Source organism: Pungitius pungitius, chromosome 5 (assembly GCF_949316345.1).
Source record: "Pungitius pungitius chromosome 5, fPunPun2.1, whole genome shotgun sequence".
NCBI lineage: Eukaryota > Metazoa > Chordata > Actinopteri > Perciformes > Gasterosteidae > Pungitius > Pungitius pungitius.
In genome coordinates this window covers 21824243-21875022 of record NC_084904.1, presented here as the reverse complement: position 1 = coordinate 21875022, position 50780 = coordinate 21824243, and the positions used below count along the sequence as shown (strand labels likewise).

General features: G+C 47.4%; 1 protein-coding gene across 3 annotated transcripts; it reads right to left on the bottom strand.

The window, feature by feature from the left end:
* Positions 1–20389: 20389 nt before the first annotated feature.
* smarca2 (SWI/SNF related, matrix associated, actin dependent regulator of chromatin, subfamily a, member 2) lies at positions 20390–43803 on the bottom strand. Of its 3 annotated transcripts, none has more exons than XM_037482203.2 (34): positions 43656–43803; positions 41810–42067; positions 41514–41643; positions 40842–41207; positions 40606–40707; positions 39730–39982; positions 38892–39018; positions 38051–38224; positions 37779–37952; positions 37188–37358; positions 36922–36972; positions 36498–36628; positions 36017–36074; positions 35796–35893; positions 35444–35594; positions 33940–34103; positions 33413–33479; positions 33220–33330; positions 32336–32578; positions 31452–31565; positions 30434–30538; positions 30271–30357; positions 30096–30142; positions 28781–28947; positions 27862–28025; positions 27545–27772; positions 27266–27343; positions 26683–26901; positions 26228–26454; positions 25256–25361; positions 25040–25141; positions 24257–24383; positions 24057–24175; positions 20390–22444 (listed from the first exon to the last, which is right to left on the bottom strand). In XM_037482203.2, exons 2-34 carry the CDS (start codon positions 42035–42037, stop codon positions 22415–22417), a joined length of 4719 nt encoding a protein of 1572 aa, XP_037338100.2. In that variant the 5' UTR covers positions 42038–42067; positions 43656–43803; the 3' UTR covers positions 20390–22414. The 3 variants fall into 3 exon arrangements, with proteins under 3 accessions (XP_037338100.2, XP_037338102.2, XP_037338101.2); XM_037482205.2 differs by having other exon boundaries at positions 35796–35890; XM_037482204.2 differs by lacking the exon at positions 43656–43803 and adding an exon at positions 43044–43428.
* Between the last annotated feature and the right edge of the window lie 6977 nt (positions 43804–50780).

Genomic DNA, 50780 nt, shown 5'->3' with positions numbered 1-50780 from the left:
CTGCCTCCTCATCCTGCTGCAGCATTCATTAAATGACCCGATGGGTCCGGGGGGGGAGTAGGGGGGGGGGGTTGTGTCCGCGATGGCGTCGGCGTCGTGGAGCTGAGCTGCCGGCAGATAAGGAAAACCTAATTAACTGGCACATCTGCGCGCCTCATGGCCCGGCCGCGTCGGAGAGGTGAGAGGAACCAGGTGACGGGGGGCGGGGGTCCACCCCCCCCCCCCCCCCGGCGAAAGGCTGGGAGACGGACATAAAGGCAGACGAGAAAGACAGGGTCTGTTAGTTTATCAACATCCTGTTCGTCCCTCTGGACCCTCGGACCTCCAACATCTGGCCCCGGAGGCCCACATCTGGTCGTCCTCGGGGGGGCGCAGGTCCTGACTGGCAGAGAGTCACATCACATGGGGCCAAATGGAAAACAGGCATTTGGATTTGTCTGCAGATAGTGTGAAACAGAGAGGCTTAGGAAGGTTGAGGGAAAAGATTGCTGTTTACATTTTATATGGGCTCAAAACACCCCCCCCCCCCCCTCTACTTCCTGTTTTTAATGATGTTCCAATAAAGCTCCCCCCTTCTCTCGTATTCCATCTCCACTCAAGGACTGCACTTAAGTACAGGATCAACTTTCTGCTGCCCTCAAATACTACAATTATCTGACAGCTTTCATTAGGAGAGAACACGTAGTACTTTGTAGTGAGGGGGTGGGGGGGGGGGGGGGGCTCTACGCTGTGCACTTATTCCTCCTTCTCCTTTATTCTATTAATCCTAAAGTGATAACACAAGAGAGATCATTAAAGAAAAAACAGTAACTGAGAGGCGCTGGATCACAACTACCACGTTTCATCCGGCTATCGTTGGCCACGCGTTGGAGGGCCGGGAGCTGGATGCGAGATAATGACACGTTTTACTCTTTCATATTCACTCACTCATCCAGTAATAAGCTGGTGGACACGTGGAAAGCAAATCGACTCGCTGTTGATTTCTGCCACATCTTTACAAAAAGAAGAAAAAGAAGAAAAAAAAACCAAGATGGCGTCCGCGGTGGGAACCCATTGTTCCCAAAGTCTTTAATTGCGGGCCGTGCGGGGGCCTCGGCTTTAGCGAACCGCCACTCAGGCGAGCGCAGCCAACACAGAGCTGCGACCTCGCTCTAATCTCACAGCGAGAGGCAGGCGGGGGGGACCTGCCCAGCTAATTACAAGACGGAGAAAAGTTGCTTTCTCTAAAACCACAACTAGCGCCGCGCCTCCAACAATGCAGACCCCCACTTGCATTATAAAGGGGGGGCGGGGGAGCATCCGGATTGTTTTCTTTTCTCTCTTTGTCCCCGAGAGACACAAAAAAAATACGTCCCGACACAATAACTTGTGACGTCCGATGGCGAAGCTGTGTGTGCCGGAGTCACAATGGCCGCCGAAGTGTTGATGCCGCCCCCCCACATCCCCCCCACCCCCCACTCCACACACACACACACACACACACACGGGGTCACCACGGCAGTGACAAGGTGGCGGCAATAAAGAGTCATTCCGGCGCTGGGATGTGACATCATTTAAAAGATGGCTGTCATGTTCTGAATAGGAGCCCCCCCCCCCCCATTTGGTTGTGGGGGTGCGGCTCTGACGTCGCAAAGGATTGTTTGAGACCAGGGGAGCGTGTTTTAGTAGGAGGGGGTAGGGGGGAAGGAATGTTATTTTTCATATTGAAAATAACACCTTCAAGGTCGGTGAGAAATGATCATTCATTTCATTTCTCATAAAGTTTATAATCAAAGGAAGGTTTTCCCTCTCCTCGTCTCCAAGGTGACGAACTAACCTCAAGCTCTAAAGCACAGACTTTAAATGATTGCACCTTCAACTACTTAAAAAAATGTACATTGTGGTAAGAATGTCATCGTTGACGTCATTGTCCCTGAAGGAAAATCACATAGAGCCCAAATAAAGAGAACTACCAAGTCTACAAAGACATATCATCTATTTATTCTAGATGAGGTGACATTATGTACATTTAAACTGAAGAAGGACTCACTGTATATTCTGGGGTACAATGACCCTAATCCTTGTACAGATGCCTTATATGATGAGGATGCATCATGGGCTTCTATTGGCTCTAACTGATTATGATGAATTAATGAGGAGCAGGTCCTGACACTAGCTTCCCCTTTACCATAAACAAGGTTTAAGCGATGAACACATGAATGTATGAACCAGTTGTGTGATACATATGATTCTGAAAGTCTCCATCCTGCAGAATGAGGTGGTACTTTAAGGATATTAAGATTCTGAGCTCATGGCTTTCACTGTTTTGTTTTGCTATTTCTGCTTCAGGTAAACATCTGAGCACAACCCCCCCCCCCCCCCCCCCCCCCCCACTGCATCCTCCTGTTCTTCTCCTCATTAAACTTAAAAATCAATAGAGGATCCACCGAGCCCGGGGCCTCAGCAGGGGTTGTTTCTTTCTCTTATTGAGTAGTTTCTTCCCGGTTAAAGCGGGAGATGAATGGCTCCCTCGGCGCTTGGGAATGCGACCACTGGTGCCCCGCCGCATTCCTCGATTCCCAGCATCCCTCTGCTGTTTCTACGGAAACACCACCAGCAGAGACTCTGGCGGCCTGTGAATTTCAACGACCCCCCCCCCCCTCCCCCATAATAAAAAGACTCTCTGGCTAGTACCATCCTCACATGTGACAGACTCTTCTTCCTCGTCTCCAGCTACTGAAGGAACATCGTGCTGAGATTGAGACTAAAACTGTTTGCTGAGTCATTTTCTCGTAGACTTTCACATAATCAGACTTCTTCTTGCAATCAGGGACGTCCCCCCCCCCCCCCCCCCCTCGCTGCTTTCATTCGAGCAAATCCAAAGTGCAAATATATATAAAGTGGATGCTTTTCTGGCGCTTTGCTTTTGGAGTCTTTTGGATGCTGATGTGGCCTCTTACAGACCAACACGGCTGGTTGATGGTGGTTGTTCCTCATAAGTACGATTAGATGATCCACACTACATATTCTTGTTTAGTATGCATACTATTTTTTGCATTTTCGATGTAAAAGGGCTCTGTGATAATGCTTTTGGGAAACTATGAATAAGAAAGTTAACTAATTTAATTAAAAATGGCCTTTAAACCGACATGAACCTGTTCTTCTTCAAGACACACACCTCGACCCATGAGAACACAAAAGATTAAGGAGACTGGGAAGCATATGCTATTTATTATATATAAAGAATTCATTATATATAATGAATAGCAAATCCTTGACAATACCAATGGTTCGGGGGGGGGAGCTGCATAGAACTATTAATATCACAAAAGGTATCATTTGAAAGACCTTGAAAAAGGGTAACAGACAACCAGGGGAGATATATAATAGTCTCTGGAATAATAGATGACTTTGCAATTACCTACTGTAGCGTAACATTCATGCTGCCCCCTGCAAGCGATTTGGGTTCGTATTTATTTCATGAAAGAGGTCCCTTCGTTATTCACGGTGAAGTCTGGACAACCGCCTGCATCACGAAATAGAACTGACGAAGAACTAGATAAACTACGTTCTAATGGCAGAACGGAGCAAGGCAGCGCTCTCTGTTTTTATTATTAGCAGGGAAAAGATAAACCAGAGACGGGATCTAATGGAACAATCTCGGTGTTGAATATTGTCTAAATATTTAACACAGATGTGGCACGCACACACACTTTATTAAAGGCATTGGTATCAAATAAAAATAAATGGGTACGTCTCAGATGCCGTTATATTAGAGCGGGGATCCAGACAGGAGCCCCGGTTAAGAAGATTTAAGAGGAGCTTCTTGCACGGTGGATGAGACAAAGCATAAAGGCCATTTGTGGATCTGACCATAAAGTGTCTCTCTACGCCGACGATATCTTCATCTATTTGAGGACACTATCTTTGTTCAAATCACAATCATCCTGCTAAACATTCGATGGATGTTCATGAGATAAAACCAGAGGAATGGCCAGATTAAACCCTTTAATCAATGTGTCATCTGCCGTCCTCTGTGAATGATCCACCAATTCATGTATTGGCCAACACAAGTTCAACAGAAGGATCAAATTCCAATTGACAACTGGATGATGATAATAAATTAGCTCATGAATCTGTGTGCCTGAGATCACGGGGTCATGCCAAATGAAAAAGATTGTAGATTTATATCCTGGATACCAAAAGGTAGAACAACATTTTATTCACTGACAGAAACTGGACCATTAAAGGACTTTGAGCACCTGAGGGGGAAAAATATCTTCAGCTTTCCAAGAAGATTTGGAACTTACTGAATATTTCTCAGGGCCTCCCAAAGTGATTCAGGGTTTTGTTTGGTGCAGAACATGTACATCGAACATGAAAGGAAGACTCGTTGGACGCGTGTCCCTTTCAGTGGGAAATGCATCCATGCTCATTTTCAGAAGCAAATCACTGGCATGTAATTCACGGAGTCCATTCCTCTCTGGGCTGAGTTCCCAGAATAATATTCAGAGTCATACTTAACACTGATTGTGATTTGAAGCATTATTCTTGAGGAAGAATTGATTTGCACGCAGCGAAGCGACGAGATGAATGCGATGACGAGGCTCCCGGAGCCAAAGGGAATACGGAGAACTGGATCAATGTTTTGGAAATCTTTACCCCTTTGACTTCAGGATAAAGTGTTTATTTGATCCTGGGGGGGGGAGAAAGGTCAGATTCAACCTAACGTTGCTGCAGCTTGGCCGTATCCTGAGTGATTAGTACGACTTGGCTCCTCCCTCTAAAGGCCCCCCAAAAACAATAAACCAATTGGCCCAAATCTTCAAAACATGAAATCCTTTTGGTTTTATTTAATCTGTTTTAATTGCTTGCAGCTGTGAACAAACTGTTCTGACCCGCTCATCGCTATTCAGACATTTACGAAGATATATGCACGTGTGTAAATAAATAAATAACAAAGGAGGCCGGATCCTAGTTATAGAAGCTAGCCATAGATCAAAGTGGCTTTTTAACTGTTGAATTGACGTTTTTTCGCGGCGTTCGCGATGCGCTCCGGTTCTGCCCCAGCGGCCTCGGGCCCGTTTCCTTGTGAGTGTTTCCTCTCGTCACTAATGAGGGACGTTTACCTCGTTGTCACGTGGCCAGACGGCTCCAGATCTCACAGCAATCAAGCCTTTTTATTTCCTAGTTTGAACACATGCTGTAATGGAGGAAGCGATTCTCATTAGCATGCATGCGTGCAGCCTGAAACAAAACAAAGTGTTTGAAACATTATTTGTCGGATTCATTTAGTATAATAAAAGGGGTATTTTTAGCTTCCTCCTGCCACCGTTTATCTCTGCTTCATAAGCCGGAGCATTTGATTCAGCTGCAGTGTTGCATCCCATAACTCGCACAATGGGCTCAACTGAACGCACGGAGACAGTCGTAATCCTTCCTCGTGAGAAAGGGGGTGTTTGGGTGGGAGTGGAACCGGGGCGAGGAGTCTGCTCGTTGTGCTTTTCAGAAAAACATTCCCTGTCTCATAATCCTTCCCCTACAACACTTTACATTGTGGGGAATGTATGGAGGTCTTTGGGAAGTAGGAAGGTTCATTTTATATTTACAACGCATCCAAAGGACTAAAGGTGTTGCTCCAGAGGGGCTTTGAAGCCTGTTTCAGCTGAACGTGTTGGTTCGGGACCCTTGTGGTGGTTTAGCTTGCTCTGGAGGTTTTCTGCCCCCTAGTGGAGAGAGTTAAATCAACGCAGCTTTAGCCTCACTAAGGAACGTTGCATATATAAAAAGTAATCACATAAAACATTAAATTCCTCTCACCTGTGTTGAATATCTGTTTTCAATCTTTCTTTTTTTATTGAGCATAATTCTACATCCCCACACATCTGAGACACACCATCAGCGGCACAGTCATCTCTCACTTCCTCCGCTGGGCCACTCAAACCCTGTGAAACAATGGTGAAATATTAGACACCCCCCCCTCCCCTCCTCTGACTCCAACAGGAGCAAATCAGCCAGTGGCCCCCGTGCGGAGGGAGAATTAGGTCACGTTGCCTCCTCGGATCGTTTCCAAACGCCACGTGGCAAACAGGAGATGAAAAAGACCACCACCCATGCATTAGTCACCCCCTCCAGCTGCTGCGCTGTGCACTTTCTCCCCCACTTGTGGACACACGTCTGCGCATGATGTCAACGAGGCCGCTTTCTATTACTCCCGGTCTCCCTCCGTCGGCGTCCCGTGTGAAACATCCTCACCTTGAGGAGTCAACGACGGGGGGGGGGCCTCATCCAAAACTATCCGCGAGCCATGACGATGCTCAAGGGGGCGCTACACAGTACTAAGAACGGATGAATCTCGTGGTCCTTTGTGAACAGGCCACACGACGGTGAATCTGTGGTCAGGGAGACGTCCCCTTAACCTTTGAGGGAAAAACACCTCCGGCAGGGCTGCCCACCTGTCGACATGCTTACCAAGAGCAAGGAACATTTTTTACATATTTAAGACCCGTGTTTATACCAATATCAATAATGCCCCCGAAAACAAGGACATTATTCGTCCCTTAACTGCAAACCGTGCAAATGCTGAATTAATCCTCCCGTCGTGAAAGGTTAAAATCAAGTAAAGGCCACAGCTCAAATACATAAACATAGCACATTATCACACGGCGGTTATGAGGAAAAGGGGAACAAGCAGAGTTACTATTATCCCTTGCGTTGCATTTTAGAATAATTGAAGATTTTTCAGTTCTGGGGTGAAGTCGGGTAATTGGTTTTGTTGAAATTGTGGGTTTAAACCTTCTTGAGAGGGGTTATTAATGACTGCAATCACAAGGAAAGCCTTGTTTGTATGTAAAGTCGATTTGGTTGACGGTCATTTTGTTGATGGTTTGCAGTATATTGCAGCATTGAAAAGAAAAGTGAGAGAATTTGATGGGATAGTGCAATCATCTGTGTGTAATCTCATATGCTGAACCCTAACGCATGTAAGATAGAAGGAGATTTCCTCTCTTCGGGACTTAAGCGGACCACACGGCCAACTTAAGTGAACTCCCGGCGGAAATGAGAGATCCTCACGGAAAAAACTCATTATTGTTACCAGGAGACACGTCGCACCCTCCGAGGTATGAAACCCAATCACAAAGAAGACAAAAAGACAAGGAAACAGCAGAAGCAAGCAGCAGCGGCCACGAATCCACTGAGTTTCATTAAATCCAGTTAGTGGTGTTTCAACAGCTTGCCCATTAGTGATGGGATTTATTTACAGCTCCGGAGCAGCAGGCAGATGGGCCTGAGGCCCAGATTCAGTTCCACTGCAGAGGATTAATGGATGACACCCTGTGAACTACAACAACTTAACAAAATCAATGGGCCAAAGTGATAGAAATACAATAACATTAACTAGCATTGGTGAATATTAATAATAATAATAAGTACAGCCTCGAACCAGTCGCTGGGTTTGAGACCTGCGTCCAAAGTCCAAACACGGTTCCCGTGACGGAGTGAGTGCATCCTGTCGTCCCGCTGCACGCCGAGCAGCTCGCGGCCCTCCACAGGGCTCCCCTCCGTTCCACCATTCCACACACACACACACACACACACACACACACACACATCGCGTGTCTGATCCCCGGAGCCGTTAATCCCGAGAGTCACAGCTTCCTTTCTCCGATTTAGCTCTTTGTGTTTTCATTTTTTTTTTCAAAAGCGAGCGGCGTATGCGAGGCGGTCGTGTGAACTGTTTGAGATCGTCGCTTCCTTCATCTTTTGGGGGTATTTAACCTTTAAAAAACAAACCACGTCTTCTGCGTCTGACCCCAGATGACCTCCTGATGAAGGCCAGTCTGAGACAAGCAAAGGTTTTATTCACCTTGTTATTTTGACGAACCGTCAACAGATGCATCATTTTTACATTTTGGGCAGAAAGTCATGTTTCTCTCTCGAAAATAGGCTGTAATTTCTTTTTACTCTGTATTTCCCTGGCTTTTATTGTGAAACGTTGGCGCTGCCTCCTTCGATGTCTAATGGAGTAATGATTGGTGCCGTCGTGGTTTTTGAGCCTCAGAGTGGTTTCGTAAATACAGGCACAACTTGTCAGGCGCAATTCATCCGTCAATAAGTCAAGTTGCTTTGTTTCCTGCGCTTTCTTCGCCTTCTGTGTTTACAAAAACATCTGCTTTAGAACGTAGTGACACGCAAAACCCCAAACTAAAAGAAACACACTCAGCTTTAAGTATAGAACCAGTTCCCAGAGGAGAAATACCAGATATTTGTTATTTCTTCAAAATCAGTTTATTTTTATTATTTTGACCAATTCCTTTGACTCCTTTCCAAAACTAAATTTGGGATGATTATGAGGGAGATATTTAACAGCAACTTTAAGGTCACTTTAGCGTCACATTCTGCAGACTTACTTCTGTCATCGGTGTTGAGCTCGTTTGGAGGCGTGGCATCGGTGAAGTCATGCTCATTTGGAGGCGTGTCATCAGCGTAGAGCTCGTTTGGAGGCGTGGCATCGGTGAAGTCATGCTCATTTGGAGGCGTGTCATCAGCGTAGAGCTCGTTTGGAGGCGTGGCATCGGTGAAGTCATGCTCATTTGGAGGCGTGTCATCAGCGTAGAGCTCGTTTGGAGGCGTGGCATCGGTGAAGTCATGCTCATTTGGAGGCGTGTCATCAGCGTAGAGCTCGTTTGGAGGCGTGGCATCGGTGAAGTCATGCTCATTTGGAGGCGTGGCATCAGTGTAGAGCTCGTTTGGAGGCGTGGCATCGGTGAAGTCATGCTCATTTTGAGGCGTGTCATCAGTGTAGAGCTCGTTTGGAGGCGTGGCATCAGTGTAGAGCTCGTTTGGAGGCGTGGCATTGGTGAAGTTATGCTCATTTGGAGGCGTGTCATCGGCGTTGAGCTCGTTCGGAGGCGTGTCATCGGTCAAGTTGAGCCTCAAATTAGCAGAGCTTACGAGCAATCACCCTCGATGCCTTTTAATTTGCATACTTTGATTCCTTCCCAACATGCCGCTACAGATCAAGCATTGTTTTTGTCTGTCATGGAGCTGTAACACAACAAGCCCATCCTGTCAAATCTGACTGATCCCTCCTCGGGGCTGTTCCCCGCTGAAAATCCACCTTGATCACATAATGATCATCTGCTCTCTGAGCGCTGAACGCTGGCACATTTCCCGCCGCCAAGCCGGCTCACCGCCAGCGCCACGCCACCCGACATCTTTTGTGTTGTGCTGTCCTGGAAATGAACCAGATTTTTGATGACGTTCTCCCCGAGAATTGTGAAATTCGCGGTTTTCAGGTCTTCGTGTCTTCCTTAGCGGAGGCAAACCTTGTGTTCTTCTTTGTGTTACATATTAACGAAAATAAAAATGTGTTTTGGGGGAATTAGAAGGGGACTGCAGATATGGACAGAGTGGACATAGAACCACACTCTGGTGGTAAAGATGGTGTTAAATAGAGTCAAAAATGATGAACCCGGCACTGGCGTGTTGTGAATACGAGTCAACAAGCCTGTTTCTACCTTTTTCCCCATCAAAGCACAAGGCTCTACGGTCCCACCTTTGATTGGCAAACAATGAGCACTGTATCTCTGTGCCCTCCCGCCCTGCAGACGCTTTTGAGGGGTCATTATACACGTAATTTTCTCCCAACAAAACATGTCACTAAAATGGGAGCGTGACAGCAGCTCTCACGGACCATTCTGGTTTTCTAATGGAAGAAAGGATTTAACTCGGTATTGAATTTCATCACAGGCCTTCATTTCAACAAACCCTATAGCATGAATATGATGTCTTCATCTGGGGAGTCAACTGAACATCGTTCCTGTATCTAGAGGGCACAGACATTCATGTGTAATATATACATCTTACATCTCAAGGAATATCTCCCTAGTGTCCCATAGTGTCTGGTATAAAGAGTTGGGAACAATTAGTATTCACGGTGCAATGATGTACGTTTTGGAGAAGCCCTTCACGGGTCCTCGTTGTATCTCTCGTACTTCATTTAAAGTCCAAGTGTTTGGCTCAATCTTCTATTGCACAGGTGTCACTCCGCAGTTTAAATCCACGTCTTTAATCCGTTTTGAACAGCCATCGAAGGAAAGCGGAATATAAATGCAGAGCCTCGTTTGGATCATAGAACAAAAAGAAGTCTTGCTACGGAGTTTTCCTTTAATATGGCCGCCGCCTGCCTGAATCCTCAATCTGCAGTAACATGGAAGTGGGATCTTCCCGCCTCTGCCTCGGCCTCCACAGCGCCGCCGATCAAACACTCGTCAGTTGGCGTGTGAGCTGATGTAAATGCAAAGATAAGAAGCAGCCGGGAGGCCGGCGGAGACGTGATGTGAGCGATGATATCGCAGCGGTGATGAAAACGCTTCTTGGAGAACCGGAGGGGTCGATCAAGAAAGATGGAGCGTGACGCCCCCCCCCCTCCGCCCCCCCGAGTCTTTAAAAAGTGACGCTCATAGGCACAAACTGGAAGGGAGACTTTTACTCTTTGCTCAGTTATTTGTCGGGTCGGCGGCCTTCTTAACAGACGGTTCATTGGAGCTTTTCCCTCTTTGTTGACTCTTTGCAGCCTTTTTTTGCAGCAGATGAACAAACTTTACCAGCTCATAGAGAATCTAGATACCACAACTTATTCAACAGTGTCGAGTGCATTATGTTGTTGTGGGGGCATTTTTTCGCAAAATCAATGAATGACCCAATGCTTTGAAAAGCTCCCACTGAGCTGAGCTGTAAATTGAAATTCATAGTGTTTCATTCATGGCCTGTGTGCCTTTGCAAAGCACGGAGCCATGCAGTCTATCATATAATTCACATCTATGTCCGTTTCTCAGCCACAAAGAGAGAAAAACATCTCCCTCTTCTCATATAATTGCATTATTTTTGCATAATGCAGAATATCGGAGGACCTGAGTGGCTTGGAAAAAGGCCTGGACAACCAAATTGCTGCCAGACGGATTACAATGTATTTCCATTATTTTGTTCCATGTGAACATTTATGAGTCATGGGATTTAGATTAACCCGCCTCAGCGCTGGACCTTCCTGTGGGAACGCTCGCTCCATTTGGAAATTAAAGGATGTTATTCCTTTCACTCTCTCCAGATACTTTACTGTGGGATAAAGCATGAATAATAAACAGCACAGTCATATCCGGGCTTACAAATGATCTTCTATCTACGGTGAGTCTTCATATGGAATAAAGAATAGGAAGCATAATTGTAAAAACGTTTATGGGTTTTGCAAATATTGATAGTAACTTGAATGTGTCTCTTTGGCTTTCTTTGTGTTTTTATTAAGCTATTAAAAAGATTGTGTGAAAGGAATTCTCCTCCTTCTGAATGACACCTTCACCCGTCATGAGCGCGGTCTCGCCGCCCTGGTGATTGGACCCAAGTTGGTTTAACGGGGGTCTTTCAGCTCGTTAGCGCGTGCGTTTACAGTGCACCTGGCAGCGATTATGTCGGAGCAGCAGGTTGGACGTTGACGTCTTAAGTAAAACGGTTTGATGGAGGCGGAGCACCATTTAGCTTCTCAGGGCCTCCTCCTGTATCTGTTCACCTTTCACTCACAGGTTCAAGCAGCTTTGGAGATTCATTAAGAGTCTCTGCTCGGATGGAGATTCAAAGTTCTTCAGTGTTAACCTGAAGGATGTAAATCAGTCACGTGACTTTCGCTGGCTACTTATGGTCGCCATGGGAGATGAAAAGTGGAGCAGGTTTTGACAGGTGTCAGTTCTCAGCTGACAGGGTCTAAGAATCACTCGGATCCCATTTGTTCCCAACGACCTTACGCGTGACTTTGAGACGCGCTTCATTTGTAAAAAGGGGGCGGAGCAGGAATGCGACCGACAGGGTGAAAACGAGCCTCAAAGTCAACGCGTTTCCCTAAATGTGTCTTTTGGACGCTTGTTGTTCTACACGGTGAATCACTGCTGTCTCTCCGGTGGACTTGGGATGGTTTACGTGGACGTTGGTTTAACTGGTGTTAAAGTTGAAAACGTGGAGCCCTAAAAGCGTCCGTGACAAACTACAGAATACCAATGTGAAAAGTGGTCACTCGTATGGATGAACACCTGAATCTGCAGCTCACTGGTGGCTTTAAGCTCACTGCTAAAAAAAAAAACTTAAATCCATCGTACACCATCCGCTAGCTGAATTAGCTATCGGTGGTGGAGACCCAACACAGAGACAAAAGAGAGTGAATATCGGACTTCCCCTCAACACTTGACGCCTCCAAATAAATCGTCCCATATCTCCTGGAAGGCAGCAGTTTTAACCTCTGACGATGTCGTCTCAAAGTCTAATTCTCCCCGTGGTACCAGTCCCTCTAACTGGTGAATAAAGGATTAAATATCTTACATTTAAAAACCAATTTTATGACCTATGTGCAGGAAGTTAATATTATATTTCTAGCTTGGTTACATTTGGCCTCCATGCTGAAGAATTTGCATTCTCAGCGGTTTGCCTCGTTAATAAAAGGCCTTTAAATACAGTCACATGATGCAAGTGATGACACAAGCGCCTGCAGCAACACTTTAATCCAAATCTTGAATCAGAGGCGGGGTCAATTTTCCACACATTTCAGTTTATTTGCCAAGAAAGAGACCAATTTCTAATCAAAATCATCCACACACTCGCGCCGCCCCCCCCAGCCGGATGGATGATAAACCCTCATAATCAACTGAGAGATAAAGTACCATCAAAAGATGCAATCACATGTATGCGCACGTGTCTGCGTTGTTGTGCCGCTAATGACCACTTACGGAGGTCGTTTCAGGCGCGAGGACAGATGAAGGCGAGGGACCGCGATCGCGGCCAGTCAATCACAGGCGACAATTACGGCCGGCTCCCAGGCAGGAGGCCGCAGCGAGACGTCTGTGGATCCAGAGGGAAATGTATAACTACACATTATGTGGGATGGGATTGGCAGAGCGCACGTTCAGGAGAAACATTTGTTAAACTGTGAAACAAAAAAAAAGGCTGCGGGGGCGAAAGAGGAAGTTGGTTAAAAAGAAAAAAATACAGACCTTAATGAGAAATAACAGCGATTTTTGTCGAGCCGAGCCTGAAGACATCGTTCTGCAACGTCCTTCAAAAAGTCCACTTGACAGAGAATTACCAATGTGAAGATTGAAACCTGCAAAAGGAAAAGACCACCGGGCCCTCTCAGTAACCGAATCACACCGAGGGCCCCCTGCTGGAGAGCTGGCCCCCGTCCCGCCATGTTGACACCAGCCGAGGGTTGGCAGGCGCGCGGTGCGACGCCCCGGGGGGGGGGCCTCGGCGGTGGGTGGAGAGGGTCGCAGGGGTCAGAGGGGGATCTTCTCCTGCCGTCAATCAGCCGCTGCTCAGGGACCGGCAGAGGGACGGATAATTGGTTCCTCTCCCCCGCCCCCCCCCCCCCCCCCCACTCGTCAGAAGGTCAATTAATCACGTCAGTCAATCCGTCTGCACGGTGGTCAAACATCAATTGCGCTGCGTTATCGATCGCGCTGAATGTTTTCGGTCTTTTTGTAGACAGCTATCAACCGTTCCATCGCTGGACTGCAGGAAGATGAGGTTCAAAGGCTTTTTACAGAGTAACTCCGCAATTGAAGTTGAATTGAAATTGCATCAGCGCGCGGATGAAAAGCTCCTTGATGATTTGCAAAACAGAGGAAAAAAAAAAAAAATCTTTCATCTTCCATTGTCTGCTTTCGATCAATTTGACTGAGATTACTTTTGTTCTTCAACCAGCAGGATTCTTGTTGAGGAATCTTGTTTAATTCTCAGCAGCGAGACATTTGAGATGTGGTCTCAACACTGGACCAATTTAAGAAAATTGCTGTCCCCCCCCCATTAGTCACACAAAAACACAGGAAAATCGATTTTTTCATGTCTTGTCCTGGATTCCTCAACTATAAAGCTGCTTTCATATTCCAGCCGCTGCAGGTAATTTGTTTGCTATTTTGTGTAAGAGCACATTTTACAGATTGCTCCAAGCTCAAAACTCTCGTCTCACAAGGACATCTTAAAGATCTGCGGGATTCAGTGCGTCATGATTTGGGGGGGGGGGGGGGGGGGGGGGCGCAGAGTGGAGGTAGAGAGGTTAAAAACCCTGCAGAGTGGATAAGTGAGGTGCTGGTTGCGAGCGGACATCTGGAACACGGTGCATCTTTAAATAAAAAGCCCAGATACGCATAATCAGATCGGCTATATCAATGTGGTAGGTCTTAAAAGGTGCGTTGTCTCTAATGGCCATCATGTGTTGAGTTTAAATTGGGGTCATATTTAGAGTCAAAAGAAAGAAAAACACTGGCGAAATCCATAATTTAATAAAAATATGGCTTCAAAGCAACGGACGCTGAAGCATGGAAGCAGACGCAGTGCCTCAGATGATCGATCGCAGAGGCAAAGAGGTCCGATCCATACTTGAAGAGCAAAGGCCACTAATGGAGTAAATGGATCACACCCCCCGGTGACAGACTCCCACTGAAACAGAGTTTGACCCCAAAAGGTTATGAGTTCAGTCCCCCCCCCCCCACCATTAACTTGCAGCAGACGCGTTTCCTTGGTGCCGTTGATTGCTGTGCGGCTCCGAGCGTCTTCACACCTCCTCTGACGGCGGCTTTCCTCGGGGGTTGCAGGTTTTTTTTTTTGGTGAGGTACGAATGGTTGTTGTGATCAGACCAGGGTGCGATCTTGAAAATTGTCTTTGCCCGGCGGTCATCACACCCACAGTGAGAGGGGGATGGGGGGGAGTCGACTTGAAATATTGGGTTGAATTCCGTCCATCGGGAGCTGAAGAGAGGGCAGTGAGCATCATTCACCCGCTCACCGCCGTGACACCAGCGAGGCTTCGCCGTATGAAGCGCTCCATCATAGAAGACGTTTATTAGAAATGTCCACCATCGCCACGTTTAATATCAAATAACTTCTGAAATCGGATCAAGGGGATGGATCCTATCATTGCAGCCATGTGCCCCCCCCTTTGCTCGCACATCTCACAAGAACATCTGCCGACTCGGAACATCGGAGGCGCCGCTTGTCACGTGGCGCCGAAAGGAAACTTCAATGGAAACGTCCCTCGATGGAAACGTCGCTCAATGGAAACGTCGCTCTTGCTCAGGACAAGACAGCGGACTGATGCGGCCATGAAAACCATTTAGTGCTGATGGTCGACTAAATTTAAACTTTTTAAACACCATCACATGAACTTACACCGGTTTCCAAATATCACAACTACGGCGTGACGGATATGGTTAAAAGGACGCATGCACATGGCAACCATGAGGCTTCCATTTGGACGGAAGGAAATCGTGGGGTTGGATATTTTTTCACTAAATGGTGTAAAATGTGTTTTACACCATTTAGGAAAAAGGCGGCAACGACGTGGCGCCGTTCAAAGAACGCCACTCAGACCCCGGGAATAAACGCTGTGCAAAGCGTGATGGACGGGGAATTAAATCTGCAGCTGCAACCTGCCAAACACGTTGGTTAGAAATGAAACCGGGCCGCCTGCCATCGTGGCCGATGTGTTACTGGTGCATTGAGAAATGGATTTTTATAAATAAAGGCCTGAATCAGAAGGAGTCCTGGATTTCATCCGTGAGCTTTGGCACCACGAGCTTAAAGTCCGACGTGTACTTCAGTGATGACCGATATCCGTATTTATATGTAATATCTAAACATTACGTTTGTTTCGTCGCTGCACAGAATCTGGATGACCTTTACGTTATATTGAGATATTCCACTCTGGGTTTTACAGATGAATGATGCATATGAAAAGTGGCGGATGGAGACACGTTTAATGACTTAGTTTAAGATAACAGGTCAATGATAACTTACAAGTACGTCAAATCGCGTCTCCATCAATCCGGGCCCGCGGGGGTCGACTGGTAGTTCGGCTCTTAAGCAGATTCGCTTTAGAGCAGAGATATCCTCAGTATCGATAAAATAAATCACATTAAAATGAAGGAATAACTGGAGTCCACAACTTCAGACAAGAAGACAGGGCGCTGCATTAACGATAATTGGTGATTCAGCAGCTTGTCTGCTTCTGGCACGGCGGTGTCTGTCTGCTCTTCGTTCTCTCTAAAAACAATTAAAAACACTAAGTTCATGGCAGTTGTTTAATCAAAAAGTTTCTATTTGGCAACATTCCTCGGACCTTGACGAACCCGTCAGCCTCGGCTTCAGTCTTCACCAACTCCCGACACAAGCGCTTCACACTGTGACATCACTGGAGTCATTCTTTGAATTAAAAAATGTCTTGAATTTGATTGGGGAACGGTTCGTGGGTGTCTGCTGGCGCTAAAACAGCATTTCAAGGTCAGGTGTGAAGGATGTAGCGGCGGTTAGAGGCTCGTGGCGGTGGTTAGAGGCTCGTGGCGGTGGTTAGAGGCTCGTGGCGGTGGTTAGAGGCTCGTAGCGGTGGTTAGAGGCTCGTAGCGGTGGTTAGAGGCTCGTGGCGGTGGTTAGAGGCTCGTGGCGGTGGTTAGAGGCTAGTAGCGGTGGTTAGTGGCTCGTAGCGGTTGTTAGAGGCTCGTAGCGGTGGTTAGTGGCTCGTGGCGGTTGTTAGAGGCTCGTGGCGGTGGTTAGAGGCTCGTGGCGGTGGTTAGAGGCTCGTGGCGGTGGTTAGAGGCTCGTAGCGGTGGTTAGAGGCTCGTGGCGGTGGTTAGAGGCTCGTAGCGGTGGTTAGAGGCTCGTGGCGGTGGTTAGAGGCTCGTATCGGTGGTTAGAGGCTCGTAGCGGTGGTTAGAGGCTCGTGGCGGTGGTTAGCGGCATGTAGCGGTGTTTAGTGGCTCGTAGCGGTTGTTAGAGGCTCGTAGCGGTGGTTAGAGGCTCGTAGCGGTGGTTAGTGGCTCGTAGCGGTTGTTAGAGGCTCGTAGCGGTGGTTAGAGGCTCGTAGCGGTGGTTAGAGGCTCGTGGCGGTGGTTAGAGGCTTGTAGCGGTGGTTAGAGGCTCGTAGCGGTGTTTAGCAGCTCCTAGCGGTTCCTAGCGGTTAGCAGCTCGCAGCGGTTAGCTGCTCGTAGCGGTTAGCGGCGCACAGTGGTTAGCGGCATGTAGCGGTGGTTAGCGGCTCGTCAGGGCGAGGATGGAGTCTCCAATCAAATGAGGCTTCTCATTATCAGTCCAAATCAATGAAATGAAATTTGTGTTTTGGGGTGAGGTTTTTTCCACGTCAGGGACTTCAACATAATGCATCTCTTCAGTTTGCCTTTCCTCTCTGGCATCACTTTTTATGGTAAATATTCAACCTCATGGCGATATTAATTTATGAGACATGAAATTGCATTTCTTAACAGTCACTTTGTAGCCTGGGAAAATGATTGATTTGTTTTCCATGAAAGCATTCACGTTGAAATATTGCTTCTCTTTGTGCAGCTTTTCATCCAGTGGAAGCACACCTATGCCCAGAAATGTAATGCGGTAAAAAGCTCTATTTACTTGACTTCTGTCACGACCGGACAATGATCCTGAACCCAAACGCACCGCTCGTACAACAAGGCTCTTCAAAAATCAAAGTTTTATTAACAAAAACGTGGCAGGAGCCGATGAAATGAAAATCACTCTTGAGAGAGGAAAAAACTTACACGTAATCGAAGAACAAAAACAAGTCCATAACGTAAGCTCTAGCTGGCGACACGATGGATCCATGACATGGGACAAGACGAACTGGCACAGGACAAAGGGAGACTCAGACAATATATACACACACAAGGTAGGGGCACAGGTGGAAACAATCAGGGGCAGGGCAGACAATCAGACAGACACAGGAGGAAGGGGCGAGTTGCCTGACACAAGCGGGTTAATTTTCAAAGTAAAACAAACTTCGCTAACACAATTTCCTGGACATGACAACTTCTACTCCAAAGAAAGAAGCGGAATTTGCATTTTATGTTAGTAAGTGGAGAACAAGAGTAAATAAATAATCAGTTTGCATATAAATAAGTTATATATATATATATATATATATTTTGTTTTTCATATCATTGGGTATTTTATCATTTTCATTGAATGTCTTTTTTTTCACTGGCAGATTGCAGCCTATAAACTCTGTTAAGAACATTCAAATGTCTTCTTGTATTGATGGAAAGCGATAAAAAACAATGCCTTTGCAAGCATACGGTACGTTAGACTTAAAATACGTCCAACGTAAGCTACTTATTTGGTTTTCACACGTTTGCGTCACATTTGATGATGGAGGGACCTGAAGGCGTCTTGCAGCACCTTGGAAGCTGCTGCTGGTCCCCACGGAGCCGACGGGACGCCGCAGACAGGAAGTGAACCTCGGACGACCTCGGTCCCAACAGGAAGGTGATGTAAATCATTGTAAATCCTGCCTCTTTATTATTGTTATTATACTACAACTTACTTTCCTTTATTCCCCTTTGTTTAAATCAGTGAAAACAAGTCTGACTTCAGACACTCTTAAATCTACTTTCCATTTCGCTCCAGACTGAAATATCACAGTAACTATCGGTTGAGTTTAGCTTCCATAACTTAAAAGACTGCAAACGTGCTAAATAACTGGTGGACTAACAGCTAATTACGGTTGCCATGGCAGCCTCACAGCAGGTGTGTGTGTGTGGCGTAATGCAATAACTCGCCATGCAGCTCGAGGAGCTCATATCCGCCTTTTCGCATGTATGAGCGCTTGCTTTCACTGCATCGCACAGAGCGAGGGGGTCAAAGGTCAAGGCAAAGCCTGAGGGGATTCCAGTAACTCAGGTTATCATCCAGGTAAAAGACATGCAAGGACAAGGACATGCGTGTAATTGGAAGGCTTGAACACGGGGACACGTGATGGACATTCTATAGACGAAACAGTGGGTCAATAAGTCGAACATTGACGCAGCCTTATAATGTACAAATACTTCAAAATCTGCCAAATGTAAAAGCTGTAAAAGTAAACTGAGTAACAATGAAACTGAAACTATGATTAATCAAATGATTATATGCAACATGTCTTTTCTTTAGGGATGCAAATGATTACTGTACTGCCTGCTCTATTTATATTCCCTTCATTACTTTCCCCAAATTACAGTGCTTTAAAAAAATGATTGGAAATAATTGAAATAAAAAGCAGTAAATCCTTTGAGGCTGAGACCATGAACCATTTTAGATGCCTTCATGTTCTACTAATTAATAAAAAGTCATAACTGCATTATTTCCATGTGAAATACGGCGGAGCAGGAGAAGTAAATACTGACCTCCGATCTGAACTTAAATGCATGAGTCCATTGATTGCATTCCACGGCGCTCAGGCCTCGGCACGGCAAAGAACCCGCGGCTTTTTTCCTCGATCATGCGTTAAACTGATAGTGAACCCCGGAATCCCAAAGGAGACAAAAGCCTCCTCGCGCTCTTCCTTTTAAGTTGTGCACGAGTTAAGCGTCGATCGGGCCCCGTTCGCCCCCGCTCTCTCCAGCACCAGAGCCCCTCACAACAGGCAGCACCTGGCCCTTTCACAGCGCCATTCATCAGCCAGGGAGAATCCCCCCCCCCCCCCCCCTGGAATGATGGGCCGGCGGTTGGAGGGACCCTGCGTCTGCCGCTGGGACAAAAGCTTCAGAGGAGCCGCGCCGATCGCGCCGCCACCTGCCTCCTCTGCTGTTTTCTTCCCTCTGTCCAGCTGACGTCTCTGCCGCGTTTGGACGGGGATTTAACGTCCAATTTGCCCCCCCACTCCCCCCCCCCCCCCTCACTCTCTTCCTGGGCTCAGGTCTGTCCCAACAGCTCGGCACTTCAAAGGGGGCAGATGTGAGGGCAGAGGAGCGGCGGCCATTGTTGGGCTTAGTCCGGCTCTGTTTAAAATGGCACGGACACAAAAAGGTGAAAGCTGTTGTGATGTGCTGCGGAGTGTGAGGGGTCGGGCCAGCTGTACAGTAGGGTGTCCCCCCCCCCCCCCCCCCCAACATGAAACCATGCGGGCATCTCTGCGGATCACTTGGGGTCAAAAAGGTCACATTTTTAGATAATTTGGGCAGCGTTAATGCGTGTGGTGTGAATGGTATTTTTGCAGCTCCAATATGAGAAGTATTTACAAATATTTGGATGCAGCTAAAAATGTGACAACCAAAAAGCAGAAATATAAATTGAATGTGTTGTTAGCCACTTACACAACCAATCACAGCAGAGTGGACCGGCACGAGGCAGAACCAAATGTTCTACCTGCTTTGATATAATAGTTTTAGAGATGTGTAAATCCTTTTATTTGGGACAATAGCAAGTTTCAGTTTGTTTGAACATCAATTTGGAAATTAAGACGTTCTATTTCTAAACTTACTAAAGGCTTTTTAACCAACAAAGTGGTCTTTTAACAAAATAATTGAATGAAATTCAAGGCTTTTAGTGCTTTGCTGATGGAGGGATTAATATATTAAAATTCATGAGCAGTGTAGCAACGATGGGGGATAAAAAAAAAAAGTGCAAAACCATTTTCTGTGCAGATAATCAGTGAGATTTTATTTGCCCTGGGCTATGAGATACCACAAAGACACTGTGCAAAGAAAGCAAAGATTAAGTCACACTTATGGAGAGTCGGCAAGCACATGTCACACACACACACACACACACACACACACACACACACAAAAAGATTTATATCTGCATGTTCACGTTATATTGCCAAAAGAATTCATGCGACAAATGAGATACAAACAAATAAAATGTCGGCTCAAAACTAAAACAGGAATACCTCAATCCAAATAAATCATAAATCAATACATTTTTTTAAATGAACTGCTCTGTTTAATGTCATTCAAGTTACATGTTTTAATCCCATCACACTTTTCATTGTAATATTATCTGTTGTTTACCGTTTTTAATGAGACACGTTTTAGCTTCAATGAATGCTGGTTTTTATTCCACGAAACAAGAGGTTTCCCTCTGACCTGTTTCTCAAGGAATAAAAGCCCAAATAAAACAATAACAACAAAGTCCAGAGCATCGGCTCCGATACACGACAACTTCAACACATCATAGGAAAGGATACATGACACACATGGATTCACCGACATGAAGTGAGTTACACTTCACTTAATAAAAGCCTCCAGCATTCACGGCCACCTCAAAGAATCGCTTTAAGTCATCAAGCAACAACTGTCATTGTGTTGTGCTGCCTTGTTATATATAAAGACTCCAGACAAACGTTTTACACTCTCAGATTTAAATGTTTGCTAAGCCCCGCCCTTCATAGTAACGGTTGCTACGCCCGTCACGCATCCTGTTCTTTACTTTTAAAAGGAAACTGGTGGAAATGGCGTACAGGGTGTCTTTTATTTTAGACAAAAGTGGGCTTTATCATCTCCAGCTGACAACCACCTCTAAGGCAACTAAGGCAAGCCAGCAGCTAGCTAACTGAGCTAACGCTAACCCTTGGCTAACTATCCAAGCTAAAGCTAGCCAGCAGCTAGCTAGCCGAGCTAACGCTAGCCAGCAGTTTCCAAATAGAGAGGTTTGTAAACAGAGTTTAAAAAGGTGCACTAAACAGCCTGCTGGATTGCGTAATGTCATGCTAAAAGTCGGATGCTAAAGCTAATGGTGAAGTCACGTTTAACGTAACAAGAGCAAAGGTGTGGAGAATGAGGACTAGTCAATGGGTTTGACAAATGTCATACAGTATTTATTAGTATATTGCGTTTGCTGCGTCTGTATTTCTTACTTCCATAAATCCAAGAGAGAGCTAACGTTGACCTTGAGTCAGGACTTACTGCTAATGAAGCAGCTTTGGGTTTCTTTCGTAATTGAAGCTCTTTTTGGCCTTTCAGTGTCTCCAGAATGTGGAGGACAAACTCAGGACAAACTGGACCATCAAACATTCGCCGTTAACCTTCGAGCAGATTAACGGTTTGCTTTATCATCTTTGTAAATTGAAGAAATCTAAAGCTTGACTTGAAAGTCAGACTGTGCTTAGTTACGGTTGCTAGGCTATGATTGGACAATGGCAGGTTGGGGGGGAGGGGTTTAGCAAACAATCAATTTCTCGAACATTTGGCACTGTAACAAGTTACAAAGATAAATTCCAAACTCTAATGATTGCCTTTTTGATCACCAGTGGTTCTCCAAATTATGCTTTTATAACACATTTTTTAAAATGTTAATATTAATATTTAATTTTCTAAAAGTGCAAGCAAGCAGGTACAAATCAAGCAGAAGCGCGGATGTCACGACCAAATCTTTTTTCTCTTCAATTTTTTTTCATACAGAATTTGAATAAGCTTTAAAAGCACAGAGTTAAAAAATATACTAAAAAAATGGTCTTAAAAACAGGAATTTAAGCAGACTGGTATTGCTGTAGCTTATCGATTATTGGTAATACATTTCTAAGCTGGTAGGGGAAGGTGCGACAAAACACACGATACAGATACACAAAGAGGACAAATGAAGTAAAAATGAATACAGACTATGAACTTGAACGGCGGCGATGGAACGTCTGTCGCTTTCAGTCATCGTCGCTCCGGTCCGACTGATCCTGCAGAGAGGAGGACATCGCAGGCGTTAAGACGAAGAGGAAGAGGAGAGAGGACGAAGCACCGACTGTCGAGTCTCAAAGGGGACTCTTTGTCGAGGGACGCGACTTTTGTCCACAGATGTTGAACCAGCTGTTTAAGAATACATTTATATTTGAAAAAATACTCCTCCAACTTGTGCTGGATGGGAAAGAATGTCGGATCCCAGTTGGTTTACTATCTGGATAGAATATAAAAATGTATTACTCCTGCTGATGAACTGGATTCAGACCGATGGAGCCCCTGTCTACCGACATGTCATATTTTATATCATATTCCGGTATTTTAAATAACCTTAAACAACCTTTTAAAGAACATTTTGAATCTAGAGCCGACAAGACGGAAAGTTACATCGAATATGAAAACTCATCTCCTGCCTGTACATCAAGAAGCAAAAGTATTATTTCACTTCACAAGACACTTTCCCAAAATCAAAAAAAGTGCCAGCATCTCACTGAAATGCTTTTCTTTGGGTGACTTTGCACCTGATTAAGTGTTGTGAGCTGCTTAAAATCACTCCGATTGTCCCTTTGAAACTACCAGAATCCAACAGGGAGGAAGGAAGGCATATAATAACACCAGGTTTGCTCTTAATCAGACGTGTGTGGCGTGTGGGAGGCGGCAGAAGAGCATCAATTAGCCGTTGATTACGTCAAAGTGAGTGCTAAGTGGTGGTTGCCATGGCTCCGAGTCCTCGTTACTGGTGTTTGTCGTGCTGGCAGCAGATGAGAGGGACGTCGGCCGGCGTGAGGAGCCGATGGGACACAAAGGAAGCTGTCGAATACAGTCTTACGGGGGGGGGGGGGGGGGGGGGGGGGTGCTCACTGGTAGAGTCCCTGGGGGGGATTTTATTTCACGTGTCGCGTGATGTTTTCTCGTTGGGGGGAAAGCGTGTTTTTGTAAGTCGGTGCTGAGTCATCGATGCTCCGCCTTCGCTCTGATTTAGAGGATTGGAGGCTTTTCATGTCTGGTGAAAAGGACTCGGGGAGCTTCCCACAGTTTGGAGCTTTCTGTGCTTCACCGACTCCGACTTGACATTTTGACACCAATGGGAGACGCAAAGCCTCCGCTAAGCCAAACAAGAGAAGGACTCAAAGCGCTCATTAATATCCGACACTCGGCGCTGAAGCAAACGATAATTGTCCGACGCCAGTGAGTCACCCGACGGGTACGTGTGACTTCAGCCCCTCTGCGGACCCACGGCCGTCATTCTGACGTCTCGTATGGGGACACGGCGTCCACAGAGACGACAGCTTAGGTAGCGTTAGCTCGCCTGCTAGCCGCCGGCTGAGAGAAGTGAAACGTCTTCAAATCTGCATCTCAATTCACTGCCTCAAACCTCCGTTACTCACCGCTGTGAAAGCGCCGTTAGTTTCTCTCCAAGAACCATTTGAACATCTACATGTGCTCATCTAAAAGAATTCTGCAACAAAGTACCTATATTTCGGCCTCTTTTTCTTCTACCGACACTTTACCTGCAATCAGCTGTTAATGACCGTAATTTTCTCTTTTCTGTCACGTGAGACAAGTCATGAAATACAGAGAAAATGGCGGCTGGTGTTTTTCGCCACCTACGTTGTCGTCCAGGTCTTCGTCGCTGTCGTCGTCGCTGACCACCGGCTTGGCCTTCCCTCGGCTTTGCCTCTTCTTGCCCTTGTCCTTACTCAGCTTGATCTTCACCCGCACCGCCTTGGCTGAAGGGGAAGGAAGCACAGCGAGGGGGTGAATGCTCAGGGTCCCTCGGTAGAGAACGCCGAGGCGTGCAGAGGACGTACCCTCGGCCTCCGATTCCTCCTCGTCCTCCTCGTCCTCCTCGCTGTCGTCGTCGCTCTCCTCGTCTTTGGCGATCTTCTGCCTGGCACTTTTGAAGACTGACTGAAGCACAATGGAGTCCTCGTATATCTGTGTGTGTGTGTTTGGGAGGGGGGGGGGGTGAAATAAGGGAGACGGGAGAACGTGAACACCACTCATGATCAGTGGACACCTGCCGTGCTCTGCAGCTACCGAGGAAACCCTTAAACCTTTGAGTGGGAATAAGATGTGTCATAAAATGTCAGCTTCGTATTATGGACTTAAATCACTTCAGCTCAACGACTTCATCGTTTGCTTTGTGAAATGAAAGAAAATATCTCCAGCAGAGTCTCAAATGTGTCTGGTGTTCTCAGACCATCCCAAAACAAAGTGATCAATGTGCTTCTATGGAGTATAAAACAGTAATACATCTTTGAGTTCTATTAGCTGGAAGGAGAGAGTGTTAAGTAACAATTACGCTCTCAAAATAATTGCTTCATGATTAAAGTTCAAAGCAGAATTTCCTCACGCAAAGTTCTGGAACCACTTTTAAATCAAATAAAGAACGTTCAATTCAATAAGCTGCCTGCAATGTTTATTGTCAGATATAAGTTTTAATCATTTAATAATAAATATTCTCCTCTTTTTCAAGTCAAATCTAACAAAGCATTTGAAAAATGTTTATCCTAAATGAAGTTGAGAAAAATGAAATGGAAGTGTATTTTCTTTTGAATTAAAGATGCCGTGTGGTGGTGCGTGAGGCCGACCTGGGAGCCCTCCAGGTTGAAGGTCTGCGCGTTGTGACACAGCAGCATCACGTCTCTCTCCAGGTCTCCGACCCCTTGGTACTTATGGTTCCTCACGCGGTCCTGCAGCGGGATCAGTACACTACAATGGAATCACCGGCTCTCCTAAGTGGACGTATTTCTAAGGGTCTCTTTGACCCGTTATTATTGGTTATTATAAACCAACGGTTGGCGTACTTTGATCTTTTTGAAGTCCACGGGTTTTCTGATCAGCTCGTAGTATTCTGGGAGCTCCTTCCTGGACGGTAACTGGACGAAGACCTCGCTCAGCTGCCTCCCGGACCTGCGAAACACAACCCATCGGCATCGAGTCATTGTTACAAAGACAAACGCAACTTTCATTTAACATTGAGCGTGTGCGTGTAAACGACCATTTCAACCCACAACACAAGTCGAATGGGTCCAGGAGCGTGTTGGGGGGGGGGGGGCCAAGCGTCGATGACTCACAAAAACACTCCTCCTTCACCTTAAATTGACTGGCAAGAAAAGTCACCGAAAAACTCCAGTGCGACACCCGATATGGCGCCTCCACTTGAAAAATGAAAAAAAAATTGATGCTTCTTAAAGTAGTTCTCTAAAATAATGGCTTTTCTCCCCCCCCCCCCCCCCCCGCGTGAATCAAAAACCCTTCTACATGTGCATGAAGGCTCCCTTTGCCTCCTCGGAGCATCCCGTCAGCAACACGTTGTCTAAAGTGCCCCCGATGACACAAACTGTGCAACCGAGGAGGCGGTCGGCGAGACTCGTCTCGGCCCGGCGTCATGGCAACAAGCGTCTCTGGGAACGCAGGCCCACCGCGGACTTTCGGGGAAGGCGCTGATGAATGAAAGTGTGCCGGACAGCTCCAACATCTGTATTCACCGCGCGCTTCGCTCCGCTGACGAGATGTTTATTAACTTCCAGGAAGCGCCGCGTCCTCGTTTCAAGTCGCTCGCCTGTTTCCCGGCCCGCTGCGTTTGAGAGGTCCGGTTGTGTTTCGTCTCGTGTCGGCGGGGAGCCGCGCGTTAAGAAGCTCCGTTACTGAGAAAACTCATTCTGAGAATGGGCGTGAAGTCGGATGCACATTTCCCAGCATGCAAAGCGGCAGGAGACCCTGTGTGTGTGTGTGTGTGTGTGTGTGTGTATGTGCGCTCTACTAAGGCTGCTTACCCGTCCCTGTAGTTGATGACGGTGTCGATGATGGTGTTCATCTGCTTGGTGAGCTTGGGGGGGTTGGCCGAGTGCTTCTCGGCTGGAGGACGCCCTCGTTTCTTCTTGGCCTTGGAGGAGCCCCCGTCGTCTCGGCTCGAGAAGTCCTTGTCGGGGCGTCTCTTGCGTTTGCGCTTCTTCAGCCGGATCTCCTCCTCCATCTCCTCCAGGTTGCCGTCCTCGACGGCCTGGAAAGGGGGGGGTGGGGGGGGGGACAGTTTAAGGGTCGACTTCCTCAGAGAGGACCAGGTGGCCCACGTAGCATTTCCGACGCATTTCTGCTTCTTTAAACAGTAAGAAAACTTCCAACGCGCCGCCTCAGAGTTGTTGATTTAGTTTAGATGTACAGGTTGTACCGCGTTATATCCAGATGTGTATAGTGTATACTTATATATGCACATCTACTCAGCCTTTACCCGCAGCCACTGCTTTTCGGTCAGCGCGTCGCTGTAGTCGACGTCCCGGCGGCAGCGGGACCCTCGGCCGAACATCTTCTCCTCCTCCTCCTCGTACGTGAGCCGCTCCACCTCGGCCTCGTCCCTGATGATCCAGGAGGGCAGCTCGTCCTCCTCCATGAGGCGGGGCTTGCGCTTCGGGTTCCTGGCTTCCTCGCGCCGTCGGTCCATGTCCATGCGCTACGGGGGGGGGGGGGGGGCACACACACACACACATGATGGTACAATGTTTCCATTAAACGGATCGGAAACAATCCCCCGCAGTGGGGGCTGAGTTATTAATACTAGTAACCACCCGACCTTATGTGACCTTACAAGAGCCGACCCACACAAACACGCGTCCATTAACCACCAGAACCTCCAACCGCACGCATTCAGCCACTTACTGCACAAGAGAAAAGCTCTCTGAACAACATTCAAGCCGGCTGACGAGGTGATGGACAACATGTCCTTCTTCAGGGGGACGGACTTGTCCTCTCTGAGTCCACAAAGTCTCAGTCTGCCATTTAGACGCCGATTAGACTGAAAGACGGCCTTTTCTCACCATAAAGAGCTCAAATTCATCTTCGTTGCGGGCGATCATCTGGTTGAGGGTTTCGTCGTCGGGGATCTCATCTTCTTCCTGGAGAAATGTTGGGAAGGAGAGTTTAAACCAATCAAACACCAATTAAAAAGCTGGGATTGCATGAGAAAAATGTGCAACATTAAAAGTGAAGGTTTTCTGATCGTATCCTAAACTTGAGGAGCATCAAATCCATTTAGGAGCTATTTTCACATGTGACACCTCGTCTCCCTCCTAAAATGAATAAGGAATGAGGGTGACCTCGTTCTGCTCCTCGGTCTCCAGGATGGCCTGGAGGAAGGCCCGGCGCTCGTGGCTCGAGGACTTCTGGTCGAACATTCCCGCCTGGATGACCTTCTGGTCCACGTTGAGTTTGTACTTGGCGGCCGCCAAGATCTTCTCCTCCACGCTGTTGACGGTGCAGAGGCGGAGCACGCGCACCTCGTTCTGCTGCCCGATGCGGTGGGCGCGGTCCTGAGCCTGAAGGTCCTGGAGGACGCAGAAAACACAGGCGGTCACCCTCCTCCTGTTCAAACCCTCGCTAACGCCCCCAAAGCCCTGGGGCCCGAGGGACCGACCTGGTGGGGGTTCCAGTCGCTGTCGAAGATGACCACGGTGTCCGCGGCCTGCAGGTTGAGGCCCAGGCCGCCGGCCCTGGTGCTGAGCAGGAAGATGAAGTACTGAGATCCCTCCTCGTTGAACTTCTTCAGCAGCATCGCTCGGTCGTCCGACTTGGTGGTTCCTGAAAGGTGACATATCACAGTGGAACGGGATGTTTTTAGCCTTTGTATTTGATTGGACCACTAAAAAGTAGATGGTCTATCCATCCGTCACGTCACAGCATCTTTCTTGAAGCTGCATTCTCTCCGCCGACCACCAGGGGGCGGCTCCTCTGGTGCTCAAACCCCTCCACTCCTCTCTTGATTTATTCACGTTCTAAACATGAGTTTATGGTCTCAATCTCTAGTTCTAAGTCTTCGTGGATGAATGGATACCAATTACGTGAGCGAGTTGATTGAAACAATCCTCAACGTTTAATTAACTCTGGTTTCTCCCACTCGGCGTGTTTCTCTTTCAACATTCCATTCGCTCCAAAATCCTGATTCACGACACACTGACTCAGTTCGTGGTCTCAATTTCCACATTGATTTCTGCTCCCTTTGTTATACAGTTCCACATTAGCAGCGCCCAACCCGAGGCTTCAAAACATCCGCCCACCAGACGATGGTGGTCGCCATGGAAACTTTGTCCGCTTCTTGTATGCAGTCCGAGCCAAGACCCCACATTGTATTGTTTATTAAAACCTTCAGTCGAGTTCTACGGGCTTTATTGCAGCACAAACCCTTCACTAGTTTATTGCTACAAAGTGGGGTAAAAAACGGGCTTAAACTTAACGTTAACGCCGCTAATGGCGCTCCTTCCTTTGAAGGAGCCCTTGAGATGACCCGCTCTGCGACCCGAGGGCCGACCCGGCCAGGATCACCGCTGTGGGCTCACCGTCCAGACGCAGGTACTGGAAGTTGCGGTAGCCGAAGTAGTCCTCCATGATGGTCATGAGGGTGGTCATCTGGCAGAAGAGCAGCACCCGGTGGTTGGTGGCCTGCAGCTTGGGCAGGATGCGGTCCAGGAGCTCGAACTTCCCCGACGCTCGGTACAGCTCCAGTCTGGGTGGAGGTGACGGAGCAAAAAGAGGAAAATGATATCCCTGTGAGGTGGTTATTGATCATTAAAGTCAGGCTCGGTGAAGCTTCAACTGTTTAAGTAAAGGAGCCGTGTGCTGCTGCCTTTTAATTAAGTCCAATAATGATCCGTATCACACGGTGCACTTTACTTATAAAGATGTATTTTCTACCCCTCTTATCCTTTTTTAAATGTTGTTTTTGCTCTTGATTGATTGAATTTAATTACCTTCGAAGGTTTTGCACTTTGTTTCAAGGATTTTGGTGTTTAGTTTAAAGCACTTTAAGAGGCCGTGTGGCTGAAACGTGCAACATAAATAAACTTGTCTTATCTCCTTCCTGCACATAGTCTAAATTGTTTCTCTTGTAAAGCATTTGAGATCGATTAACAAGAGAGTCACGTTCCTGGCTAATCGCCAAAGGTCCAGACAAACAACATACTCTGCGTGTGTGTAATTTATGCATTATAAGATTCCTCATTGATTAGAAATCATGCAAATGATCTTCTTTTATTCACTGCACGTTGGGCAGAATAAAACAGCAGCATGTATATACATATATATATATATATATATATATATATATGTATATATACATAATGTGGTGGGTGTAAAGAGAGTCTAAGGAGAAAATACAATAATAACAGTCATTTAATAATCCTCCTTTTCTTTGATGTTGGGAATATACTTATATTCTTTTGTTCCTGGCTGTACTCAGAAATACACAAATAGAGGAGTAATACACAGATATAATAATAAAAGTCTCTGTCTCGACCAACAATCTTGTCGACGTGCAGAAAGTAGAAAAGCAAGGCCCTTCCCTGTAAAACATTAATAAGCCGTATCTAAATCTTTAATGATAACACACCGGAACAAAGAAATCAATGTGGATGAATGAAGTTATCAGGAACCAGACCCATTAGAACCATAGACACATTCATGTATTTGACCAGGGTTTTATAAACTAACTGTTGTCTTTATTTGGGGCTTAATATCAGACAATAAAATAAAGTGTTACCAAACCAATAAATAACCCTTGTTTGTAAAATTTTGAAGACACAGTTATTTCTCTTCCAATGCTCAATAGCATTGAGGGATGGAAATAATCTCTTGTTTTTACTTGTTTTTACTTACCCACTGATGACATTGCCTGGAAAGCCCAAGTGCTCAGCAAAAGACTCCTACAACACAAAAACACCACTGGTGTAAATAACAAGTGTCTCTTCAGCAAAGCTTTGCATCTTTGCATTTAATACGAAATCAAATCTGCCACAAAAGGGCATAAACACACACACACACACACACCCACCTCGATGTGCTGGAACATGTACGGGTGGTTGCAGATCTTCTTCAGCTGCATGATGGTGTTCATCAGGGTCTTGGCTCCTCCTTTGCCCTGCGGACACCAAGCGGGTCAAACGCCACCCCAACGAGTGAGAGAGGAGAGCGAGGGGGCGGCGCGGCGCGCTTACCTTCTTGTCCTTCTCAGAGCCGTCGGTGAGGAGGATGCCCCTCTGCATGTGGCGGTACAGGACCTTCTGAATGGCTGACATGTCGCACTTCACCACGTACTCCACCTGCGGGAACCACGGCGGCGTGAGAGGTGGAGTAATGAGGCCCGGTGCGGAACATGGAATGGTTCAGTATGAAAAATGATCTTAATGTGCAGTAAACAGTCTTAAAAATTCATGTGACTGTTTGGGAGAGCAGCACCTTGACTGTGTGTGTGTGTGTGTGTGTGTGTGTGTGTGTGTGTGTGTGTGTGTGTGTGTGTGTGTGTGTGTGTGTGTGTGTGTGTGTGTGTGTGTGTGTGTGTGTGTGTGTGTGTGTGTGTGTGTGTGTGTGTGTGTGTGTGTGTGTGTGTGTGTGTGTGTGTGTGTGTGTGTGTGTGTGTAACTACACACAGTGAGGCCCAGGCAGCGTAAAAGCACATTTTCTAAAAGCAGACTGCGTGCATCCCTTTATGGATTTTAGGGTTTTGAGCCTTTCAGCGTGAAACTGAAATCAAACGGTCCATCTGACATTCCCTCTCGGAGCCTCGTCTGCTCAGAAGCTTTCTGGAGACTCGGGTGGAATCGTTTCGAGATGCTTCTGGGAAATCGGCGCCGGCCGGGCGGCGATGCCGAAACCACTCGCCAACGACTGCTCGTATCGCCGCTCATTGGCTGCCTCGCCGTTGGTGTTCAAACCAGCAGCACGGAGAAGGTTGGATGAAAGACCTCCAATAATTCTGTTGTGTTGTGTGTCGCTGGCTCAAGCAGTCACAAGGCTACGGGGCACAGTAATTAATTAAGTAGTAAATAGTGTTTCATTTCAAGGGTGTCAAAGGCTGTGCAACCGAGGCTTCAATTAAAAAAGGTTGTACGTGACTACGAGATAAGAGCCCCCGCTTCTAGGAGGACGCTTCTCTGCAGAAGATATTAACCGAAGCCACGGGAATACACCGACTTAATGAAAAACAGCGCGCTGCCTTTGATATCAGAGTCTCACCTTCTCCGGCAGCTGAGACTCCACCTCCTTCTTCAGCCTGCGCAGCAGGAAGGGGCGGAGCACCTTGTGCAGGCGCCGGATGATCAGGATGGTCTCCTCCTCGTTCAGGTCCACCTGGACGCGTCAAGAGAACAAAATGCGACACGAAACGCTGCCGTCAGCGCGTGACGCGACCTTAGAACTGCAGCGTAGGCCGCGATACACAAGAAGGTCACGCACACACACACACACACACAGAAAGACACACACTGAGCGGCATTCACGACCAGAAGCCTCCCCCCCCCCACCCCCCCCCAAAAGAAGGAGCTGACGAGCTGATTGACAAGCGGGACACGTGTGCGTCCGTCTCACTGGATGAAAACGACGCGGAAGGTTTTTTAAACTGTGTTTAAATGAATGTTTGTATTTGCGCCGCGTGGAAATACGGCTGCTGTCTGTCAACAAGAGCAACCCTGAGCCCAGCGGCCTCGTTAAGAAGCCGTAGGAACGCAGGAGATGAGCTAAGAATACGTTCCATCACCTCGGCTTCTATGAGTTGTGTTTTCCTCTCAGTGAGTCGACCCTGAAACCAGCAGGTTTAAAGGTTTAAGAGCCGAGGGAGAGTTACGGGGTTGAGAAACGAAGCCTTTCTTTTTACAGCATATTGGGTTCCTTGCTGCAGGCGGGAGGCCATTCGGGGGGGTGGCGGGGGGGGGGGCGTTAAGCTATCAGACCGTGTGGGCGAAAACAAAACAAGTTAATCGCTGGTAAAAATGCTAATTTCTCTCTGACCTTCGCTGTGGGGAATCATAACCATATTAATGATGTCTTATGCCTTGAAACTCTTCTTTTTCAGTGGAGCACTGTACTGTGGAGGGGTGGGGGGGTTGTGTGTCCGTACGTACCCGCTCCCCCGTCATGGCGAACGGGGCGTTGAACCACTGCTCGAAGGTGCTGCAGCTCTTGAAGATGGTGGGCAGCAGGAAGTTGAGCAGCGCCCACAGCTCGGGCAGCTTGTTCTGCAGCGGCGTGCCGGTGAGCAGGAGGCGGCGCGGCGCCACGTAGTGCGTGTTCAGCACCTGCGTCAGCTTGCAGTGGTGGTTCTTCATGCGGTGGCCCTCGTCCACGATCATGTACTTCCAGCGGATCTGCGGGTGAGCGGAGAGGAGAGACGTTTGACCGACGCGGGGATGATCATCAAGCGCCTCCGAGGTAGTTCCCACTGCAGTGAGTCACACGCACAACACAACGCTGCTGAGTTCACGCCCCCTCTGTGGAGCGCCTCCCATCCGAAGCAAAGCGTCTTCGAGTGACCTCCCTTCGTCGCGCTGCACGGCGGCATCACAACCACACGGAGTCCCCTGCAGCCCCGGCTGTGTGCACGCACAGCGCCGACGGCTAATTAAGCACGACCCCGACATGTGGCTGCTCAAAGGGGCTGAATGAGAAGAAAGGACGGGGGGGGCTCCACGGTCACGCCCCCGTTGTGGCTCGCACAAAGAACCCGTCATTAAAAGAGCACAACACACAGCAGACTGTCTTTTCCTTCTAATCTCCCAGATGCTGTGAAGCTGCTCGATGTAAAGCCCCCCCCCCCCCCCCCCCCCCCGTCGTATCTGTCGATCAAGTGCTGTGCTTGAGAGCAGGTTGGTCCGCCCAAAGACTCTCTGCAGGACGAAGAACCGGTTTAAAAGTCAAGAGACTTTAGTTCAAGAGACGTTTAAACCAATTCTGCTGAGTGTGTGTGTGTGTGTGTGTGTGCGCTTTCGAGTGGATGCAGTTCCTCCACCTTGGCCAGGATGTTCTTGTCCTTGATGATGTACTCGTAGGTGGTCAGCAGCACGTTGAACTTCCCGCTGCGGAGTTGAGGCACGAGCCCCCGGCGCAGCACGGGGGTGCCCTTAAACACACGGAGAAAAGCGTCAGTCGGGAGTCAAAACTAAAGAGTTCCACTGCAACAAGGCGCGAAGCGAGATTCTTACCTTGTAGGCGATTTTGACCACAGAGGGCGACCACTTCTCTAGTTCATACAGCCAGTTGGACAGAGTCCTGGGACAGAGAGAGGAGGAGGAATCAGCAAACAGGACGTCGTTTGGGGGGCTCCGCTCTGCACTCGTGACTCCTTTTGTTCCAACAATGTACAATGTTATTAAGAGTTTAAATCGCCAACATGCTCCATGCTTTCCATGAGCTCACATGATAAAGAGAAGACCCATTTCGCCCCCTCTTACCCTTTAAGTCGTGAAATGCCACAAAAAAGGTATAAATTAATTAGGTGAAGTGGGACATTGGGTCGTTCACCTTTATTTAAAGGGATTAATGGTGCAAAGGCATTGAAGGATGAAAAAGCTTTAAAAAACCACTAAAGGAAGATGGATGCCAGTGAGACTTCTAACATAACAGAGTCTCCTACAGCATGTGGCATCATGGGTGGTTTTTAGCCCCGATGTCACGAGGTCAGTTGGCACTAGAAGGGCTGAGCGGTGAGCTGCGTCGGAGGAGTACTGACGAGAGGGGCACGATGATGAGGAAGGGCCCGTTGATCCTCTTGTACTCCATCAGGTAGGTGATGAGGGCGATGGTCTGGATGGTTTTGCCGAGGCCCATTTCGTCGGCCAGGATGCCGTTCAGGTTGTTGTTGTACAAGGAGACCATCCACTCCAGCCCCTGAACCTGAATAACACACAGAGAGACAAAAGGCACGCCGGCTGTGAGAGCTTCTCCGGAGCCGCTCAGACCCAAACGGGGGGGGGGGGGGGGGGAGCACTTGAGGTGTTTGAGGAGACCATGGAGGACACAAAGGACTAATTACACGTCAAAGAGGCTAAATGTTGAGCTGCCAGAGACACAGCTCGTTCAGAAGGGCAGGCGTGACGATGTGAATACTAAAAACAGGAAAACACAGCGTCCCGCTCGCTCTCCTCAAATGTCGCCCGCCTCTTTTATCTTCTGAGAGATCATAGTCTAGAGAAATAGTGTGTTTATATGTGCTCTCACACGAAATGAAGAAAATATTAAAATCCTCCCCACTGAGGAGCTGAACAGCAGAGGATTTGGCTTTGACTTGTAATTTATGGTGAGAGTTTTTTCAAAGTTCAGGTTTGATCATATTTTCCTCCGCTTGTCTAACAGCAATTATAATAATAATGGCGTCATTTGATCCCATAAACACCTCGACAGAGACGGGACAACCTCATAAAGCTGTCAGTTATTTATTAGCTCAACTAAGGTGTAACGTGATGTAAATTCTTTTTCACACCCTGCCAAAACGGCACGAGGGCCCGCGCAGCAGCACGGCCAATTACTGGCTAAGGAGGGGGGCGGGGGGGCTAATTGCACCTTAACGAGGCCGACGGGGGGTAAAACTGACCAGAAATGAGTGAGAATTGCCCCGTGTAAATTAATTGGGGTTTGTTACAGGCAACAATTGATCCAATTATCGTACAGCTCACACCGCTGCAGCCCCCACCCCCCTCCCCCCTCACACCCCTCACCCCTCCCCCCGAGGAGCTGCCACAATATCGCACACCATAAATCAGAGGAGTGCTCGGTCTGCAGCCTGACTGGAGGAGAAGAAATGGTCGCAGCATCCAATTACCAGCCCCGTATCTCCGGTAAGACGCCGTCTTTCACTGCCGTGTCCTCTCGCTGCAGGGGACACGGGATTATGGCTGGACCGGGGGGGAGGGGGAGGGGGGGGGGCTTCTGTCACTATCATTAAATGCATCCGATATCTGTCACCGTACAGCATTCGGTAAATTAATAGTAAACTGCCTGGTCTGGATGGCTACATTTAATTATTAAGAACTTCTGTGCATAATTTGATATTTTGAGAAGATTAAGATGTAATATGAAATATAGATTTAAATTCTTCAATTATTATTAAAAAATAGCGAGTAGAGCTTGAACGCACCATGCAACCCACCCTCTAACATCTCCTCCTCTGATACAAACACAATGTAGATCAAAAAAGTGAAAAACAAAGAAGCGTAAAGGAATGAAAGGAGGCATACCTGGTAATGTTTGAGTGTGCCGTTGATCAGCAGGGACGACTGCTTCTCCACCCTCTCGATGACGGCGTGGGCCACGCCGTAGTAAGACGACTGGGAGCTGGTCTGTCCGGCGGGGACGCTGTACTCGTCGTCCACGTCCTGCTTGGACGACCTGGGCGTGTTTGAAGAGGTGAGATCGTTGGAAATCAGCTTTGAAAGCTTCAATGTTTGCTGTAGTTTTTTTAAACAATGACCACTTGGTCATAAAAGCCAAATCCAACAGAGAACATTTAAGTTAACAAGTGGACCGTAAACTTTATTAGACTCTATAGAAAGAGTGTGGAGTGGAAAGTATACGAATGCAATACGTTACTCGATAATTTTGTTGGCGGCCGCCACAAACACTTCCACGCCGTTGGGGTCGATGATCTTCTCGTCCTCCGCGTCTGCCTTGGTCCCCCCCTCTTCCTCCTCGCAGGGCAAAGTACAGGACACGACATGAGGCCTCCCCAACGTGCATACAGCTACAGCCCCCTGCTGGACTCTGGTGACAGTGTTCACTGTCTGTGTCCTCCTCGGGACAAAGTCACTCACCTCCTCCTCGAACTCGGAGCCGCTCTCCTCGCTGTCGGACCGCGGGGCGACTTCATAGCTGGTTTGGAAAGGAGGAGAGCGAGGAGAGACGGGGAGAACAGTTACAGCAATTCAGTCAGGCATAAAAACCCTGTGAGCGGAATTAAAAGACGGCAGCAATCCTTGATGATTTTAACCTTTTCTAAAGACCACGGCATGCCTGCAAACACAACTGACCCCTTGCTAAGCCCCGCCCCCTGCTGCTACGCCAGCCAAGCTGCCGGCTACCATGGAGATCAGGCTGTCACTAACTGCACTCTCTGATTAAATATCGTCACAATGCTGGAAACACGGGGCCTCAGCCAAGGGTAAACAAAAGCATGAGTCAAATACGACTAGGCTTCTGGTCACTTGTGTGTGAACAGCGCAGGTGAATCAACTGTGAAAAAGGGGACATTTTTCTGAAATGCAAAGATAACGTTGCGTGGCGTCTCCTGCTCACCCGGGGTTCATCTCCAGCCAGGCCTCCAGCTGGCTGGACTTGGGAGCGTCCGTCCCCTGCAGGACTTTGCCGGTCTCCGTCTGGATGACTTTGACGGGCAGCTCGCTCATCTGGCTGCTCTCATCCAGCGGCTGCAGCACACAGAGAAGAGCTCCTTACTGTCGCTGTCTTTAATGCTACGTATAATACAAAGGCCTATGGGCATCAATGATCGGATCCATTGACCTGTAACCGATTGTTGTTACATAATCATATCCATTTCTGAGATGAAAGGAAGACAATGAAGAGCCTTTGGGAAGCTGCAGGCACTGATTTATGATTTAAGGAGTTAGCATCACGCCTCTGAATGGATATTTAAAGTGTGATCTGACTTTCTACCGGAGCAGAAGTGCAGAAACATGATGTTAGAAGGTCTCCGACTCACCTCTCCATCCGGCCCGATGGCGCTGGTGCCTTCACCGTCTCCAACGTCCTTCTAGACATCAAGCACATGAACCCATTCAGCTGATCACAAATGTCATCATGTCATCTCTCAGCACAGCTTCCCCCATTCTGCCACCGAGGAGGAGCTCTCCACCTGGAGGGCCCCGGGGTCACGTGGGGTCGTGTGCAATGTCACAGTTTTACGTTAAGTAAAGTGGTTGTTTACTTTTGTGTGAATGACCCCCACCGGCCCATTCCTGCTCTCACCTTCTTTTTCTTCTTCTTCTTCTTCTTGTCCTTGGCGGCCTGAGCCGCTTTGTGCTCGTACACCAGCGTGGTGAGGTTGGCCACGTACTCGTCCGTCTGCTGCAGCAGGTAAGCCAGCCGCTTGTCCTTCTTCTGGTCGATCAGCTTACGGTAGCCTTCCTCGTCTTCTGCCTGGGGGGGGGGGGGTAAACACGGTATGCTGGGTCACTGTCGGGAATGACTGTTAAAGTTCATATGAAAACAGATACAAAGCTCATCAAAAACTGTCAATCAATTTAAACGTCTGAGTTGATTCTCAATTCTCTCATCTTTTCTCCAAACCTGAATATCTTTGATTTGTGAACAAAACGAGACATTTGAAGACGTCATCTCGGAAACGCTGATTGATATTTTATGGAATTTGAATTCCAAACAACTAATTGATTAATTGAGAGGATAACTGTTGGATCAATTGTCACTGACATTTTTAAGTTATTAATTGTAGTTGCTGTGTAAAGTGCCGGCGATGTACTGAGCTGATACTTGATAATAAATAACATTCATGGGATGTGTGTGTGTGTGTGTGTGTGTAGATTCTCTCGGCCCCTTTACCATCAGCCTCCTCATCCTCTCCTTCTCGATTCTCTCCGTCTCCTTCTTCTGCTCCCGCTCCGTGTTGGTGTGCCAGGTGGCGACGGCTCGGGTGAGCTTCTGCATCTTGCCGGACATCGAGCGGTGATAGTCTTTGAAGTCTTTGGCGTGCTGCAGGATGCTGTTGAGGTATTCCTGTAAAAAAAAAAAAAAAACGCAGAACTTGTTCGTCATTTTCCAATAGTCCCTTTTTTTTTCCACCTCTGGTAGTCCACTGTCAAGCGAGCGATCACCTGGTGCTTCTGGCGGCGCTTCTTCTCCTGCTCCAGCTTCTGCTGCTTCTCCAGCTTCTCGGTCATGCGAGCCTCCCTCAGCGTCTGCCGCTTGCTGCGCCTGTACGCCTTGGAGTTGAGCGCCGTCTCCAGGGTCGTGTCCCGCCTCATGCACGCCACCACGTCCTGCCTCAGCTGGAGGGGAGACGTCAACAAATGATACGTGGAAGGGCAGCTTGTGAGGAATCATTACAGCCAGGAACGACCAGAGGAGTCCAGGCTGTTAAAAGCTTGATAGTATTGAAGGAATTAAAAATAGATTTATTTGTAAATCAATTACAAGATTTTACAAGACGATTAAGTCATTCTGCAATATTTATTACACACTAGCACCTGTAACAAATGCGTCTTAGTTGTGTATTCCTACTTCAAAAAAAAAAAAAAAAAACACACATTTAAGATTCCTCTCACCCTCTAACGTTTTGTATTACTTGTCTAAAGATGCTCTATTTCTGTGATCTGTGCTTTTATTGCTGTTTTTTTATTTTCATTAAAAGCGCTGCCTGAATAAAATGTGTAGTGTACTTTTTTTTTCAACAAGTGATCTGTCGAGGTATCACTAGAAAGCAAATCTGAGCAAATTGCATTTCTGAAATCCTTCTTTCATCCGTTTTTGGCGGCGGAGGAACTGAAATAGTTCACACGGTTGAAACCCTCGAGGGGGGGGGTGGGGAACCAACACCTGCCGTGTGGATTCGACGTCAGGAGGAGGAAGATGAAATCAACTGCGAGGCGTCCTGGGTAAAAAGACTTTAAGCAGATGGCGTCCCAGTGAGAATGAAAGGAAGCCGGCGCCGCGTACCTGCCGCTGGAAGTTGAGCAGACGCAGCGCTTTGAGCTCCACCGTGGCTTTGTTCCTCAGGTCGGGGGGCAGCGAGCCCGGCAGGCTCTCCAGCTCCTGGATGCGATGCGCGATCCGAGCCTGCAGCCTGCACGGGGGGGGGGGGGGGGGGGGAACACGTCTCAAACCGTGAACACGGGAAGACTCCAGAGATCCGAATCACGGTGTTTGTGTTCAAAGTGACAATCAACAACAAAGCCTCGTCCCGCCCTTTTTGTTTGGGTTACGTTGTTTACTTGCTTTCTCTGGTTTAGGATTCAGTGCGACTCCCGCTCAGAGGTCTTTTCACCAGAATCCAAACCCAGATTGTAAACAGCTTGTACTTTGTAATCTTCTCAGGCAGCTTCTCCTCCCCTCGAACCCCCCCCCATCGAGGGTTATGACTTGTAATAATTCATAAGCTCTGCCTTTATTGTTTTGATTACTCAACTGCCCGCGATGTTTATCATTAATAAACAAACTTGTGTTTCATTCCGACGGTGTCCGGGCCTCGTGCTCTCGGGCGCTCTAATTGGCCCCGCGGGGGGGGGCCGAGAGGTCGGGGTGGGGTCCTGAAGAAGAGATCATCAAAATACGATACCAGAGGCTTAAAGTTGCATGAAGCCTTACATGACAAAGACCCGTGGGCTTCGTACTACAGGTACTTCACTTAAAGATTATTACGAACCAGAGAGGCGTTTTTTTCCGGGGCTCCAAAAACCGGCAGTAAAAAAGTTCCTTTGTTTCCTGAAATCTTGTAAATGCTGCTCACTAATCAAAGAAAGTTGTCATGTTGCGATGTATCAAACTAAACGGTTACCTGTACTCCCTCTCCTGCAGGATGCCCACTGGGTCCAGGCCCTGGGGCTTCTGGATGGGCGTGATGCGGTTCTGCTTCTGCAACTGGAGCATGGGGGACACTTGCTGCCCCGGGGGCTGGGGGGTCACAGAGCCGCCCGGCATGGGGGGCCCGGCCGGCAGGGCCGAGGCCTGCGGCGGCACGGGGGACGGCCGTCCGCTGGGGGCGGGGGGGAGGTGCTTCTGAGGGTTGGCTGGATTTTCAGTCACCTGACCTGGAGACCAAAGGCGGGTGTAAGCGGGTCACTGGGGGGTCACACAGGCTTCATGAACATCACTAAGCAGTTATTTTGATGTCTATATCTCTATTCCTTGAATAATACCCACACCTATTGATTTGTAATATTATGTCAGAGTCAAACCTTTATTTAAACTTGATATCATTTATTAACAGTTTTTCCAGCTTTTGATTCACTAACAAAAACTTTGAGCACGTGTGTGTCGATAAGTGCGTGTGATGCAGAGACCCAGCGTTGTGTTTGAACTCTGCGCTACAGTCAATGAATAAAATATTTCAGAGGTCGGTCAACCCTTCAATTTTATTGACAGCTACAATCTTTCCACCTGGGAACCTTGACTTGACGTCTAATGTTTATAAGAAATATTTATGAATTAAAGAAATAACGCACTTCAAAAGTTTGGAAATCAAAGAAAACTAGTTTTAATGCTAAAATTGAAACGGAACTTTATAAAGCTGATCCCAAAGGGTAATTGACTTCACCACCGCCCCCCCCTCCAGATTGCATCATCTTTCCACGCCGTCCATGACGGCTTCAAACGGATTCTCAGCTCGCCGCCCTTCAAAGAGAACCTGATGTAATCGCTCACTCGGACTCACCGTCAGACCAAGGCTTGGGCCCCGCGCTTGGATTGTGTCCTTGCATGGTGGGGGTGGGGCAGGGACTCAACTGGGGGCCACCCAAAGGTGCCATGGGCATACCTTACAACACAATAACAAGGTAGGAATGATTATACGGTGACGTTCATACGTGGCGAGCATGTGACGGAATGGTTCCGCTTCTCTCTCATTCATATCAGTACAAACTGAAACTGGACTCTGATGCGTCTTCTCACCTGGAGGCCTGTTGTAAGGACTAGCATTAGGTGCCTGCTGCTGCTGTTGCTGCTGCTGTTGCATTGTGGGTAGACTCCTCTTGCCCTGGACAGCCAGCTGGAGGTTATCAGGCAGTGGTTGCCCCCGCCCGAGGATCTTGTAGGCCAGGATCTGAGCTCTGAGCTGCTGCAGCTGCACCGGACTGAAGGCTGAAGGTCCCCGAGGCTGCTGGCCCATGTTGGGGGCGGCGGACTGGGGGTCCAAGGGCATCATGGGGCCCGACTGGGAGGGAGGCATGTGGGGCGGTGTGGGCCCCCCACCTCCTGACATGGGACTAGAAGCGTGCTCATGGACACCCATGGGGGATGGATGGGGGGAAATGTATCCTACAGTACAGGAGAAATCACATCAGTGGAGGAACCTGATTAATAAAGAGAAAACCAACATGCGTTTTTCTCTGATACAAAGTCACTTGAGGGGGTTAAAATCGCTTAAATTATTTATTGTCAATGCAATATTTAGTTTTACTCTTTGAACCGATTAAGACATTAAAATAAAACAGTGTGAGTGGGAATAATCACAATTTCATTGACCTGATTATAATCTGGAGGTATGTGCAAACTGTGAAGAGGGTTTGCTTTAAGTGGAAACGAGTTAAACTATAATTAAAAGATCCATAATCGATAGGAGACCTTGGCTGTGTTGGTCCATGGGACTCTGCGGAGGCCCCATGCCGCTGTGCAGAGATCTCATCCCCACACCTTTCATGTGGCCAAAGTGCATCGCGTCTGCCATGCTCTTCTCGTTCATCCCCTCCATCGTCTGGGAGCAGAAAAAGATGAAGAACATTCAGACACATTCTGACCCCAGACCATACTCTGTAAACCCTGAAATCAAAACCCGAGGACTGATCGCCATGCCACTGCCGGTGGGCTGTTCGTACTCAACAATAAGCAGACACCACGAGACCCTAAACAGCACACTGTACCTTGTGCATGGGATACATGCCATCCTGAGAGTATTCACTCTGTCCCTGCATGCCGTGGGAAGCGTTGGGTGTCCCAGGTCCAGGACTGGGTCCCATCATGCTGTGAACAGAGCCCGGTGAGGGGTCCGGTCCAGGGCTAGGGCCCAGGATGGGCCCCGGGGACAGACCTGCCCCCGGGGAAGGGCCAGGATGTGACATTCCACCTGCCGCGTCTGAAGGGGTGGACATCTACTGAGCTGCTGGGAGCATACCAGACAGCTTCATGGGGGAGAGAGGAGGGAGAATTTAGAGCCATGAAAACAATGGTAGTAAATTTCCACCATAACATCTTAAACTGTGGTATAAGCTCTTTAACTTTCTGAGTTGCATTTCATGTATGAAATATAGTAAATTAGTCAAATAAAGTATTGTCGTATTAACAAAAAGAAGCCTTTATCACATTGAATAGGTTACATTGCTTAAGTCTAGACAACCAGGCTAGTGTCACTTTAGCTGCTTTAAGTGCACACACACAACATAAAATATATATATATATATATATATATATATATACATATATATATATATATATCTTCCCAACTTTAGCTGTTCTATTGTGAACGTTTAGGATGCACCGTAGATTGTAACGTCTCATCACGTGATCAAACAGAGACTTGACATTGGCTAACATCCATGTATTACCCCGTTATCATGAAGGCATAGAAAGTACTAATTTGATTGAGTGGTGTTAATAGATTATTTATAGTCTGTAGGCTCATCATTTTGTAGATAGATTGACAAACAAAAAAAGAAAAACAACAACTTTGAAAAATGACCCATTTAATCTAGAAATATTTGGCTCAACAGATTGAGGCTACGTGATAGAGACTGACCCTTCAATATCTGAATTAATTAATGATTCCAATACTTCTCTCCAGTCACCACTGCCTTTAGGCCCAAATCCCCAAATATGTAAATCATAGCGTGAAGAAACACCTGAATGTATTTCCCTGTAAAAACAACCCCACCACTGGGCCTAGTAAACAAACACATGTCTCCTATGCGACCAGTGGACATCTGGTCCCTCCACTGTCCCTTTGGGGGACTGTCAGTCCGTTACTTCCTGCTGTCAAAGCCCACAGCCCTCATGACGTGATCCCCTCACGTTTAACAGCGTACACGTGTTTATTCATAGGCATAAGACCGAGACCCATGTGGGAGATCATGTACCGCGGGGGGGGGAGTCATCAGCCACCAACGACTGCGCCTCGGTACCGATCAACGGCACATTTCAAACTGGAGAAAAATAACCAGACGGCTCTTCAATCGATCAATTCAGCGACGAGGAACCGAATAAATATAACAGGATGCATGTTGCATTAATAGGTTAAAACCACCGCGATGAGTCGCATCGCCCCCGTGCCGTTACAGCAACGCTAGCTCGCTGTGTTTATCTCCCTAGCAGAACCAGCGCCTGGGCTAACTCTGATTGGATCATGGCTTCCCCCAAAAAACGGGTGGCCATCGCGGATGTGCAGGCTTAAAATCAATGCTCCGATGAAAGTCAAGCGCCTGACGCGACCCTGGCGAATTGTTAAGGGGTCCAAAACGACTTTAATATTACGTTCAGAAGCACGCGGGTTCGCAGAACCGAGCCAGCAGGACGCGGGAGGTGGTCTGCTACGCCCGATCGAAGGGGAACTTGGCTAACTGACGTTAGCTAGCATAGCTGCTAGCTACTGCTAGCTACCTAGAATCTCCAGCTAGCGAACTGTGTCCGTTATAGAAAGTTTGGTCGGTTAGCTGAATGCCAGCTGGCTACATGACAGTTTTTTTATAACAGATGACGCGCCGTTGGTCAATTTACCTTTCGGCGGAACGGTAACAGCAGACGATAAGAGTACAATATCGTATAAGGTTAATGTTTCTTCAAAATATGACTGCTGCCCAAAAGTTCACTCCCCCTCGGTGTTGTTTTGCTGACATGTTAGAAGTTTTTCTTCCTTCGACCATTACTGATTTGTCAATGTCACCGGAAATCCGGTCCTTTGAGCCCAGTGATTGGCTGGATCTCACGTCAATCATTTGTGTTCAGTTTCATGGGCGTGATGCTGCCCTGAAGCCATTACTGTAAGTTTCTGGTTAAGTGGCCATTAATTCAAACAAGACGATGTGCAGTTTATTATAAACTCTGAAATTGTCACGCCAGATTAAATAAAAATGTTTGCAATTATTTAATACGGTTGACAGCACAATTGTAAGCTGGAAATAGGTAATGAAAGCTGCTGCTCTTCAAAATCCTATTCATTTTGTTAGATGTAGGCTGGTGTACCACAAAGTACCATTTATTTTGAGGTATTCGTGACTGACTATTTCAACTATTATCTACGACTAGCTACCACCACGTACTTTTCACTTTACAATCCCACAAATAATTCTAAAACACGGCTATAAAACATTTTTGGAGGTTAAAGAACTCAACTGTGCATCAGGCACATATTGATAATAATACTTCTGCACTTTCACTGAAGCAACATTTTGACCCCCACTTGTATGTAGTATTGCGACTGTATTTTTGCCACCCTGGTTTGTTAGATTCATAAGATCCTAGGCCAGTATACTATTTGTTTTTCGATGTTTTTTCCCCGACCCTATGTCATATGTCATCAATCAAACTAACCTGAACGCGAGTGGCCACCATATTTTCCGTGTTTCCAAATGTTTCAAAACAACTGTGCAATATTTGGACAGTGCACTTTTCTAAATTGAAAGCTACTGTTGGATTCTTCGTACATGTGGAAGTCCTTAAAGAGAACACAAGATGGCACCAGTGACCAGCTGTTGCCTCGGTAAACTGGCCCAGTAGCTGTGTGCTGAAACATCTGCAGGTGATGAATTCCCCCCCCCTATCCCCCCCCCCCCCCCCCCCTGACTTCAGAGCGCTAAACAAACAAAGTCCAGAGTGATGAACGGCTGGCCCTCATTTACGTGCACTAAGTTAGTGTGTCGTATGACAGCAACGTGGAGTTTTAAAGGCAAGCCATGCAAACGAGGACCGAGTTAGTTGAGCTCCATTTGCATCCTTCTGATATCAACAACTTTGTTTTCATTATGAGAAAAATGAAGCGGTTTTTACTGGACATTTGTTTGCTTGCTTGTTATTTTTTCTGTCCTGCTTTTTTTTTTTTTCTTCTTCTTCTTCATTGTGCAGTTTATAATTTGTCTGCATTTACATCAAGTGTATTTTACACAAATAGTTTAGTTTAATAATATTAGAACTAGACCTGTTTTAGGACTGAGGTATCTCAATATTCAAATTGTTTCAATTAATTGCTTTAATGGAAATATTTTCACATGTATATTGATAATATGAATCATCTTTAGTTATATAGCACTTGTCATACAGACTCAAAACTAAAAAAAAAAGATTCACACAGGTGGCCTCTCTGATGTTTTTTGGGCCGTCTGTTCCACAGCTTGTGCAAAGATCTGATCTTCCAATCCTGTAGGTATATTTTTGTCTTTATTGTCACCAAACATCGACCTACACCTTGTAAGTCATTCAAAGCTCTCTGGCCTGACAGCCCATCATTTGAATACCTCTCATATCAGTAAACAAAGCCTCACGTTTAAACTTTGATCTTGGCTTCCCCTCCTCAACACCTCTGCCCTTTTTTTTTCTTTTTTGATATGTCCCCATAAAGGGATGTGCACAGGGTTCCTGAATGTAAATTTTAGCCAAATAAACATACCTGATTGAGTTTGCGGTGGAAGCCGCCGCCCCCCTCAAACTCAGCGAGCCAGGAAAGAGCTCGGCCGCAGGGATTTGGCAGTGAAAGGACTAGTGGTTGTGGCTTCCATTCACCTTGAAACCATCCGTAAAAAAGGCTCCGGTGAGCCACCGGCGTGACACTTTATTCAAAGCCGGCAGGGTTCTAAATGGACGGCTCCAACAATAGATCAGTCATTTACAGGTGCAAAGGTGACCACTTCAATCCGTCCTTCTGCTTCTTCTTCTTTTTTTGTGATAAATCCTCTTCTTTGTTTGTCTCTGGAACGACAAAATGAAATAAATCGGCCCCGAATCAAGATCTCTAAAGGCAACGTGTAAAGGGATGAATCATTTTTAAATTGTATTTATTCATTATCGATTTTATTGTAAGGGACACAACAAAACCAAATGTGTTTGTTTATTCTTATCCACATTTCAGTATTTCTTTTTTTTATTTCACTAAGAATAAACAAATCTCACACAAGTTCTTCTTTAAACAGCACAGAGCCTTTCAGCTACGACTCACTGTAACAAAACTGCGTTTGATTGATCGACGTGTGCCATATTTGTATTGAATGAGGGAGCTTTGCAAAGATGACCGTCTGTTTTCACTGTCAAGCATCCGACGCGCAGACACACACACACGGACACGGACACACGCACGCACACAATTGCCGTCCACAGGTGTGTGCAAACAAAAGGAGTGTTATAATTAGTTTTACATGAGCCACATTTGGCAGCGAGCTGTTTGCTTTTGCCTGTGTCACGGGAGAGCTCCATTTGAATAACCAATGCTTACATTGTGGTGCACTTATTTTTATATCTGACTCGGATGATGGAGCGATTGTTTAAACAGGGGAGGCAGGCGCCATTGAAATATCAAGAGGCCATGTTTACTGTGACTCTGGCAAATGTGCTCATGATTAACCTTTGCCTTTAGCACGTTGGATCTCTGGCTACTTTCAATAGGTCCACGCAGTTTTTTCTTTTTCATCATTATTAATATTATATTTGTTTCTCTTCCCCCCCCCCTCTCCATTCTGTTCTTGTATTTTCCACATCTTGTTCTCTTTCTTTATCCTTTCCATTGGAACATTTCATCTACTTTAGTTAGTTAAATTCAACAATGCATCTTCATAAAATAAGTATTTGGCAGCCGGAGCCACATGAAACACTATTACTCCTCCCTCACTAAGGGATATTTCCATGGTCAGAACAGGGAATCGATCGGTTATTGAGCGATCCACAAGGAGAAGACGTGTAGTGGTTGACTTTTGGATTTGGATCCGGGGGGAGGGGGGGGGGGGGGGTGACCGCTGATTGTTGTTACTCACTGCGAGTACTTCCACAAGATTTACGGGCAGGTGCGCCATTGCAAACCCCCCCCTCTTTCCACCCCACCTCCACCCTCCCATCTCTGCCTGCCGGTGCTCAATTTGCAAGGGCTGCTTTGGATCTCTCTCTTTCTCTCTCTCTCTCTGTCTCTCTGGGGGGGCCGGCGTCTGGTCCACAGCGACGGACGCTGAGATCTTTTTCCAAGGTGGTGGTGTGGGGGGGGGGGGGGGGGTGGGGGGGAGGCCGAGAGCGGAGGAAACGCTGTCCTCTGTGCCTCTTTGTACTTTGCTCTTGTTGCAGGTGCTCTGCCATTCATCGCTGAAGCTGAAACGCGCTGTTTAATATTACGACCCGCCTGACATGTGGTCCCGCCCCCCCCCCCATAACATCTTCTGAAGGATTACACGTTAAGCACACGTGTTGATTGTCAGCAGACAGTATGGAAGCCTTCTGGTGTTCCGTTTTGTATGAACCGAGGTGTTTATTGACACACTTTTTTGCTGGATTCGGCTGAAAAAGGAATCACTGGTTTTTTTTGTCGTTGTTCTCAATTTAATTTGACACATCAAAGTACACGAAATAAAACACAAAACGTTCACAAACGCGTTGATCATTAGTGGAAGAAAAATGAAGCTCACAGTAAAAACAACGGTGAGAATGAATGGCGGAGACAGGTGACCTCTCTGTCAGGGTCGGGGGGGACCTGCGGCGTCACGGTTAAAGTAATATTGGGTTGTTTGGTCGGGGGGGGGGGACAATCAATGACGTGGTTTTAAAGAAGCCTGACTGGCTGGAGGAAGCAGGAAGCCGGCCTCCTCCCTCCGAGGCTCTACATCAAACGTCACGCCGCTTCCTACATCCCTCCCGCGGGACCCGATCCAACAGTCCAGCAGTTGCTCAGACAAATGGTTTTGCTTCAGTTTCTGCACAGTTTGCATCAGCAGCACGCGAGAAGAGGGTTTACACGCCGCTCGTCCTCCTGGGGTCAAAAAATATTTTCCCTTAACTCGCATATATTTATTTAATAATGCAGGTTGAGTCCTATCATTAAGAAATTGAGATTTCCTCCATCGTTAACAGTGATAGTGTTTAGAACTTTGTTCTTACATGAATGAATGATGCAACATAATAAGAGTTATTCTGAAATGGGCCATTCAGCATAACTTAAACTGAAAAAAACAAGATGGCGGAGGCCAAAAACGCCTGGCTTCGGAATCCGAACGGCGCGTCCACAAACCGCACGTTGCCGCCTCCAGAGGCATCGCGGCTGAGCCCGGCCGTGTGTGCGACGGACGAACCGAACGCCTCCGTTTCCTCGTCTTTCACCCGCCTGCAATCGGATGAGACCCAGTGGTTAGTTTGGCTCTCTCTCCTCGCCCCCCCCAAAATGTGTTTCAGGCCCTTTCAAATTGTAGCTGAAAGTCCACGTGTTTCAAACTTGTCACAGTGAATCGTCGGGGGGGGGGGAAACCCAAGGAAACCCAAGGAATACCTGCCCACCGGCATCTGTGAGCCGTTAAGACCACTTCATCTGCTCATCTACGGGAGGGTGAAGGCGTGAAAGCGGCCCGGGGGACAAGATGTGTTCGCTGCACAATGAAGATACGCGGCGCTTTAGGGGTGATTTATTGCACGCTGCGACTAATTGCGGGTTTCTCCTCACGTAATTGAGCGTTGAAGGATTTAACGATGGGAAATGCCATGAAAGAGATGCCTTTCCAGAAGGAATCCACGCCAGAAGATGTCTTCACGGTTCTTCTGGAATTGGAACAGGCTGCTGCTCCCGCTTGGTTCAAATGTGACCCGCGGAGGGCTGGACGTGAGGTGTCAAAAGCCAAAGATCATCAGAAATGGCCTTTCTGTCTTTAGGACTTCATCCTTAGATGTTCTTCCAACGATAAAATGCTATTGGAGCTTCGGACACGGCAGCCATCTGATTCATTATCCCACTGATGTGGGTCGGAACCTTCTCCTCTGACTGAAGAAATGTAGACTTATGTTCCATTAAGAGTTTTTAAATGAGGCCAAGCGGGTGCAAGGTGGACCAGCAGCGGAGGACCTGGAAACTCCTCTGAAGGTCCGTCGTCCTGTTGACCTCTGTGTGACCTCTGCTGCTTCTGTCCCTCTGTGTCCTGAGCAGGTCTCTGTCTCTGTGCCCGTGGCGCTTTTATTACTCCTTCATCTTGGAATTTGATTCCAGTCTTGTAACACCTGCTCAGCGTCTCTTCGCGTCACTGCCGTCTCCTGGCGGCGTCCGTTTCTCACACAACCTCACCGCGCGTTGTGCGTCGCGTGCATTGAGGTATTCACGCAGGTCACCACTCGCTGCAACGCACACCGCTCTTATCGGAAGTCAGCGGCGTGTTTTAGTCGACCCCTGTGCTATTTGACAGGCTTCCAGGCTTAAGCCGTTACCGAGGCATCGACAGACGGACGGGATCAGATACATCGGCCTTCATCCTTTACCCCCCCCCCCCCTCCCCCCTCTCGCTCCCCCCGAGAACAATGGCCGCAGGTAAGTGTTTTAGTCGTCGGGTCCGATCCCGCGAACCCAAGGCCCGCTGACGGCGCCCTGCGCCGCCATTAATAATAACGCGCGGTGCTCTGGGCTCACAAAGGAGGTTGTCAAAGGGCCCCCACCTCTCCCCTCTCAGGCCTTTCACGATACAAATCCCCCCCCCCCCCCCATAAGGCATTTTACCCACTGCGTGCGTGTGTGTGTGTGTGTGTGTGTGACTTGTTCACCCTGCACAGGAGTCCTGTGACGACTTGTTGTCGCGCACAAACAGATTGAGCTGTCATGTCTGTCAGACGGCGCCTTTGTTCCCGGCATTAAGAGCAGGGAGCGTTTCACGCGAGTCGAGAGGCTCGTTTCGCTTCCAGAGTCGTTCCCCTCGAGCAGAGCGGCGTTCAGATGAGGAGTCCCTCTCGCCTCTCTCATTTCAAGGGTCCCGTCGTGAGAAACTTGGAATGACGACGACATTGCATTTGCAAAATTTGCCCTGAAAAAAACCCCCCAAAAAAACGGTCTCCTTCAGCCCATTTGAGTTTAAATATATGTTTTATATATGTTACATTATTCATCTTGTTATCGTTGCAGCGGGTAAAGGCGACGTTTTTTGTTTCCGTCGTGCAGCGCTGAGTAGGTTAACATTTAAAATCATCATCATGCATTTTTACACACATCCCTCTGAACGGTAGGTCGGTGCAGGTGTGAAACCATGAATGAAGACAAAGTCAAACGGCCACATTTGTGCTCCGGTGAAACTGAGAGAGTAAAAATACTTTCCTTTCCTTTGTGTTCTTTGTGTTTCTGATACAAAGTAAAAACACAGGAGCAGCGGCAGTCGGGACTTGATGCTGACATATTCTTTTATGCTCAATGCCGCCGTGGAAGCAGTGCATTCTGGGAGTCATGACTCCTGTGATCCAGTCCAGTGTCTTTTTCGATTCATATAATGGTCAAATAATGTGTTTTTTATTTACAGTGAGTTTTCTGTGTTTTTTTCCAGAGGGAGAATCTTCAGAACGAACACAAGCTTGATGACAAGATGGCTGCCAGTGATTGACTGTCACTTTATTGTGACATTTTGAGCATTCGGCGATGCCAGATGGTCAAACCTTTTACCGTCTTTTTATTGTTTTTACTACGTTCGACAGAAACAGCCTCGACTTCTCAGATCTCAGAAAAACCTGCACAAGCGGAGCCGTTTGCTCCGTCTGATAGAAAAGGTATTCATCACGGCGTCACTCGTGATACTTTCAAAGTACGGCATTACGCTTCTGCTCAACTCGGTGTTATCTGTCTGCAAAGGACAACTTCACACACACACACACACACACACACACACACACACACACACACACACACACACACACACACAC

Coding starts and splice junctions, on each gene's coding strand:
- smarca2 (XM_037482203.2), bottom strand. CDS start 42,037: ATGTCCACCCCTTCAGACGCGGCAGGTGGAATGTCACATCCTGGCCCT. Junction 28,948..30,095: donor CCAGGCAATGTCATCAGTGG/GTAAGTAAAAAC, acceptor ACCTCCACCCAG/ACTGGAGCTGTACCGAGCGT. Junction 26,455..26,682: donor CCGAAAAGCAGTGGCTGCGG/GTAAAGGCTGAG, acceptor CCCCCTTTCCAG/GCCGTCGAGGACGGCAACCT.